Below are 72,089 nucleotides of genomic sequence, written 5' to 3'. Positions count from 1 at the left end.
ACCCACTCGCTGTCTTCGATTTCCGCTTCGACAATGGTTCGAAGCGAAGGAATTTCTACCTCTGCCGGTATTACAGCCTCGGTCCCATAAACCAAAAGATAAGGAGTCGCTCCTACCGATGTGCGTACCATAGTGCGATACCCCAATAATGCAAATGGTAACTGCTCATGCCACTGTCGGGAACTTTGGATCGTTTTTCTCAAAATCTTCTTGATGTTTTTGTTCTCCGCTTCTACAGCACCATTGGCCTTTGGCCGATAAGGAGTAGAATTCCTATGCGTTATTTTGAATTGCTCGCATACATCTCTCATCAAGTGACTGTTCAAATTTGCTGCGTTATTTGTAATGATAGTCGCAGGAATACCGAAACGACAGATAAGATTTGAGTGCACAAAATCCACTACAGCTTTTTTAGTGACCGACTTGAGAGTGACAGCCTCGACCCATTTTGTGAAGTAGTCTATGGCAACCAGTATAAATCTGTGTCCATTTGAAGCCTTCGGCTCGATTTGTCCAATGACGTCCATGCCCCAGGCGACAAATGGCCAAGGCGCAGACATGGGATGCAGTTCTGTGGGAGGTGCATGAATCAGATTACCGTGCACCTGACACTGATGACACTTCCGAACGAAGCTAAAGCAATCCTTTTCCATGGTTATCCAGTAATAACCTGCTCGAAGGATTTTCTTCGCTAAGACATACCCGTTCATATGAGGTCCGCACACACCTGCGTGTACTTCGTGCATGATCTTCTTCGCCTCCTCGGCGTCGACACATCTTAATAGGTTGAGGTCCGGGGTTCGTTTGTACAACAATTCACCGCTCAGAAAGAAACCCCTTGCATGTCGCCTAACAGTCCTCTTTTGATCTCCAGTAGCATGCTCGGGATATTCTTGTGTTTTCAAGAACCTCTTGATGTCATGGTACCAAGGCTGCGTATTTGATCCCGCCTCGATTACATTGCAGTAACCGTGTCTTTCCCTGATTTGGATTTCCAAAGGATCGACGTGGGCGTTGCCCGGGTAGGGTAGCATTGAAGCCAGAGTAGCAAGTGCGTCCGCCAGTTCATTGTGACACCTCGGGATATACCTGAACTCTATTGATGTAAAGCGCTTGCCGAGGTCCTCCACATGCTGTCGGTATGGGATAAGTTTGACATCCCGAGTTTCCCATTCACCTTGGACTTGTCGGATAATCAGGTCAGAATCTCCCATAATCAGTAAGTCTTCGACATCCTGATCGATTGCCATATGCATGCCCATGATGCAGGCTTCATACTCAGCTGTATTATTTGTGCAAAAGAAACGCAGTCTAGCTGTGGCGGGATAATGTTGACCGGAAGGCGAGATCAAAATTGCCCCAATTCCTACACCTTTGGCATTCACGGCTCCATCAAAGAACATCTTCCAAACATGAGCATCCTCCGAGACCACCTCTACGGAGTTTACTTCTTCATCTGGAAAGTAGGTACTCAATGGCTGGTATTCTTCATCGACAGGATTTTCGGCCAAATGATCTGCTAGCGCTTGGGATTTCATTGTCGTGCGAGTGACATAGACTATGTCGAATTCAGTAAGCAAGATTTGCCACTTGGCCAGTCTTCCCGTAGGCATCGGTTTCTGAAATATATACTTTAAAGGATCCAACCTGCTTATGAGGAACGTGGTGTGGGCTTGGAGATAATGTCTCAGCTTTTGAGCAACCCACGTGAGAGCGCAACATGTCCTTTCCAACAGTGTGTATTTGGCCTCGTAGCCGGTGAATTTCTTGCTCAAGTAGTAGATTGCTTGCTCTTTCTTTCCGGTTATGTCGTGTTGCCCGAGGACGCAACCGAAAGAGTTCTCCAAGACTGTCAGATACAAGAAAAGTGGCCTCCCTGGTTCTGGAGGGACCAAGATTGGGGGATTCGAAAGGTATTCTTTGACTTTATCAAAGGCTTCTTGACACTCAGTTGTCCATTTAATCGCCGCATCTTTCCTTAACAGCTTGAATATGGGCTCACATGTGCTTGTCAGCTGGGCAATAAACCGACTGATGTAGTTCAACCTGCCTAACAGACTCATCACGTCTTTTTTTGTTCTCGGGGGAGGCAGATCTCTGATGGATTTTATCTTAGTTGGATCTAGCTCGATACCTCTCCTGCTTACGATGAAGCCCAAAAGTTTGCCCGACGGGACTCCGAAAGCACACTTGGCTGGGTTTAGCTTCAAGTCATACTTCCTTAGTCTCTCGAAGAATTTCCTCAAGTCTTGGATGTGATTATCCTGCGTCCTGGACTTGACTATCACGTCGTCCACGTACACCTCTATTTCCTGATGCATCATGTCATGAAAAATGGCAGTCATGGCCCTCATGTAAGTAGCCCCAGCATTCTTCAAACCAAATGGCATGACCCGATAACAGTAGGTGCCCCAAGGCGTGGTGAAGGCAGTTTTCTCGGCATCCTCTTCATCCATCAGTACCTGATGATACCCAGCGTAACAATCTACGAAAGACTGTATCTCGTGTTTGGCGCAATTATCAACGAGGATGTGGATGTTGGGCAGTGGGAAATTATCTTTGGGACTTGCTCTATTCAAATCTCGGTAATCTACACATACCCGAGTTTTCCCGTCCTTTTTCGGTACTGGAACCACATTTGCCAACCATGTTGTATATTGGACTACCCGAATCACTCCCGTTTTCAGTTGTTTGGTGATCTCCTCTTTAATCTTGTCACTGACCTCAGTTTTGAACTTTCGTTGCTTTTGTTGAACTGGAGGACAATCAGGATGAATCGGCAATTTATGAACCACTAGATCAACACCTAGACCCGGCATGTCATCATATGACCAAGCAAACACGTCTTTAAATTCAAAAAGAAGTTGAATTATCGCCTCTCGCATTTTCTTGTCCGTGTGAATGCTTATTTTGGTCTCCCAGATTTCTTCAGGAGTTCCTAAATTAACCGGTTCGGTGTCATTCAGATTTGGCTTAGGTTTATTCTCAAAATATTCCAACTCTCGGTTTATTTCCCTAAAAGCTTCTTCCGCATCATATTCTGGTTCTGGGTTCATTAATTCGCAGTTAAATAGCTCATTGTGATCTGGGCGTGAAGTCCGCAAGCATGTCATATTTAAAGCCGCATTATTATAACTGAAAAGAAAGATAAAAGGAAAAATAACAAAAATCAGAACAAAAGAAAGAATGGGAAAGCAATGATGATTTTTTTTTATTTTCTTTGGAAAGTTGGAAGACAACAATGTTTACAACTTAGGAATTCAAAACAACAATGGAAAGGAAGAAAACGTTCAAGTTATGTCCTGGAGATAACTTGTGACACAGGAAAGGTGGCAGGACAGGTCTACCCGGACTTCCGTCTAGTCAGGAATGGCGTGGCCTCCCAGTTTTGAAGTTTGGCGTTCGGCCCCACGTTCATCATCTTAGCAGTGCTTGTGCCTTCACCTGGTTGAACCATGTGGATCTCGTAGAGCATCTCTCTCATCGCTCCACATATCTCCTCGATTTCCTCAGCTGTGAAGACCTCATCATCTTCTTCTTCGGCGTACCTTGGCCTGATGAAAGTTGCATATAAATCTGGCAGTGGTCGAGGTAACTTCCAACCCTCATTTTTCCTTTTCTTTGCCCACTCTTCGTCTGCTGGAGTAGGTTTGAAACCTAGTCCAAAAGGTTTCTTGGTGACTGGCAAGGTAATGGGTTCTGTTATTCCCTGAAGGGTTCGTCCAAGCCCCTTCCCTGGCCTAAATCCGTGCCGGATCATCTCTTTGGCCACCATAACCGAGGCGTTAGACAAGAAAGGCTGGGGGCAGGGTATTCCCTCTTCGTGCTGCTCTGCCAGTACAATCTCAAAAGCTTGATAGACCGTATGTTCGCTCCCTTCTCTCGGTTCCAGATATGGGATGGATGGGTCCCGATAAATAGCATGCTCATCTTCCCCATGGACCACGATCTCTCGGTCTTCGTACTCGAACTTCACCATCTGGTGAAGAGTGGAAGGCACGACTCCTGCCGCATGGATCCAAGGTTTGCCAAGGAGAAAATTGTAGGATGTATCCATGTCGAGCACCTGGAAGGTTACTTGAAATTCGACTGGTCCTATGACCAACAACAGGTCTATTTCTCCCAAGGTATCTCTCTTGATGCCGTCGAAAGCCCTTACGCAGACATTGTTGGATCGGATTCTTCCGGTCCCAATTTCCATTCTTTGTAGCGTGGAGAGCGGGCAAATGTCAACGCCTGAGACCCCATCCAACATTACCCGCTTGACATAATAGTCTTCGCATTTAACTGTTAGATGCAAAGCCTTGTTATGTGCCGCTCCTTCTGGGGGTAGATTGTTCTTGCTGAAAGAGATTTGGTTGACGGCGAAGAATCTTTCTGTCATCCGCTCTAATTGTTCTACCGAGGTTTCAACTGGAACATATGCTTCATTCAGGGTCTTCAGTAAGATCTTTTGATGCTCGGTCGACCTCATTAACAATGAAAGCATGGACACTTGCTCGGGGTACTTGCGCAGTTGATCTATCACTTCGTAATCCGGCATTTTCATTTGTTGGAAGAACACTTCCGCTTCTTCAACACTTACGGGCTTCTTTGGCGGGAAGCGCCTTTGTGTGGCGTTGTTCAGTTCTTGGGTATTTGAATACCTTCCAATGAAAGTATTTTCTGGAAGTTCTCCCATGACCTCTTTACCTTTGTACATTACCAAAGTCTTTTGATAATTCCACGGCACTGTGGACGGGTTGGTCATTGGCTTTTGTGGCACGCGTCCGATAACCACTGGCTCATTCAGCCGAGGTGGTTGAATCGTCCCCCGGACCACATAGGCCCCTTTCGGCACGTACATAGGTTTTGGGGTCTTGAAACCCGCTGGCAGGTGCACGTGAGGGAACATGCATAGGTCGGCGTAAGAGACGCTCTTCTGTCCGCTCAATCCTTGCATATTCTTCAAACTTTGTTCAAGGCTTCTCATTCTCTTGGCAATCTCATTTTGTTCTGCAATTCTGGGGTTCTGATCCTGCCCGGGTGCAAGCTCGCACTGAGGCGGTAGAGGATTAGTGCTGGTAGCGAACCTAGTTGGTTCCATTGAGAACGATGGTGCTTGGAATGTAAAAGAGGATGAGTCAAAGCTTGGCTTGTACGTGGCAGGCTGTGCCGTAATCGGACAAGGCGATGCAGTAAAGATGTTCATGCTTGCATCGGTGGATGACATTCGGGGATGAGGCTCAGAAGGCGATCCAGCAGAGAAAGCTGAGGTGGCTGGGTACCCGAATGGGGTAGCAAGATAATTTATGGGGACATTAGAAGTCCCACTTGACCTGGAGAATAATTCAGGGAATCCGGGGATGACACTTGGCGGCTCTTTCCCATTATTCCAGTCGTCCAGCATTTCCAACATGTGGAGCCGTAGGATTCTATTTTCCTCCGCAGTTGCGGATTCAGGTGTGAGGACGGCTGAGATTGAGCTCTCCTCGGAAACAGGGATTGTTTGCAATGGAATTTCTGAAGACATTTCCACACTTCCTTTTGACCTGGTGAAGTAAGTGTGAGTACTGCTTCTGGTCCTAACAACAGGTAGTTGAACACTTCTCCTTGACCTCGTGAAATATGAGTGCGAGGCCAGACTTTCACCAAACCAACCGTCTTTTCAAAAAACCCTGGGGATACTCAACGACAAACACACGGTTAATTTTGCAGCAAATAACAGATAGTCAATCTCACGTTGGGCATGATGCACCTATACAGTTAAGTGGATTACTACATGTTTGCTACGAGAGCATGCGTCCTTCCGGCATTTTCCTCTTATTAGTTTTTTTTCCCTTTTTATTTTTTTATTTTGCAGTAAAAGAAATGCGACCGGATCCGATGAGGATTGCCTACGTATCACGATGCCTACGTGAATCAGATCATTACGTAGTTCGAAAAACACAAATGAGCGTAAAAGAAGCAACCTCTTTATTGTTGAAATGGTCTATTACAAACTACATTTTGCAAAAGAAAGAGCAAACTTTGAAAATAAACCTAGACTCAAAATAGACTAAAAATCACCCTGATGGGAAAAACAGGCAGAAGATGCTAAGATGCAGGCTTGACTTATGAGTGCATTATGGTTTTGAAAATTGGTGTCCGCGGGGCATCGTTCGGCCTCGCCGTGGTCCTAGGCGTGAGATCCCTCTCAAGTTGCTCCAGCTCGTGCATAGTCTGCTTGACATAACCCATCACTGCCGAGAGGACGGTAACGCTGGACATGTTCTCACATCGTAGACATCGTCTGGTGATGGCATGGGCAATGGCCTTGATCCTATCCCTGGTTTGCTTCTTCTCTACGAGCAGGCATTTTATCTGATCGTTTCATATCTTGAATACTTGAGCATACTGTATATGCTGATGCTTCAGTCGCCGTACTTCCAACTTCATCTGGGCTATTGAGTCGTACCAATATCTGCTCTCAATTTGGAAATCCTTGGCCTGATTAACTGCTTTGATCTCAAGTGCAGCCATCTCTCTCTTTCTTTTAGCAACAGTTTTCTCGTGGTCGCCTTCCAATTGATTCAGGTATTGGCGATGCTTATCTACTCTTGTATCCCACTGTGCCCTGAGCTCTGCTATGACGTTTTCAGATTTCTCCAAACCAGCTTGCCATTCCCTGATTTCACTTTTTAGCCTTTTTATCATCTGCTCGTCTGATCGACGCCTTGGCTGTTTATCCGCATCCACCTTTATCTGTTTGATATGGGCTCTGAGCATTTCGTTTTCCTGAATTAACCTGTTCCGCTCTCCCAGATTGGTAGCAACTTGCACGTTGTGCTCATATTTCAAGCCTTCCACTTGTTGCTTTAACCTGCTGATTTCGGCGCAATAGCCTCTTTCCTTTGCTAACCAATCCCACTGCCTTTGCGATGATTCGGTGAAATTCCGGATGTGGGGTCTCTTAGCCGGCCTTTCATGCTCAAATTCCCTTCTATACCATGCAAGGTAACCTGGCGCCGTCTCTCCTTTGGCTCGATCCCGCACGCAAGTATCTGATTTCAAATATTGACACTCACTCCAGATTTGGCGAATCTTCGCTTCTGGGAATTGTCCGTTAGGACTTATCTCAACTGCTTGAGTGCTAAGATCTTCCTCATGAGGTACTGTCTGGCATCTTCCGAACTGTCTCAAAACTCGGCAGGGTGCGTAAGGTTGAATGCTCTTAAGCCCCATCAGTAAGAAATAAGTTTTAGCTGCCGACATATATAGGATCTCATCAACAGGCAACCATCCTAGCGTCCATTGTATTTGGCTGGCAGTAAGAGCTTGAAAGAACGAGGTCCATGCCAGGACTCCTTTGGGCAAACTGATCTCTTTGGTTCTCGTGTAAGATTCTTCTATGCAAGTCTTTTCCGGGGAACCATGGCTCAAAATCTCGGAATGATGGCAGAGGTGCTCGGTCATCCATATCTGTAGGAGCAAGTTACAACCTTCGAAGAAATTTCCCCCAGCTTTACAAGCTGTAAGAGCTCGAAAGATGTCAGATACCACCATAGGCGCGAGAGTACTGTCACTTTGCGTGAGTAAAGTGCTGACGACCCCGGATATCTTCAAATCAATGTTTCCGTCTTTCCTTGGAAATACCAGAAGGCCCAGGAACATCATCATGAACGCTACCCGTCTGTGCTTGTCCCACTTCTGACGAACTCCTTTGCTGCACAGTTTGTTGATTGGATTATTGAATCCCCCCTCATGACCGTACCTATCATATATGAAGCATGGAGTACAAAATCCGGCTGCCAGATCCGGGTTGTGGACTGTTCTGGGTATCTTCAATGAATCTAGGAACCGATGTACCGTGACGACTCTTGGGGCGACCAAGTATTTTTGCCTCAACGGAAGTTCAGCATTCCCGATGTACCCAGCCATTTCTTCCAAAGTCGGGGTGAGTTCAAAATCAAAGAAATGGAAAACATTGTGCGTCGGGTCCCAGTAGGTAATCAAAGCTCTTATGATATCTCCCCGAGGCTGGATTTCCAACAAACCCACGAGACCTTTCAGATATTTCTTGACCTCATTTTGTCCTTCAACACCTAGATCATTCCACCATAGCCGTAACTTGACAGGGATTTTGGTCATTATTGAAAAATGTTCATTTTGCATCGTGCTCATCCTGCACATTTATTAAGGTGATTTTAACAAAAATGAATTGACTCAAAAATATTTTACAAAGGGGATCAAGTTTTGAACACGGCCTTTAAACACTTTGGGGACGAAGATTTTAAGGCTGTGTGGGTCAACTGGACAAAAATGCTAAGCAAGACCCAAAGGTGGCTGTTTATGCAAAGTCAGCCTTCCGGCGTCCCTTTTTCGGAAACATTCGGCTATTTATGACAAAAACAGCATCACCTGACTTATTTATGACTCTTTTAAAAATTGACACATCTTCTTTTTTTTCTTTTTTTTTATTTATTTATTGATTTTGGCTATTTTAGCAAAATGGGGTTGAACCCGACGAGGGTTGCCTACGTATCTCACATCCGGTGAGAATCAAACCGGCGTAGTTCGGGAATATCGTGAATAGAGAAAATCAAATAAACCTAGAAAACAAGAATATATTTTTTATTATATTTTTTTTCTTTTGAAAAGAGATAAAGACTAAAGAAAATATATATATATATTTTTAAGGAAATATTTGGACTATTAGTCTGATTTTATAAAAGGGGTACTACGAAAGAAACAACATTTTTTTTTGAATTATGAATTTTCCGCTTTTTTTTTTTACTTTTAAATAAATACCTTCTTTTTTTTATTTTGAAAGTGATAAAAAAAATTTATATTATTTTTTTTATAACTCAAACTAATAAGACAAATTTTGTTTTTATTCTCTTTTTTTTTTTAGAAAAATTCCGGCGAGGTTTTGACACTACTTGGACATTGGTTCTATTTTTCCAAAATAAGTAATTATCTCCCTATGCTGCTATTTTCCTTCTTTTTTTTTTAGAAACCGGTCAGCATGCGGAACCGAAGCAAATAAATGCGCAAAACAAATAGGATGCAGCAGGATGGTCTTTTCATCTCAGGTTGCCTGTCCTATACAGACCCAACCCCTGTGTTGAGTCCCCTAAGTCAAATGCAACATGATGCAAATCAGCGTTCCTACTAGGGATCCGGCATGAAGTTTCGTTATACTAGGTTCACAACCTGGGTATTTGTTCTAGACTGTGTACCCGAGCGGACAACTCGAGTCGAGGAGGGGGCTACGTACCGGGGACCCGCGAGATCGTCCGGCTTTGTAACTTGTCCGACCTCTTTCTTATTCCGGGTATCGTCACTAACAGAATAGGGAGTCTCGACCAGCGAGCTTCTCCCCGGAGGTAAGAAGAGAAGGGTTTCGGCACAGTTTATATACAGTTCAGATAATATCAAAGAGGTAAAAGACAACATTTAGCATGTTATGCAAAAACATGTAATAAAGAATCAGATAATAAAGCCAAATATAACAATTATTCTAAGCTCGAATTCTTGAACCCTGAACCAGTGTTTCTGGGTTACAAACCTATCCCCAGCGGAGTCGCCAGAGCTGTCACACCTCCTTTTTGCGCGCCCGCCCCGAAGGGTAAGATGCGCAAGGGAGTTTTTCCAATTTAAGTGACAATATTCGAAATGGGATTATTTATTTAATTCAGAGTCGCCACTTGGGAAAGGTTTGGCTTTTGGTGTCCCAAGTCACCGGTTTATCTTGAATCCCAAATCGAGGAAATTTTCGACTTTTCCAAATGAAGTCTGCGAACCAGAAATTCTAAGTAAGGAATTCTGTTGACCCGAGGGAAGGTGTTAGGCACCCTCGAATCCCGTGGTTCTAGCACGGTCGCTTAAATTGTTATAATGGCTAAATATCTGATTTAAATACATGTTATGACTTACGTGCTTTTATTAAGTTTAAACCGCTTTTATTATTATCATTTATTTTTATAGAATTGCAACGTCGTGAAAATGCATCTCGAACCACGTCACAATCAATGCACCCGTAGTTGTTAACACATTTCGACTCCGTTGAGATTTGAATTTGGGTCACATAAATGCGCACCCGAATTTAAGAATGTAATTTAATTAAGTCGCGCCTAAAGAGTCTAACGCGTTATTATCTTTGGGGAAGGCGGTGAGATTCACTAAACAGCCTATCCTAAATTCTAAATACTTGTTATGGTTATTTGTTGAGGGTCCCGCAATTTCGCATTTTTTATTTGGCGAGGCTCGTCTCTATTTTAGAAAGGGTATCCTAAAGTGGCTACATTTCTAATGCATTTGTCTCTAAAACTAGAAGGAAAGGTACATGCTAATTTAATTATATGCTTTGGCCTAACCTGGATTCTTATCAATTTCTGCTTAATTATTTACAAAGTGAAGAGACGTCATACCTTGTGAAACATGCGAGATTGACCAAATGCTACACTTGTATCCAAACATTTCTTGAATTGAACTTAACTAGACTTATTTTAGGCTAGATTAAGGGAATTGAACACTAGGCATTATTGCTAATGGGGATTCGAACGTGCTTCTATATACTGCCTAGCGGGTCCTGATGAAAGAACTAAAGTAAAACAGAACATCATTGTGTAAGGTGGAAATATTCTATCCTATGCATGTCATTATAGTTAAACAGGAATCCGGTCAAAAATTCTATGTCAATTATCCATGCATTCTACATATTGTACATTACATCTCGTACTAACAAACAACTATAAACTAAGACGCAAGAGACTAGAACTCAGCTAAGCACCAAACTGATCTTTTCCTGCTATTGAAATTTACAAACTAATCATATATATAGAAAGAAATCAACATGCCATGAGTATTACAACAGACATTTAAACTTCTCCAACTTTCATTTCATGCTTTCAGACTGTTACAGTTACACCAATATGGGACTTGAAATGTGTACCTGGATACTGAAATGTAAAGAAGAAGTGGAAGCAGAAGAGTCAGCAGCAGCAGCACAAGAATGGTAGTAACAAACAAAGCAATACAGCAACAATGACAATCCCAGACCAACAGACCAAAGCAGTAAACCAATGGTACAATAATCAATATTTGATCTTTTCAAAACTCAGAGGGAAAATCCTAAAATCTGATAGAAACAAAACAAACTGGATACTGGACTTCAGACACGAAAGGATGAGGAAAAGTAGTGTTTTCCAGTCGAGCAAGAATTTCTTTTCTAAATCCCCCTCCTGATTTCCAAGAAAAACAAACTCTCTTTCTCCCTTAGAAACTGATTCTGTTTGGTTTCAGCTTCCCTTTTGTGTGTATCCCCCCTGTATCCCTATCTTCCTCCTCTTTTATAGCTCCAAATCAGGCTATTTGAACAGCCTGTTAATCAATCAGGTCCCCTCCCATGTGTTGTCCCTTTTCAGTTTCCACTTAGCTAATTAAGTATAAACCTCCCCCATGATATTCCTGATAGTACCCTCTAATATTTAAACTAAAAGGCAGACAGGGCAGCAAGAATATAATCTGACAAACATGCTGTCAAATTATTTTAATCAGAATGGCTTTTATGCACATGTTGTGCACTAATGCACATGCCCTCCAATTCAGGCTGTAACTAACAGACCAAACCTTAGATTTCTGAAATCAAATTAACAACTATAAGTTACTAAACCCAGTCCCTAATTGATTCAGGCAATGCTTAACAGAAGAAGGTCAATTGGTTATTGTTCGGACAACTGAAACTAATTGACGACACATGTCGACTCGACTATATCAATCATAACATGTACAATCGTAGCCAAAATCAGACATTTAACAGTATCGAACACATGATTTGAATTGTACTGACTAAGCAGAATTGTACTCGAGGAATCAGTTAATCAGTTCAAATTTGAAATTCAACTAATTGCACAACAAATACATACATACACATTATCAGAACAAGTAGAAGAAGGACTCAATCAAACAACAGAGGTTCAGGCAAGGTGGACAGGACACAGTTGGTAAAATTCGAAACACAAATTTCACAACAACATGAACAGCCTTTTAAACAAACATGGACTAACATAATAAAGAAAAGAAAGCAAAACTCACCTTAAATCCCGAAAAATCAAAAGCCTTAACTTGGATTCGAACAGACCTTTCTTAAGGCTGAACGGACTTTAATCGAAGTGTTTCTCAGATGAGAAACACTTCGATTAAGGTCCATTAGACCTTAATCTCTTGGTTTAAACGAGATACGGACCAGTGACGAGGAACCCTAAGGTTCCAAAGATTAGATCTGGGATTCATGCTTCCCTGGTCAGATTCGGACCAAACCAAGCATGGTTTGGTCACGAGGGGGGTCTGGGGAGTGTCTGGTGTGAAACTGGGGTTAAACGGTGTAAGTCAAGTTCCGACTCGAATCTTCAAACGAAGATTCGAGAAGGTGGGAAGGGATTCGAGTTAAGTGGTTAACAGATCCATGTTCAGGATGGCAAGGGGGTTCTATGGTGTTAAGGGTGGGGTCACCGGCGTCCATGCCGCCGGCTTTCATGGTGAAGAATACAGGGGCGGCTAGGGTTTTGGAGGGGAAGGGGATGAGGACGAAGGTGACCTAAGGCTGGGGTTCGGATAGGGGGGGCAGGGTAAGGTTATGGGTTTATATAGTTAGTGAGGGGTTGATTCCTAACCGTTGGATGGGGTGCGATGAAGGGTCAGGATCTCTTGGCTGATGGGGGACGGTGTCGTTTCATCTTTAAAGGGTTTAGGTCGGTCCGGGTGGAAACGGGTCGGGGTCATCAGTGGGTTATGGGGAAGTGATCTTGGCCGTTGATCATTCAGAGATCAACGGCTCAGATCAGACTCAACCACTACGACGTCGTTTGGACGTCCTTGGTGTCAGCTGGACTGGACTGGGTTACACAGGGGTTTTGGGTTTGAGTTGGGCCTCGAATTAAAATGAAGTAGGCCCAAAACTGATTTCAGCCCAATTCTACACTCTCTTTTATTATTATTATTTTATTATTATATATATATATATTTTTTATTTTAAAACAAAACCTAAGTAAATCAAATTAAAATTAAATAGACACTTAATACAATTATTTGCACACACATATTAAAATATTTGAAGCAGGTAAAAATCAAACAAAACAAAAATCACGGACAAAGATGCCTATTTATGGTTTTCTTATTTAACAATCGGATTACGGTTCCAATTACGCATGACACATCATTTTTTTGTATTTTGTTTTAATAAGATAAAATGGGCAAAAATATCATAAATAATTAACAAAGTGCCATGTAAAATTCAAAAATTGTACAATAGGACCATTTATTATTATTTTTATTTCTTTTGGAGCGATTGTCGCGTAAAACAAAAATCACGTGCTCACAGCGACCAACCTTGGTCGGTAATTAGCGACCAACCTTGGTCGGTATACTAAAAAGGCCATCAAAATAGCGACCGAGCGTGTTTGGACGCGTTTTGGTTGGTAATTTTCCAAAACCGACCAACATTGGTCGGTTTTTGTAGTCGCTAATTACCGGATTTCTAGTAGTGAGTCCACCATTGAAGGCCATTCAAAGCTTTGCTTTCGAAAATAAGATTTTTTGAGTTTGTTAGTTGTTTGGATTGAGTGTTGTTCCAATTGATTGAAAATTTCAAAAAGAGTTCAAAATTTAAATTTGAAGTGATTTGGAGTAGATTTGAACAAGATTTGAGTTAAATTTTAGAAAAGACGCAAGGAAGAAGATGAAGTCAGTTTTTTGTATAATTATGTATAATTATGTATAATCTTGTATAATAGTATATATGAGTGTATACACACATCTTATACACCTTTATACAAGCGTCTGTAGAAGAACTTCTTCCACGATTTTCAGTTGCAATTCTTGTTCAAAACCAGTCCAAATCTCCATTAAATGACTTCAAATTTTATATACAACCTCCTTATACTATTTCTAATAAGTCTAAATAACACCCACTCCAAATTTCTCACAAAATCAAATTCGAAATTTAAACACACATGTTTAAGCTTGTTAAAAATTTAATTTTCACTATCCAAATGGATTTGGTTTGTTGAACTAATATTTGAGTCACAGTTAGTGATTCGAAAACTAACTTAAAAGCTTGAGCAATCTTTTTTAAAAATTAAATAGTAATTTCTAGAACCTATTGGAGTTGGATGTTAAATCTTAGCCTATTATTTTTGGGTTAGTTGATTGTAAATTGAAATATGGACTATAAAACTGAATAGCATGGAGGTCAATTGTTCTTTCCCTATATTAATTGGTACTAAATACTAAAAAATCTACTGTAATTTCGATGACACTAATCAAGAGTATGGAAGAAACTTTTAAGAGGCAAGTGTGGATGTTGAATTTCATGTTCTAATAAATTTCAGTGTTCGTCTTATTATTAGTGGTGTAGTCACGTAGAATGAAGGGTGGTCAGTTATATATATATATATATATATATATATATATATATATATATATATATATATATATATATATATATTTCGATGACACTAATCAAGAGTATGGAAGAAACTTTTAAGAGGTAAGTGTGGATGTTGAATTTCATGTTCTAATAAATTTCAGTGTTCGTCTTATTATTAGTGGTGTAGTCACGTAGAATGAAGGGTGGTCAGTTATATATATATATATATATATATATATATTATCAAATATTATTTTTTACATATGTATATTAAATCTTGAACACCCTTAACAAAATTTCTGTCTTCGTCACTGCTTATTATCTCGCCATCCATAAACACAATCTTATTACTCCTAGGAGGAAATGATTGGACATAACGCTTTACAATTTGAATTAAAAAAAATAAACCTTCAAAGATTTCTTACATATTAATTAGATTTTTTATGTATAAAATTAAAAAATCTCTTATAAAAAAGATATAAAATTAAAAACAAGTCTATTGAATGTTCCATACTAACCGAGGGTAAATTTGTTGCTGTTGCCCACTTCTTGGTCCTAGTAACTTAGGAACATGAATTCGTTGTCGTTTGTTTGTAGATTTCACTTACAAATAAAATGTTTTTATCTGTGAGTTAACGTTTATTCGTGAAATTGAGGACAAATTTTAAACTTTAAAAAGAAAAAACAAGTTGAAGTTGTAGTTTTGAGGGTGTATTTTTAAGTGAAAAGTATTCAAATTTTCAATTTGCACTCCACAAATTTTTAACTTTCACTTGAATTGTATTTCCTTCAAAATTACAACTATTCAAACACAATTAAAAAATCTTGGAGCGCACTCCAAGTCCGCAACATGATATAAGATGAGTTAACAGGCATGGAAAGAGGTAGAAGCTCAAATATGAGTTCGGTTGAACTTAATAGTTTTTGCTAAAATAATATATTTATATTAAAAAATACATTAAATTTGTACATAAATCAGTTTTTGCCGTATGATTATCATATGCCCCATAATCTTACACTGGAAACCAATCCATATAACTTGGCTTATGCCTTGGGCAATGGGGTCTGCTCCTTGGTTCTCTGATCACTGGCGATCTCATACTTTAATTGATTAAAACAGAAGTTAAGTTATATACCCTGTTACTGTAAAGATTTTTTACGTTATTATTGTAGTATAATGTATTGTAACATTTTTAGTTATTACTTTTATTAGGTTACTGATTACTTAATTAATAATTTATTAAGAAAATTTACCTGTAATTATTTTATAATAAATGATCTAATATACTTATTTTGTAAAGCATATAGAACTTGCCTAGATAATTAGAACGTCGTTCATGTGTTGCAATCTGCCGGGTTTGTGTCTCATCGAAATGGTGAAGTTGTCAACCACATTTGCCATTTCTTGGCTAGAAACTGAGTGGTTTCTATTGCTCATATATATAGGGAGACTAATTTGGTAGATGATGGCGTCAATTTGGCCTTTAGCCAAAAGTTGTTTTAAATGACATGCACTTATTCCTTTCTAGCATTTCTTCGCCACTTGGGTGAGATATTATCATTGAGAAATTATTTCCTCGCTTGATTTAATTTTTAGCTATTTCTTTTTCTTTTTTGTTGCTTTGTTTCTCGTTCGAAAGAAAGAACGGTATATAGAATTTAAATTTGAAGTTATTAAAATATCAACACCTTGAAATAGTTAAATCTTTTATTGTACCAAACTAATCCATATAAAGGAGGAATATGTTTACATTCTTGCTTCCTTTTCCTTGAATCCACGACAAGTACTATTACTTTTTCAAGTACAGTTTCTTTTACGTCCAAATGTATACCTCTAGTTAGCCTTACCAACTATTTGCCTTATAGTTTTATACCAACCCGAAAGAAACATATTAACAGTCCCTTTATTTTATTTTATTTTAAAAATGAAGAATTAACCCCCTGATAAGGGATTATAAAATAATGTGATTCTTACTCTTTCCATTTTTTGACTAAAACATTAAAAACTAATGTTGTTTGCTTGGTTGGTGCGTGGTCTCAACTCTTTATTCCCTCATTTGACCTTGAATTTGTACTGAAATTTCATTCTTTTTGGTTAAAGACTCCAGACGCAACATGTAATTACCTTGTAGATAGTCTGAATTCTTACACATCAATAATAGCTTTTGTTCCTAAAAAGGATTAAACAACTAGTAATCGTAGAGCATGAGTCAAAGAGTGGAATTGCCACATCAATAACCTTCCCCATGTAGTTATTATGTATGAATCACATATTAAATATGTCGGATGAATTCTACAACTCACATCTTTAACAAATATTTAAGTGTCAAGAATTTTTCACATAATTTGTGTAGTTTAACATATATTAACCTTTAAAGTAACATGACTGCATATTATCATCATTGAGTAGAACTTAAACTCTACACATGAACATAAACAAATAGCTAGGGCCTGCCGAAGTAGAGGTGGGAATTGGGAAAGTGACACTTAGAAGAACAAAATAATTAATCTTCTTTTTTTCTACCGTGAAATAAAAGACACTAAAAAAAAGTACTACTAACATATTTTCAAAGAAAAGAAATTTGTACTACTAAAAACTACATACTGTTCGAGAAGTCTTTAGTAATGTTGTTGATAGTACAAGATAAAAGGCATCTCTGGAAATGCTTAGTCTCAAAGCACAACATAAGAGGAATTTCATCAAATTTCCTAAGGCTTCCCTCTTTTATTGAGTGACTTGAAAGTATTAAATCTCCATGCACCAAACACGAAAATTGCTGTTTGTTTATTGCCTCATTCCCAGCTATATATACCCAATCCTGTTGCACTATATATCATATCATTGTAATTAAACCCTTAACATCTACAACTCATCAGCTTAATCTTCTTCGAGTTTAGTGTCCAATGGCTCCTTTGTCTCTCCACATAATCTTTTCTACAACCATATTTCTTCTTTTGTTAACAATCTCTCCGTCTAAAGCAACTCTTGAAGCTCATTACTATGATCAAACATGTCCTCAAGCCGAAGATATTATCTATCAAGTTGTTCGCAACGCTTCGTCTTATGATCCTAAAGTCCCAGCACGTCTTCTGAGGATGTTCTTCCATGATTGTTTCATTAGAGTACTACTCTCTCACCCTCTCTCTCTCTCTACATATATTGTGTCTTGTTTGCACATAATGCAAGTCAATATATTATCACGAACTGTTTTGTTAATGATTACAGGGATGTGATGCATCAGTTTTGTTGGACTCAACACCAGGAAACAAAGCAGAGAAAGATGGTCCTCCTAACATCTCTCTTAGAGCCTTCTACGTGATTGATGATGCCAAAACTAAGCTCGAAAAGGCTTGCCCAAGAACTGTTTCTTGTGCTGATATAGTTGCCATTGCAGCTAGAGACGTCGTGGCTATGGTAGGTAGTCCATCATCCTCTCAATTATATACGGTCAGACCTCTTTATAACAGCTAGTTATTCACTATAAAAGTCAAGTTTTTTATAAAACCTATATTAATACTATGTTATAATATATGTTCTCTACAACAACACTTCGTTATCTATATCTATATTATTATAATTAACGTAGCCTACCAAGTCTACAAAGTCGATTTTCTAATACTGAAGTAAATCCACGCTGAATGACATTGTAATATTCAATACCTTTGCCTAATATTAAAGGCCGAATTCAACTAAATTTTGCATATATTTACGTTTATTTAATAAACTTTTTCCTTTCCTTATTTTATTGAATTGAAACATATATATTCTTCTGGACCAGAAAACCCATATATTATTCTCATCTATCTAACCTATATTATTATTATTATTATCATTATTATTATTATTATTATTATTACTACTACTACTACTACTTTAAAAGTTGCTTGTTGTACTTTGTTCATATTCTTTAATAATAATCACTTTATAAAACTGGATGTTACGTGTTTCATAATTTGTAATGCAAGACATATTCATGCAAAGCACGAACATAGAGACTAGTATTATATTAAAAGCACGAAGCTCCTTAGCGAAATGTCATTTGCATTTTTTACCCTTTAAAATTAGAGTTCAGACTAGATAAATAGTCTTTTAATTATTATCCTAATATTTAGGAATAGTCATTTAATTATTTTCCTAATATTTAGGAATAATCATTTAATTATTTTTCTAATATTTGGGACTTTCAAATTAAATTAAATTGTCTATATTAAATCTCTTCTTATTCGAACTATTTAAAATTTTAAAATTAAGAAAGATTTATGAAAACTTTTCATATTTGAATTATATATATTAGGACCTTAAAATCAAAATAAATATATATTATATAGAAATATCACGTTAACATATAGTTTATTTTTTATATATAACATACGATTCGACTGATTTGGTAATTTGCCATCTTTTTGTCCCATGGTGTACCAAAATCCAAGGATAGCATGATTTTCGCTATGGGTATAAGTAGAAATTTCTTAGAAGATAAATTTCTTATGCTCAATTACTAGGTATATATAAAACAAGGAAATTCATGATCAATACAAGTAATCTTTGGCAGATGATGTTTTATATCCATACAAACCTCTATGAGAATTGATTTATCTCTTAATCAATTGAAACGTGGAAGAAGGCGCAAAAAAGAAAAATTTAAAAACATAACTAAGTGAATAGCACTATACAATGAATTGAATATAAAATTAATTGGTTATACTTTTATCACAAAGAATAAAACTCTCAAACCTAAAAGGAGTTCTAATAAAGGCTCAAAAGTTTCCGACTTTTGATCTTTTTGTGTTCCAATATCTGTTTTACAAACTATTGTGTTAAATAATTATAATAAAGAAGAATTTGATACACAAAATTTTGTTGATTTAGATTAGCGAATTATCCCGTGGGATTTTTTTACTATTTGAAAATAAATAGGTTTAATATTTAAAACCTGGGACTAACTAATATTAAGAATTTAAATTAACAAAAGCTAAAAGTTTTCTATTAATGTTGAGAACAAATAATTAGTCTTCATTTAATTCTTTTTCAAATTTATCATATAAGTAAATTATTTGTCAAATTGACAAAACTATTAAGGTACATAATTTTTTTTTGTAAGAAGAGCGTTGCCAGTTAAAAAATTCGAAACTAGAGTAAATCGATCATATTATAGTATCAAGAGTCAAATTGATAAAAATACAAATTTAAAATATAAGGATAAAGTAGTAAGATACAGTATATTATAAATGAGTTAGTAATTTTTCTTTGTTGCACTAAGTTTTATAGATAAAAACGTTCCTTTTTATATTAGATTGTTTATTATAAATATTAACTCAACATTGGTTAATTTTTAGACTTAACATTGTCATTATCAATTTTTTAGGAAGTATATGGCCAACCTTTTCATTCTGTAATCTCTAAATAACATAATTTTCATAAGGTATTCACACATAAGTCCTCATAAATCAAAATAAGACATAAGTAAACTTTTGCAGGACATGATTTCTTTATTTTTTGAGCCAGCTAACTTGAAAGAACATAACATTCATCATTTTTATTGTCTAATTATATTTACTTATATTTCACAAAAATTATATATTTATAGATATAGATTACACTCGCAAAGCGCGTACTCTAAGACTAGTTATTATAAAAAGCACGAATATTTCATGCTAAATGTCAACGGACTAAAATATTCCTAAAATATTAATCGACTTTTATACCATTAACTATTTATATTAATTTTGACAACAACTTATAAGGGAAGGACACAACCGGAAATAAAACACGTTAGGACGAAGAGTTGTAGTAGAATAAGGACTTAACAGTTGAAGAAATAGAATTATGAATGGAATAAGAAAAAGTAAATACTAAAATTAAATATTCTAAATTTTCATCTAGCTAAACAGGGAACAAATACGCTAGAATTGAAGGAAGTTAGCTCAATAGTATATAGTCAGATATTTTCAAAGTATTAAAATTAAAATAATTACTCTACAAAATTGATGAAAGTTTGTTAGTTTTTGTTTTGAATTCCAAGACGTGAAACATAAAGCTTCGATTAATTTGTTTTCTTAAAGCATTTTGAGTTTGGTACTTGAAATTAACAACGCATTGTTATTCAGAAGAATTTTTGTACATTTTATATTGTGTTTTCTTTTACAAATCCAATGTACTTTAACGGTTTTGTGTTCGATTTTATAGTTTTAAAAATCTGGTTTTGGTCATTTTTTTAAGTTTCGGACATTAATACTTTTAATTTTTTATTAATAAAATAACTATATTAATAATTATAAGCTAACATAATTGTATATCAAAGGAAGGATTAAAGGATCATATTAACAACGCACGATCAAAACTAAATCATGTAGAAGAAATTCAAATTTATTGGGATTCGATTTAAATTATTTTTCCCAGAGATAATTTTACGTTGAATAAAATCATAATGCATTAGGACTGTCTAATAGTATTTAATATTTTGAATTAAACTAGCTGGGCATTGCATTCCTTAAACTAAAGCTCTAATTCAGACTAATTTCACACAATATTGTTAAACAATGGTAAATTATCCACTCAATAACTCTAATTAATTTGCACAAGAATTCATAAATTTGATGGAACTTTCTGTAGTAAAGTTTGAACAACATGTCTAATCATTTAATTACTTTGTGGGGGGGGGGGGGGGACTCAATTTTAGGTTGATAGTTGACATCAAATATATGTGTTTTCGATGATCAGCCGCGGAAGGTGTTGGTGTTGGCAACTCTTCCGTCGACCCGAAAGATCATTTGGGTTAATATAAATCACAAAGAAATATCTCATTACGCTTTGAATTGACATATTAGTTTACTAACAATGGTAGTTAATTAGATGCATTAATTAATTCCATTATATTGCTCTAACAAATGATACTATTAGAATATATATATGCGATTGGAATTTTATTATCTTTTGTACAAACTATGTGATACTTAAAATATTCGTGCAACGCACGAGTATAGAGACTAGTATTATATTAAAAGCACGAAGACCCTTAGCGAAATGTCGTTCGCCTTTTTTACCCTTTAAAAATAGACTTTATATTAGACAAAATCGTAATTTAGTTATTTTCCTAAATTTTATGACTTTGAAATCACCTAAAATTTTGGTTATTAAAACTTTCCTTATTTAAATTACATAGAAAATCCCAATATTTAGGACATTCAAAAAATATTGTTTTGGGGAAATAGAATATTACCTAGGAGTATTAGGTATCTTTTCGTTCATTTGCTTATAGGGCACTTCGAATTCTAAGGGAAAGCTTCCGTAAATTATTACTATTAAATAAAAGTGAGAGGTTTATATTTAATATTTTTAAATTAGTGAATGTATATTTCAAATATTATTAAAAAAAGTAGTAAAATAAAAAATTATTCGAGTGGGGAAGGAGTTAAAAAATAATCTATATTTTATATATTATTATAAAAGTATGAAGCCCCAATGAAAAAATGAAATAATTTCCTTTTAATAGTTAGAACAAATAATTAAGTCTTTGGATTAATTACTCTTTCAATTCAATTTATATAAAATCTTTTATTTTTCGAGATTCAAACTACCAAAATTTTAAAATATTTTTTTCATCATATTGGCACGAGAAGAATTGCAACCTATAGTGCTTCTTGTATAGTTTTTGTATCTTTAAATTACAACTTTAAAATATCGAGTTTATCCAATCCAATTTAGCTTCAAAGATTATTCAATTAACTCTCAAAAAGTAAAAAGGAGAGAGTAATTAGCAAAATAATTCAATTTAATTCTTTTTTAAAATCATCATATAAGTAAAAAAAATTAAATTGATAAAAGTCTTAAGATACATAAATTTATTTCTATAGGAAGAGTATTGATGGTGAAAAAAAATAAAAATAAAAAGTAGAGCAAAATTGATTATGTTTTAGTTTTAATTTGTTTTTTTATTAGACCTAATAAAATTAATAGTAATTTTCATAAGACATGCACATATGTCCTAAGAAATTACAATAACGTATATATGAGACATAACTTTTTTATTTATTGAACTAGATAAATTAGATTAATATTTATATTTTTAGGAGCTTAGATTTTTTTCGTTAATTTTGTTCAATAACTCAAATAAATTATTTAATATAGTGAACTAATTTTTAAAAATTATATATTTATGACATAGGATACACACGCAAAGCGCTTATCCTAAGACTAATAACAATCAAAAATATCCGGAACAAATTAAGTTGTTATAGAGAGGTTTGACTGTATAACTAAAGGAGTTAATTTATATATACTGACAATGTAAATATTTTTACACGATCAATGTACTTTAATATGTTATATATAGCCTGTATCAGCCTTATATTCAAGATTACTGATGGTGCATTTTTCCAACCAAGCTCATAACTATTTCACGTTTGACAATTTTGTAGTCTGGAGGTCCACATTGGAACGTACTAATAGGAAGGAAAGATGGGAGAATATCAAGGGCAAATGAAACAATTAACTTACCAGCTCCATCATTCAACACGAGCCAACTGATTCAGAGCTTTGCCAAAAGGGGATTGGGAGTGAAAGATTTGGTTGCTCTCTCTGGTGGACACACACTTGGATTTTCACACTGCTCTTCTTTTGAAGCCAGGCTTCGTAACTTCAGCTCAGTGCATGACACTGATCCCAGCTTGAATGCAGTGTTTGCAGAGAGCCTAAAGAAGAACTGCCCGAAACCAAATAGAGATAGCAATGCAGGACAGTTGTTGGACACAACTTCATCAGTGTTCGACAACAACTATTACAAGCAAATTGTTGCAGGCAAAGGTGTTTTTGCATCAGACCAGAGTTTGCTGAATGACTATAGGACTGGTTGGATTGTTAAAGCATTTGCCAATGACCAATCTTCCTTCTTCTGGGAGTTCGCGGCTTCAATGGTCAAGCTTGGAAATGTTGGTGTTCAAGAAAATGATGAAGTTAGACTCAACTGCAGAGCTGTTAACTGAGAAACCGGCCTTACATTTGTTGTGTGTGTTTGAAAATGAGTGTTTTTTGGACCCTTGTTTGTTTGTTTGTTTGCTTGCTTTTCATGGTTAATAATTCTCTCAATTGTGAGGCTTAATGCAGAGGTAGCACAGGAAGAATAACTTCATTATCTCTCCTTTTGGTTGTATTGAATAAACATGAACTAACTTCTTTTCAAAAACTCTCATCAAAATTGAATTATATTACTACTAGTTCGTAGGTAGAGAAGGGGTAGGGTGGAAGTCTCCAGAAATGAAGGTATTCCACCTACAAATACTAGTTTCTCCTGAAGAATCTCAATAGATTAAAATACAGACATCAATTATAATCTCTAATTAACAGTAACAGACCAGTAAGAAGCAACCAACTCAGCTACCTCCAAAAATAAAAATACAAAAGTAAAAAATTCCATACATCCTAAATTTTGCTTTTAAATATTATTACACTAAGAAAGTAATCTTTTCACCAGCGCATACTCGCGAAAGATTCAGTATCTGAGCCATGTTTGAAGTTTCCTTTTTTTCCCCTTTTGAAAGATAGGTACGTAGTATTTAAGCAAAGTGTTTTTCCCACAGTAATACAAAAAGTATCATTAAAATTCTTTATAGGCTTATGCCACAATCCACAATATTATTGCAGAATACAGCAATACAGCAGAGGTTCCACTTAAGAATGAAGTTACAGTTAGAAGGTGAATTACAAAAAGACAGATTTTCCACACATTAAACTCGAGAAGAAGCAGATAAAGTATATGACTCGTCAACATTTTGGCATTTGTTCAAGCAAATACAACATCAGATCGTAAAACATATTTGATACCCTTAGTGACATTCCGAGCTTCATGCAACATACATTTATCCCCATGAATGTGAACAAGAGCCATTCCTTCAGTTGGAGGTACCTGTATAGAGTATAAATAGCATAACAAAATCAGATAACTTATTCAAGAAAATCATGTCATTGTCCTTTAGTTGATGCCAGACTATGCAATATAATAGTATAAGTAGCATGAGAAAATCATGATTGATTGCTTATCTAATATGGAGGAATTGAAATATGAACAGAATGTGATAACAATCCCGATATAAGTATTACATACATATATGTGTGAAGGGGAATCGGGAATGAGAACATTAAAGAGAGAGTGGGAGTTGGCGCATTGCTGAAAAGGGAAGGAATGGTACCTCAGCAACCAAAGCATTTCTTGGACCATAAAAGACAGTCTCCCCTCCAACAAGGGTCTCAGACAAAGAATCCTGAGATTCTTTATCATCTTTGGTTTTAGATTTGGAACCACCGCTTAAATATATTAACAAAGTGTAGTGTGTGCGCTTCCCTTCTCCAATGTCAACACTTTCATCAATATGCCGTCCAAATCTCTGGCCAGCCTTGTACCTGGCGAGCAACAACAGTTATTGAAGAGGATCAAACATTTGTTATATTGTCCATCTTAACATGTATTCTGGAAAAAGGAAATGAGAAACACAATGGTTGCAAAGGCCATTACATTAGAGGGATATACAAGAGGATTTATCTTCTTCTTCTTCTTCTTCTTTTTGTTTTGAACTGGATATAATAGGATTTATCATTTTACATGGGCAAAGCTTTGAAGCATGTTTTAGTAGTTTTTATTTAGTTATATGTTCTATTTTCAGTTTACAAGGTTCTTTTTTGAAGTAAGGTATTACAATCCAATAAAATAGCACCAAGGGGCTGCAGAATAAGTACAGGTACAAAACTCCAGTCTATATTATAATTCAGGGATCTGAGTCAGCTAACATGATGCAAGTTTATAATTAGTTACATCTAGGTTATTCAAGGAACAACTTAGCCCTCTACCTCCCTGAACAATGGAAAAAGACAAAGAGCCGTCTTGGATTTGAAGATCATGACTTACCCACAAACAAAACATCACTATTGCAGCTGTTGTCCCTCTCCTAAACTCAGGTGACAATTCAATATACCATCCTTCCAAAGTACAGCACCTTTTCTTTTTCAATTTGAGAAGAGTAACACTAAAAAAAATTCCAATCTATATTATGTTTACTTGTATAGTTTTAGATAGTTTAATAATGTCATAGCCAAGAATTATAATTAATTGCAATACAACATATTAATCAAACAATTCAGATTGCTGCTCGTACAATTTAAACTAGACGTGGGCAATCTATCTCTAACATGAAAACTTATAGTAATAAACATGAAATTTTCTAAGGATATTATCAAACAAGTCAAACCTATAGTATACAAAAGAATATGAAACTTATTGCACTATGTTAAGACATCATTAAGCAATAGAGAACTAAAGTATATAATTCAATAGCTAAGATAAAGGGAGAAGTGCCATAAAGTCCTTTTCTTCCTCACTGGCACAACATCAGCACACCAACCTCTTCCTATTTTTTTTCTTTCTTCCATTATGCCCCAATAGCCCCCCCCCCCCCCCCCAAAGCAACTTCCTATTGTTAATTTTACCATCCCTCTTCTCTTTCTTCCGTTTTCCTTATTATTTTCTTCTATTTTCCAATATCCACTCTCAAATGCCATGTATTTCATTTCAGCTGCCCAACGTTTTCCTCATTTTTTTTTTTTAGTAGCGGCGACGCCAACTTTCTGTTACGGGCGGGGGGAGGAAGAGAAACCTTAAGTTGTATTTTGTGGTATCCTAAGATTTTTTTCTGGCACAGTAGAGTATATATACCACAAGGTTTGTTCCTTCATTTTATTCCTATCTAGCATAGATTTACTGTACTGCTTGTTTGAAAAGATAAAATTGGTTGTAACTTGTGAGTTCAAAAACTGTTTTGGAATCAAGAGTGCTTACTATTTACTTCTTTGCTTCTGTAAGCTTTAAATAATCACCTATTTGTTGACTACCTCACAACCCTTCAAAGCAAGTAACTATCAGCACCTTACCCAGAAAACCCTGAAAAATCAGCCCTCAATTGGATTATTCTGCTGTCTTGTAGGTTGTAGATCCATTCTCTCGTCTACATGGTCGATTATAACCTATTCAATCTCGTCACTGTTTATCAACCTTAATAAAGCTTAAATATGCCAATTTTTTTTATTAAATTAAACATGTTTTACTACTCAGCATGGCAAAAGATCACAGATTGTTGTATCTAAGTCGGTAATTGACATAGTATGCCATAATAATAGAGCAGTTTTATGACGAAAAGACACCAAACCTGTAAAATCTAATATTAGGGTTCAACCCAATAGCAACTCTGCCTCGAATTTTTAAGTCCGAAAATAATCTGTTCAGTCCAGATCTCCATATTGCATCTGCGAGATCAGGATCATGCATGGATACACGATCATTGTCTCTATAAGCTTCGCCGTATGCAGGACCAAGGCTTCCTTGGTGTACAAACCCAAGTGACTCAGCAGCTTTGACAAAAGCCTTTGATTCAGCTGGAGTAAAGAAATTCTGAACCTGAATACCTTAAGCAAATAAAGGAAGTATTAGAAGCAGATAAGTCAAGAATAGCACTTAAACACCAAGCTAAGAACTTGACAAAACATCATGACTTCAAGCAAAGATAGCAATTCTTATTTCCTAATGTGATAGCAAAAAAGGTCCAGTTTGATTGTTGCCTAATAGGCGAGTTGGATGATTTTATCCATGACTAAATCCATGATATTATTCAGTTTCTCTGTTTTAATAATCACATCAAGAAGAAGTCGTAATTGAATCTCATAAGGGATGTGTTTTTATGTTTTCATTTTGATTGAACATGGTGAAACTTGGCATGAGATGATTTAAATGGAGTAACGTGGTCAGTGAGGATTCACAGAGCCAACCATCAACTTGTTTGGAATTGAGGCGTAGTTGTTGTTGTGGATATGGTGACCTATCAAAATTGAATTTCTTAGAGTAGAGAAGAACAAGGAGGGGGGATTCTTCACCAGAAAAACGCTCCCTCCATCTCAATTTATTTGATAAGATTTCTTATTTGGATGTCTAGCAAATATGGAATCTTCAATTTCAACTGAAGTCTTACAAGTGAAGCACACCAATATCTCTCAACAATTTAAGAGACCTTTTAGATTCACTTATAACATTCTATAATCTATACCAATTTCTGTAGATAAGCAATCTTACTCTTTATTTCTTTCACCTTACCATGAACATCCTTGTTTCAACAAAGGATTGGTAGAAACTCATCATCAGTATAGCAAAACCAACAACATTTATCGGAAGAATGAACCAATCTTTAATGTGAACATGTAATAATAAATTGCACTTGATTTAAGCTTTACTCATAATATTTGCACCACAAAAACTTCCATTGTCTTGAAATAACAAGTGATTTACTGAGGAAACATCCACTTCTAATTGCTAATTCAACAAAAGGAGCAAAAGCATGATGCTCAAATTACTCTTTGTCAATTGTTGAAGACATAACTAAATAAATAAATTTTGTATTTTCATTTATTTACATGTTACCTTTTCAAAAATCTAATAATTAAGTTAATAAAAGTATGCATTATTCTTGTAAGAAAAAGTATGCATTCTCTACAACTTAAACTTTTAGATTAGATGATGACACACTTCAACATGGTCCAGACAAAGGTTCTGGTTTCGAGTCTCACCATCACTCGTTATCAAAAAGAATTTCTACTATGCTTGGCCCATGAAGAAGAACAAGCCCCGCAAATGAGAGGCGTGTTTAATCCATAATTAAGTAAATAAAGGTGTGCATCTCTCTAATATCTTAGGATTTTAGATGAACTGGACTCACACTTCAACATCAATAAAACAAAGTGTCAAACAAATGCATGTACTAAGGCAGCAAAATCTCAAGTTATACACTTAAATGTTTCAATTGTAAATTTGTAAAAACAACGAGTTTCCAGATTTGCTCAACTTTGATTTCATTCTTTAAAATAATGTTTAAGTTTGATATTTTCATTAAAAGCTGAACCAAGAATTAGCTCATTTAAAACAGGATCACCAAAGCTATTTGAATTGATAACCTATCTACTTCCTCATATCTATTTTGAAAGACAATTATGAGGCTCATGAACACTTTTTTTTTCGGGAGGGGGGGGGGGGGGGTAAACGAAGAACAATTTTTTGTGCAAAAGCGGAAAGAGGGGAAGAATTCATACAGTAATAAGATCGTTATCTTTGAGGCGATTGAGGTGAAGATTAAACTTGAGTTTGATTGATGGCCACCCTGTTCCCTTTTCCTTTTTCTTGCCATCCTTATTCCTCCTTTCTGCCATTTTTCTCTTCGTTCAACTTTTTCTCTTTTCCCTGCCTCTATATGTGTGACCTGTGAAATATGATATTTTTGTGGGTAAACGATCAACTATGACATGGTAATTCATTACAAAATTGGCCAATTGATAGAATATTACTAATATTAGTCAAATTAGCCAATTAGCTATTTGTAGCAAAAAAATATCAAATTTTTACTTTGTTTTGAGTGGGTATTATTAGAATAGATTGGCACAATTTAAGGAGCTTGAATCTCAGTTTTGGGATGATTTGGTGAAGTTTTGAGGTGGTTTGAATTGAAAATTCGGTAAAAAATGAACATGAGAAAAATGATATGTGTATTACACTGTGTATCATTTATGTATCACATATGCATCATATTTGTATCTATTGTGTATCACATGTATATTTATGTATACATGTGTGTGAGATACATGTGTGATACATGTTTGATACATGTGTCGCAGAAGACTTTTTTGAACTCGATTTAATTATGAATTTTGATACAAAACCAGTCCAAATCACTTCCAATTTTTCTCAAATTTTGAATATTGACTTATCTATATATTTTCAATGAATTTCAACTATACTAATTGAAAAAGTTCCTTTTTTGTTTAGATTTTTGGAATATTGTATATAGTTTTTGTATTTCATCACTTTATTTGTTACTTCATCCATAAAATTTCCTTTCCGACTTGTATATAGTGTTGCTAATCACACTTAAAAATATGGAAGGTGATTTTTGCATGTGATTCTTTGAGAGAAAGAACCCTATTATTTGGTTTTTCAATTTTCGTTGGCTAGTTTTGGTAAGGGCGAAATGGCTTCCTGGCCACTTAAACTTGTCGGATTTTTTAAAGCCGATACACAAACTTTGAGTTTTCCCATTTGAACACTTGAACTCAGTTTTTCCGTAACTAATAAATACATTTGACCATTGACCATGCCTATGTGGCGTTAGTCGGTCCTAATCAGTAGCCCGCGTGAGGAACACGACGCATTGGAGCGTGAAAACCCCCTTCCCAACGCCCAACAGTACAAAATGGGTTATGTTTAATTGTGTTCTTATTCATTCCTTCTAAAATACCCCCTTCCTCCATTTTTAGAATTAAGAGACAAAACTCCAGCTTCTTTCTCCCTGATATTATCCTCTTTTGCCTGATAATCCTCTAACTTAAGCTTCATCTCATTGCAAAGATCATTTGACGCTTCTAGATCAGTCTCCAGTTGGGAGATCCTCTCTTGGTGAATCTCCTTTTCTTCCAGGACTTTCACACAAGTATTATTGCTTTCTTACAATTTAACCTGCAAACCTTTAATTGTACCAACCATCACATCCACCACAGTTTTGAACTGTTCAATAAGATGTCGAATGTGTCTGGCCGCCAATAGCAATTTCTCAGCGGTCTTTGCGGGCTCACTGCTAACTCAAAATAATCATTTCGCCTTGTTTTTTCGTGAGTTGTTGCTAATTAAGCACCAGTAACTCAAAATAATCATTTCGCCTTGTTCAGTTCTGGGTCGGAGATGGCATTTGCCTTGTTCATTTCGCTGCAACTCTCTGGCGGCTCCAGTTGGTCGGAGATGGCATTCCAGTGGTCCAAATCACCTAAGAGCAATGCCAATCGATTCTTGCTGTTGAGGAGGTCACGCCAATTGGCCATTACAACAAATTAATTGTCACAACTTTAAAGAAAACAAATTCTGCGGTAGTTCTGATCAGAAAATTTCTCCGGCAATCTACTTAGCTAGAAAAAAATAGAGAGAGGAGAAGACGAAGAAGAACCTAGGAAGGGAGTGCTGATATGGAAGTAGAAAAAAGAGTTGCAGGTGTGTGGGGGGAGGGGGGAGATGGGAAAGAACGGGGAAATGGAAGAGGAAGCTGGAAGGGTTTAAGTGTTTTCTTTTTTATTGTATTTATTTTTATTTTTAAAATATAAATATAGGTGACAATTTTTATTTAAAAATTACAGATGTCATTAGTTGGGTGGGGTCTTAGTTTTGGATTGGTCAATTGCTGACTGGATGGACACGTCTGTCTATGTGTAATACACGCGCATAGGCTCAAGGGTCAGATGTATTTATTAGTTACGGAAAAAACGAGTTCGAGTGTTCAAATGAGAAAACCCAAAGTTTGTGTATCGGCTTTAAAAAACCCGACAAGTTTAAGTGGCCAGGAAGTCATTTCGCCTTTTGGTAAGTCTATGATTAATGGTTAGAGGTTGGTAAGTTGAGATTTATTTAGGACATTTGTGTAAGTTTCCCATTTTTGTGGGTTCAAACATTTATTGGGTCATGATAGACACTTCTATTGAGCTGGGACTCTCTGTATAAACAACGGAAAACTACACAATATAATCGCTCTAAAATTAATAGGCAGTAAATGTATATTTTTTATATATTAATATATACATATAAAAAATATATATTTTTATATAATAAGTATATATTTGGCTACTAAATATAATTATTTGGCTAATTGGCTAAATATGTAACTTGCCCCATAATATTTGTGTATGACATTACTAAACTATCTAAAATTTGTTAGCGTCACTGTTAGATCTCCACGGTTTACCTATATTAAGCTGGTCAAAATGATACACAAATATGCGTGTAGAGTTATCTACACATATACGCCAGTAAGTATTACCTTTCCATTGCGTTATCTCTGTTAATGATTCGATTTGGCCGGTTATTTTATAAAATTTATATAATATCAATTTTTCGGTTATTTTATCATGTATAATCAAAATTAGACTTTTAAAAACCGTACTAATCATGTCGATTTTTTTTCGGTATCAATACTGTTTGGTTACTTTTCGGTATTTTTTTAAAAGTCATTAATAGAAGCAGAATACAATAACATATGTATTTTTATAGGACTTAGCAAAACTCTCCAGACATTTTTACTATTTAAAGGGTGATAAATTAAGAAAACATGAAAGATGGCAAGAGTTGGTACTCAAGAATAAAGTCTATAGAAGATTAAATATTCGAAAGTATAAATCTAAATCATACGAAAGGAAACATATTCAATACATTATAGTTTGCTACTCATAATTGCTAGAATACCGTGCGTCTTGCTAGTGAATATGTTGGAAATAGTTTAGTCTCAATAGGAGAAGTATAATATGTTTGGGAATTAGGATTTTGAGTTTAATTACTTGTTGCCTTGTAACCGTTTTCATAATTTCAAGTCCCAAGGAAAAGTTTAATGCTTTTTTATTTTAAACTTAATATATAATTATATTTTTTCCATGTAATTTATTCGGTACGATTCGGTATTTTTTAATCTTGGAATTGAATTTGAAAATGCTAAGTTTGCTGAATTTTGTGATGTGCATGACATATCATATTTTTCGGCTCCTAGGACTCCACAACAAAATAGAGTAGTTGAAAGAAAGAATAGGACACTTGAAGATATGGCTAGTACTATGTTTCTTTCTAGTAAACTGTCTCATAGCTTCTGGGCAGAAGCTGTAAATATTGCATGCTACATCATCAATAAGTGCATGACTAGACCTCTTGTAGAGAAGACTCCCTATGAGTTACTTAAAGGGAGAAAACCAAATATATCTCATCTTAGGGCATTTGGATGCAAGTGCTTTGTGCACAACAATGGTAAAGATTCCCTAGGTAAGTTTGATCCCATAAGCGATGAGGGAGTATTCTTGGAATATTTTTCACATAGTAAAGCTTATAAGGTATACAACAAAAGAACTATGTGCGTAGATAAAATGTGCATGTGGTTTCTGATGAAACTAACATTCTTTCTGAGATACAGGAACATGATGATGAAGCAATTGGGCTGGTAAGAAATTTAAATGAAATCACAACCCAGGCTGAAGCTGCACCAGAAGAAGGAACAGGTGATGGAATAGGTTCTTCTATTCAGGGATACATGATAGGGGGAACTGAACAAAGAGGAACTGAATCCCATACCTCGATGGAACATGTCCATGAACCTGTTTCTCAGCAATAAAACATTGGAGAAACATCAAGAGGAAACCAGTTGGTTGTGAAACCTTACAAGTACCAAAGTTCTCATCCCATTGTGAACATAATTACTGATCCAACCTCTGGAATTAAAACCAGATCTTTATTAAAGAATCTTTGTGCTTTTGATGCCTTTTTATCTCTTATTGAACCTAAAAAATGTTGTTGAGGCTTTGCAGGATGCAGACTGGGTAAATGCAATGCAAGATGAACTCAACTAGATTGAAAGGAGTCTAGTTTGGCATCCGGTACCAAGACCCAAGGACAGATCAGTAACTGGCATAAAATGGTTCTTCAGAAACAAACTTGGTGAAAATGGAACAACTACAAGGAACAAGGCAAGATTGGTGGTTCAAAGATATAACCAAGAGGAAGGCATAGACTATGATGAGGCTTTTTGCTCCAGTTGCAAGGTTGAAAGCAATAAGACTCCTCATAGTCTTTGTTGCTTACATGGAATTCACTCTTCACTAGATGGACGTTAAGAGTGTCGTCCTCAATGGCTATGTAAAGGAAGAAGTGTTTGTCAAGCAACCTCCGGGGTTTGAAAGCAAGGAGTGTCCTGGTACAAACTTGACATGATACTCTATGGGCTCAAGCAGACTCCTAGAGCATGGTATGAAATATTATCAAAATTCGTGCTTGAGCATGACTACAAGAGAGGTAAAATTGATAACACTTTATTATTTAAAGAAAAAGGTAAAGACATTCTAGTAGTGCAGATATACGTTGATGATATAATCTTTGGAGCAACTACTGATAAACTAAGTAAGGAATTTGCTAAACTAATGGGGAGGGAATTTGAAATGAGTATGATGGGTGAGCTTAATTTCTTTTTAGGCTTACAAATTAAATAAAACTCAAATGGAACTATGATCCATCAGTAGAAATATGAGAAAGAGTTGCTCAAAAGGTTTAAAATGGAAGAATCAAAAGAAATCGATACTCCTATAGCAACAGCCACAAAATTGGATATAGATGAACCTGGTTCATATATTGATCAGAAGTTGTATAAGGGAATAATTGGTTCTCTTTTATATCTCACTGCTAGCAGATCTGACATTGTTTTCAATGTAGGTCTTTGTGCTCGATTTCAGGCAAATCCAAATGAGGCCCACTTGACTGTTGTCAAGAGAATATTGAGATACTTGAAATGCACCACTGACCTTTGTCTTTGGTATCCAAAAGGTAGTAATTTTAACCTAGTGGGATATGCTGACGCTGATTATGCAAGTTTCCTTGTGGATAGGAAGAACACCTTAGGTATGGCACACTTTCTTAGTTCATGTCTTGTGTCATGGGCTACCAAAAAGCAAAATTCAGTGGCTTTATCTAATGCTGAAGCTGAGTATATTGCTGCTGCTTCATGTTGTGCTCAATTGTTGTGGATCAAACAGTAATTATTAGACTTTGAAATTGATGTTGGTTGCATTCCCATATTTTGTGATAACACTAGTGCCATTAGTATGACCAAGAACCCGGTTCATCATAAAAGAACTAAGCACATAGATGTTAGGCACTATTTTTTGAGGGACAACTATGAGAAAGGCCTAATCACTGTGGAGTTTTGTGCTATGACAAGCAAATTGCTGATATCTTCACAAAAGCCTTAAGTAGAGATCACTTTGAGAGGAAAAATTTGGAATTAGGGATGATTAAGATGACCTAAAAGGTCCAGTTCAAGGTTAACGAAAAAAATGAAAAAAATTTGAATAATGAAAAAATGAAAAAAAAAAAATTGGTTAGAAAATCTGTAAAATGTGTATATAATTAGACTAATTTTTGCTCAGTCTCATACTTTCAATAGTATACTCTTGTGTCATGTATTAAAATGACTCATTAATCTCTAATGATATTTTCTCTATTTTGGCAAATCTAAACTTACACAAGAGAATTATCAGTAAAGAACCTAGTTCATTAAGATAACATAGTATATTTTCTACACTCTGTATAATTTGAAATAATAATATTTGAATACTAAGCAGAGTCCTACCTAAGTCTAATTTTCTCTTAACCTTATCCAATTAATTTGAACCAATTCCGTTCAAAAGAATCCTAACCAAATTAAATCACCTAGATTCTAGGGATGACTCTACCGTCTATTCAAAATTGTCTTTCAGTTTGATTAGACTTCTAAAAGACTGATGAGCTTGTCGTTACCCATTAATTACCCATTCTCTTTAAATTGATCATCATCATCTCTTCCCTCTCTTCAAAATTCTCAAACCGTCAAAAACAATTTACATCTTCTATCATCTTCCAAATTTCAATCTACCTTTCTTCTTTCTTCCAAGAACCAAGCACACAATAACTAACCCCTCTGGTACTCCCCCATCATGCTTCTCATCTTCAACCACTCCTCATCCTAAGAAAAGAAGAGTAAAGATGCTTACTCACAAGAAAGTGACTGAGAGGGAATTATCAAAGAAATTAGATGCACAATTGAAAGCTAGCCAAGCCCAAGAACCCCAGAATTCTGAGGAATCATTCAAGTCTGCTATTGAGGGGGAAGAAACTGGGTATTCTGATACTGAACGGGTAACTTCTGGCCCAAATACTACTATTAAGGTCATTTCTGATTTGGCTGAAGATCTGGAGAATAGGTTTATTTTGGTTGTATCTGTGGTGGATGTAGAAACTTTTGAGTCCAGAAAGAGAGGTGGTAAAAATAAAAAATAAAAAGAAAACGAGAGTGAGGGTGTTCTAAGTGAAGAAAGGGGAATGGGGAAGAGAGTGATTAATTCTTCACCCACTTCTGATAAAACTATAATGGCTATTTGTGGAGCATAATCAGATAAAGTGGAGGAAAGTGTCAAGAAAATAGGGGGAAGTGGGTCTGGCGAAGCCGCTGAAGGGCTGGTTAACATTGGACAAAAAGTAGATGAACCTAGTTCATCAGTTGAAGAAACCTTCGCAGACCTATTGAAGAAAGTAAGTGACAGCTACAACCCCAAGAAGAAGAGAACTTCCAAGGCTAAGACCCCTGGCACTGCTAGGGCTAATAAGAAAAGGAAGGTTGCCCCTTTTGACACTATTGAAATTTCTTCCACAAGAGGAAGAGCCACAAGAAGTCAGCTAAAGCAGAATGAGGAAGAGCTACAGAGAGCCTTAGAAGAAGACAAAAAGAAAAGGATAGACAAAGGGAAGAAGAAGGTGGGAGAGCCTGTTGAGGCTGTTGATGTGGATGAGATGGACCTGGTCCATCAAGATGAAGATGTGATTGCTAAAGTGGAGGTTCAAACTTCAAAGCCCAAGAAAGCCAAGACTTCCACTAAGAAGTATGTTGAACCATCCACCCTGGCAAAAAGGACCAAATTTGCCGTGAAAACCAAACAAGTAAAAATTGCTGAAGAAGAGGAATGGAGTGGAGAATAGGCAAATGAATCAGACAGTGAAAAGGACAAAAATGGCTAAGTTTGGCAAACGAACTATTCTGAAGGGTAGGCTCCTCAAGGATTTGGAGGAGGAAGTGATAGTGCTGCTGTTAGAGAAATTAGAAGTGCAAGGCTGGAAAGACATGGTCCTTCAGATGGATGGCAAGTTGGCCAGGGATGAAATTGTTGAGTTTATGGCAAATGTTGCAGTGAAGGATGGAAGAGTTACCAGCTTGGTGAAAGGGGTGCAAATCTCTTTCAATATATGAAGGAGTTGGGTGAAATTCTAGGTGTACTTGCTGAGGGGTACAATGACTACAAAAAGCTTAAGTGGCCAAGCCTAGAAAATCTTCCTACTGCCCTTTCAATCACCAGAAGATTCAGTGATCATAAGGAGGAAACTCAGCCCAAGGTTGTGTACAAGAGTGTGATGAAGACACCTTAAAAGGTGCTATTCGAATTTGTCATCAAATGCGTTCTGCCAAGGCAAGAAAGGAGGCACATTGCAAACTTCATGGACTTGGTACTGATGGAGTGTCTGGATAGTGGGAAGCAGATTAATTGGCCTGGATTTATAATCCAGCTTCTTGATAGGGTTATAAATGGCACCGAGTCTCATGCCATTCCCAATAGCTTTATTCTCACAGCTGTGTTTACACATTTTAAGGTGCCTTTGAAGAAGTGGGAGGTGGCTACAAGCAAAGATCACTTTGGGGCGAAAACTTTGATTGCTTGTGATTATGAGGTCCTTGCCACTCCTGATGAACCTGGTTCATCCAAGAAGGCACCAGTCAATAGCAAGGCCAGAGCCTTGGTGCAAGAGAGTGGGGCAAAGGATGTTGAGATAGCAAGGCTGAAGATATGGTTACCTGAGGTAGAGTCTGAGAGAGATGCTCTCAGAACTAAACTAGCGAGGGAAAAGGAGAAAAATGATGGAATTCTTCAAGGCATGCTGAAACTTCTCCAAGTCAAAAACCAAGCCCCTAGTTCTTCCAAGCCTTAAGCCTCATAGCCTAGTATAGTTCCTTCAGTGACCCAGATTGGGATGTTTTTCTGTCTGCTCATATTTTTAGTATTTTTATTTCCTTTTATGCTTTCTGGAAGAATCATATCAAGTATCAATGAAATCTATTGGTTTTTGCTCTAACTGTTATTTATATTTCTTTTATGGTTAAAATTCTTAGCTTGATCGATGATGATTAATCTATGATTGCATTTGGGATAGCCCTAGTGGCCATGAGTAAGTTTAAAATCTGGTTATCTCACATTTTTTATGCAACTTTTCGATGATGCCAAAAGGGGGAAAATGTTGTACTTTATACCTTGAACAATGATGTTTATAACCTAATGAACCTGGTCCTTGATGATAAATGATAAAAAGAAAAAATGTTTCTAATATTATGTTGATGTTGAGTTAAGATGAAACAGGGCCTAAGCTTATGAAAAAGCACATCGTTTGTTATCATCAAAAGGGGAATTTATTGGCACAAGTGAAGGTTAGTTTTGAAGATTGACAAAGGAAGCTCAGGCATGAACCAGGTCCATCTCTTGGGTGCATAAAAACGGGCATATTCGAGCATGTGGAAAGGAGAAGGACTCCTTACTCAAAGAGAACATTATCCAACATCGGAAAGGAGTTAGAAGTGGAGATCAACTAGAACTCTTCCACCAAGGAAGAGTAGCATTAAAACTCTAGTTATTTCTTCATCTACTAACTCTATATACTGTAGGATGTTCTCATTTTATAGGCATGCACAAACACAAAAGTTAAACAGGAATTGAGAGTAAAATAACAAGGCATTTTGCAAGTAGTTCGTGCAAACCTGAAGCTACATGAACCAGATAGAAGAACTAGTTCCAAGTGTCTGTCTTTTATTATAGTTCAGTTGTAGTAGGTGTTTTCATATTGTACCTTTCAGTTTTATCTAGAGGCAATTGTAATAGATACTCATAGTATTCAAGTTAGAGTTAACTTGAAGTTGTCGCAATAGTTAGAGGTTGTTTGCTACAACGGGATTAGAGTTAGTCCTAGGTTTACAAAAGTATTTTTGTAAATGCAGTTTTTGGCTCAGTGATTTAGTGGAGAGTTTGGAAAAATCCTACTGGGAAGTAGGTCGTGTTTTTTTCACCTTTTGAGCGAGGTATTTTCCATGTAAAATATTTGTGTTCTTTACTTTCTGCATTTACTATTTCTGCAATAGTAGGTTAAGAAACACTTAGAAAAACCAGATCCTTCCATAATCAGTTTAAGCGAAAAATTAGACACCACACAAATCACCCACCCTCTTGTATGGTATTGAAGTTAAAACATTAGTTCCAGAAATGGTTATAAGAATTAGACTAACCCCACTTTGTTGCAGAATATTTGATTGCTTGTTTTCTATTCTTTTTCGACAAGTTAGATATCTGAGCCTAGTTATGAACGAGTCTTGCTGAGAATTTCATAGAATAAGTATGTTGCATGACTTGGTAATAAGCTAAGCAAAAGTGACCGCGTTTAGTTGAAAAATTTCTTAGTTTTCGATCACCAATTCACTCAGTCACTTGTTAATTAATGGGTTAACGGGTTAATAGATTATGGTTATGGGTTAATACTTTTTTTAAAATAAAAAAGGGTCATTTTTTTAATCTGGTGGTTTTATGTTAGATTAAGGTTTTTTATAAAGTTTGTTAACGGCGAGGGTAGATGTGCCCCGCTAGTATAACGGAGGATAGATGTGAACAATATACCAAAGTAGAGGGCAATTTTGGCCCTTTTCCCTTTGAGAAAAATACTTTTCAAAATACGTTACTCTCCCTGTTACAATTTATGTGAACCTATTTTCTTTTTAATCCATGTAAAAGAATGAACTCTTTCCATATTTGAAAATTATTTACATTTATGCAACAATTTATAGTCATACAAAATATATGTGCCTCATTTTACACCACAACTCCAAAAGTCCTACGTTCGTTACATGTTAATTTTCTCAAAAAACTAATAATTAAGTAAATAGAAGTACGCATTCTCTACAACTTAATGATGAGATGGTGACATACTTCAACATATCAGAGCATGCAAAGGCCCTACGTTCGAGTCTCACCATCACTCATTATCAAAAAGCATGTCTACATGCTTGGCCCACGAAGAAGAATAAGGCTCACACATAAGATCCATGTTGAATAGACAATTAAGTAAATAAAAGTGTGCACCTCTCTAATAACGGGTTAATTTCACTGATTGTCACGACCCCAGTTCGCCCTCCGTGAACCATCGTGATAGCATATAGTCTCTACGACTAGGTAAGCCTAACAAATGCGGAAAAATAAACAAAATTTACGGAACAAATAGATAAAACCGAAATAGTGAAATAAAACAGTGTTTAAAATGTCGCTTGGCATACACAAAGTCAACTCTCGAAACTAATAACAATTCCCAAAACCTGGAATCTCATGATCACAAGCTTTTAAATATCTATAAGCATCTAACTCTAGAATATCTAACAAAGAAACGAAAGTACAGAAGGGCTAATACAAAAAGGGAGAGTAGAAAGGGACTCTTCGGTCTGCGGACGCGACCGATATACCTCGGAGTCTCTACAGGCGCCTCGTCTCAAGCGTGATAAGTCTGAGTGGAAGTACCTGGATCTGCACATGAAAAACATGCGCAGAAAGGGCATGAGTATACCACAGCGGTACTTAATAAGTGCCAAGCCTAACCTCGGTCGGGTAGTGACGAGGAAGGTCAGGGCCCTACTCAGGTTAAATGAAATATAAGGTATGACAATATAGAATAAGACAGTAAAAACTAAATGCAACAGTAAGAAATAATATAGAATACAAAGAACAATAACAATTATAATAGAGACAAGGAAATCACGGAAAGAAATACAGCTCAACACGGAGACAACAACCGGGGATCTCTCAGTATCCCGAGGATCTCTTACTATCCTCAATATGTGTACCGGGGATCTCTTGGGATCCCGAGGATATCTTAGTATCCTTAATATTTATACTGGGGATCTCTCGGTATCCCAAGGATCTCTTAGTATCCTCAATACGCGCCGGGGATCTCTTGGTATCCCGCACTACAGTCCAAATCAATATATATACATATATATGTCCCGTAAGATACTGTCCCGTAGTCCCAAAGTAAACACGCAGCAACAACACGAAGAACACTAAATTAAATTCAATTTCACAACAAGGTAAACAGGTATTTCTAGCCGAGCATGCATCACGTAGTCCAAATAAGATAATTTGAGCAAATAAAGCAATTAAGTCAATTAGGCATGATTCTCTAAGCTAACATCACGCTTAAAGATGCAAGTAGAATAAATAGGAAGGGAAAACACAATTAAAGTTACTTAATGAAAACATAATTTTTTAACAATTAGCACAAGTACGCACTCGTCACCTCATGTACAGGGCATTTCAAATATCAACAATACCAATCCTAAGGGGAATGTCTCCCACACAAGGTTAGACAAGCTACTTACCTCGAACCAGCTCAAAATCAACCTGAAACTACGCTCTTGCCACGAGTACTCAACTCCAGAAGGCCCGAATCTATTCAATTCAATTGTATAATGTAAATAACACTTCAAGTAATTGATTCTACAAATAAATTCTAAGCTAATATGTGAAATTAGGTAAAAAAACGCCCCTCAGGCCCACATCTTGGAATCAGGTAAAATTTATATTCTCATAATCTCCATACTCTCACGAGTTCATGCATACCAAAATTATCCAATTCCAAGGTCAAATTCCCAATCAAAATTCGAATTGTAGGTGTAAGAACTTTCTTCCAATTTTTCCCCAATTTTCATCTCAAATCCGAAATCAAATGATAAAACTAACAATAAATTAGTGGAATACAACTAGAAAGGGATAAGGAATTGATATCCAATAATCTTCTCTTCAAACCCCCCCCCCCACAGAATCGCCCTCTCCCAAGCTCCAAATCAATTTCTAACCTTTTGAAACTAAACCCTCGAATTCTGATTTTTCTACCCAGCAAAGTCGCATCTGCGGCTCAATTTTCGCAACTGCGATACCGCTTCTGCGGTCAGGGGAACCGCTTCTGTGGTTCTCACTTAAAATTCCCTCTCCGCACCTCCAACCCATATGTCGCATCTGCGGTCATGCAGGTGCGGTAACACATCTGCTCCTGCGGTTCCTGCTCACTTTCCTCTTGGCCGCTTCTGCGGCTTGGCTCCGCATCTGCGACCTCTCAATCGCAGATGCAGTTATGACAGCAGCCCAAAGACTTCAGTTGCAAACTCCAACTTTCCAACTTCACGTTAACCACCTGAAATTATCCCGAGGCCCCTGAGACCTCAACCAAAAGCACAAACAAGTCATATACCACTGTCCAAACTTATACAAATCTCCACAACAACATCGGATCAACCAATTATCATCAGATTCAAGCCTAAGAATGTCAAAACTCTCAAAATACGCTTTCGATCAAAAAGTCTATCAAACCTCGCCCGAATGACCTGAAATTTTGCACACATGTCACATTCAACACTACAGAGCTATTCCAACTTTCAGAATTTCATTCCGACCCTAGGATCAAAATCTCATTATCGAACCGGAAACTTCAAAAATTCAACTTTCGGCATTTCAAGCCTAAATTAGCTACGGACCTCCAAGACACAATCCGAACACACTCCTAAACCCAAAATCGCCCAATGGAGCTAACGGAACCATCAGAATTCCATTCCGAGGCCGTATTCATATTGTTCCGACTACGGTCAAATTTCCAAAACTCAAACTCTCATTTAGGGACTAAGTGTCCCAAAACTCTCCGAAAGTCCAAATAATTCCTCCCGGAAACTCACAATAGAAGAAACAAACACGGGGAAAGCAGTTAATAGGGGATCGGGGCGTAACTTCTTAAAACGACCGGCCGGGTCGTCACATCCTCCTACACTTAAATATTCGTTCGTCCACAAATGAGCATAGAGACATACCTGAAGTAGTGAAAAGATGGAGTAACGGCTGCGCATATCCTGCTCAGTCTCCCAGGTCGCCTCCTCTACCAGCTGACCCCGCCACTGAACCTTCACTAAAACAATGTTCTTTGACCTCAGCTTTCGGGCCTGCCTATCCAATATCTCCACTGGCTCCTCGACATAAGATAGATCCTTGTCCAACTGGACTGAACTGAAATTCAACACGTGCGACGGATCGCCGTAATACCTCCGGAGCATCGAAACATGAAATACCGGATGAACCCCTGCCAAGTTGGGAGGTAAAGCAAGCTTATAAGCAGCCTCCCAACACACCGCAATATCTCAAAAGGGCCAATAAATCTCGGACTCAAATTCCTTTTCTTCCCAAATCTCATAACGCCCTTCATAGGCGAAACCCGAAGCAGAAACCGCTCTCTAACCATATAGGAAACATCACGAACCTTTCGGTTTGCATAGCTCTTCTGTCTGGACTGGGCTGTACGGAGTCTATCCTGAATCACCTTAACCTTCTCCAAAGCATCCTGAACCAATTCTGTGCCCAATAATCTAGCCTTACCCGGCTCAAACCAACCCACCGGGGTCTACACTGCCTACCATATAAAGCCTCATACGATGCCATCTGAATGTTGGATTGATAGCTGTTGTTGTAGGCAAACTCCGCCAATGGCAAGAACTGATCCCAAGACCCTCTAAACTCAATCACACACGCACGAAACATATCTTCAAGAATCTGAATAGTGCGCTCGGATTGTCCGTCCATCTGAGGATGAAATGATATGCTCAACTCCACCCGAGTACCCAACTCATGCTGAACGGCCCTCCAGAACCTCGATGTGAACTGAGTACCTCTATCTGAAATGATGGAAACTAGAATACCATGCAGACGAGCAATCTCTCGGATATAAATCTCCGCCAATCGCTCTTAAGAATAAGTAGTACATACAGGAATGAAATGTGTGGACTTGGTCAGCCGATCCAAAATCACCCAAATGGCATCGAACTTCCTCAAAGTTCGTGGGAGCCCAACTACGAATTCCATGGTGATTCGCTCCCATTTCCACTTCGGAATCTCTATCTGCTGAAGCAACCTACCTAGTCTCTGGTGCTCATACTTCACCTGCTGACAATTGAGGCACCGGGCTACAAACCCAACTATGTCTTTCTTCATCCGCCTCCACCAATAGTGTTATCTCAAATCCTGATACATCTTCCGGCATTCAAATGAATGGAATACCGCGAGCTATGCGTCTCCTCTAAAATCAACTCCCGAAGTCCATCAACATTGGGTACACAAATCCATCCCTACATCCTCAATACCCCATCATCATCAATAATCACATCTCTGGCATCACCGTGCTGAACCTTGTCCTTGAGGACAAGCAAATGAGGGTCATCAAACTAGCGCTCCCTGATACGATCAAATAATGAAGACCGAGAAACCACACAAGATAGAACCCGACTGGGCTCCAAAAGATCCAATCTCACAAACTAGCTGGCTAAAGTCTGAACATCCATCGCCATAGGACTCTCCGCTGCTGGTAAATAAGCCAAACTCCCCAAACTCTCTGCCCGACGACTCAAAGCATCGGCCACCACATTGGCCCTGCCCGAGTGATATAAAATAGTGATATCATAGACCTTCAACAGCTCTAACCACCTCCTCTGGCGCAAATTAAGATCCTTTTGTTTGAACAGGTGCTGCAAGCTCCGATGGTCAGTATAAATCTCACAAGGCACACCGTACAAATAATGACGCCATATCTTCAGGGTGTGAACAATAGCAACTAACTCGAGATCATGGACAGGATAATTCTTCTCATGCACCTTCAAATGTTTGGACGCATAAGCAATTACCTTACCGTCTTGCATCAAAGCCGCTCCAAGGCCAATCCTCGAGGCATCACAATAGGTAGTGTAAGACCCCGAACCTGTAAACAATATCAAAATTGGGGTTGTAGTCAAAGCTGTCTTGAGCTTCTAAAAGCTCGCCTCACGCTCTTCCGTCCACTAGAATGGAGCACCCTTCTGGGTCAGTCTGGTCATAGGGGCTACAATCGATGAAAACCCCTCCACAAAACGATGGTAGTAACTTGCCAAGCAAAGAAAACTGCGGATCTCTGTAGCTGAGGATGGTCTGGGCCAACTCTGCACTGCCTCTACTTTCTTGGATCCACGTGAATACCCTCACTCGAAACCACATGGCCTAAGAATGCCACGAAATCCAACCAAAACTCACATTTCGAGAACTTAACATATAACTTCTTTTCCCTCAAGGTCTAAAGCACGGTACTCAGGTGCGGCTCATGATCTTCCCGACTCCGAAAATACACCAGAATATCATCAATAAAGACAATGACGAACGAGTCAAGATACGGCCGGAACACACTGTGCATCAAATGCATAAAGGTTGATGGAGCATTGGTCAGCCCAAATGACATAACAAAAAACTCATAATGACCATACCGAGTATTGAAAGTAGTCTTCGGGATATCTAGCTCCCGAATATTCAACTGATGGTAACTTGAGCGTAAGTCAGCTCGTGCACCATGAAGCTGGTCAAACAGATCATCAATACGAGGCAAAGGATAACGGTTCTTCACTGTAACTTTGTTCAACTGGCGATAATCAATGCACATACGCATAGAACCATCCTTCTTCTTCACAAACAAGACAGGAGCACCCCAAGGTGATACACTAGGCCTAATAAAACCCTTATCAAGCAATTTTTGTAATTGATCCTTCAACTCAGGAAGAGCCATACGATGCAGATGAATAGAAATGGGCTAAGTGCCCAACAACAGATCAATGCCAAAATCAATATCTCTATTAGGCGGCATGCCCGGAAGATCAGCTGGAAACACATCAGGAAAATACCGCACTACTGGGACTGAATCAACTGAAGGGGTATCAATACTGACATCTCTCACATAAGCTAGATACGCGTCACACCCCTTCTCAGCCATACGCTGAGCCTTAAGGGAAGAAGTAACTCTACTGGAAGTATGATCTTAGGTACCCCTCCACTCTACTTGCGGTATACCTGGCATAGCCAGCGTCACGGTTATGGCGTGGCAATCAAGAATAGCATAATGGGGAGACAAGCAGTCCATGCCCAAGATAATATCAAAATGAATCATGCTGAGCAACAATAAATCGATGCTGGTCTCAAAACCACTAAGAGCAACCAAACATGACCAATAAACACGGTACACAACAAAAGAATCTCCCACAAGAGTAGAAACATAAATAGTAGAACTCAAAGAATCCCGAGAAATACCCAAATGCGGAGCAAAATAAAAAGATACATAAGTATAAATGGAGTCTGGATCGAATAGAACTGATGCATCTCTGTGACAAACCAATATAATACCTGTGATGACAGAATCAGGGGCAACAATCTCGGTACGGGCAGGAAGGGCATAGTATCTGGCCTGGCCTCCCCCTCTAGGGTGACCTCTACCTCCCCGACCTCCACCTCTAGCGGGCTAAGCAGGTGGGGTAGCAACTGGTGCTGTAATCATAGCCTGAGAACTCTGCGGTGCACGCTGTGGCTGAGAAGTGTGTGGAGGTGCACTCCTCCCAAGTCTAGGGTAATCCATCACCACATGGCGTGTGTCACCACACTCAAAATAAGCTTTGGGAGGACGTGGCGGCTGTGTCTAGCTCGAGCTAGGTCTGTTGGACTGACCTCTGAAAGCGCCCCGTGTAGGAGGCGCCCTAGATACTGGAGGTGCATAATAAGGCTCCTAAGGCCTAGGAGGAGCTGGAATACCACTAGCTGCTAGAAGAGCTGAATGAACGGGGCGACTCATACAACCCCTAGCATGACGACCTGTAGCTGGGGCACGGGCACCAGAATAATAGCCCAACTCTCGAAACCTCTTGGCCTCCCTCTCCTCTCTCTCCCTAGCATGCATACCCTCAATCCTCCTAGCAATGCTCACCACTTGCTGGGGGAGGGGGTTAAATTTAGGGGTAAACAAAGAACATTTTTTTGCGCAAAACCGGAAAGAGGGGAAGAATTCATACAGTAATAAGATCGTTACCTTTGAGGCGATTGAGGTGAAGATTAAACTTGAGTTTGATTGATGGCCACCCTGTTCCCTTTTCCTTTTTCTTGTCATCCTTATTCCTCCTTTCTGCCATTTTTCTATTCATTCAACTCTTTTTCCTTTTTCCTTTTGTTCCCTCTGCCTGTGTTTGAAATATGATATTTTTGTGGGTTCAAAAATTTATTGGGCCATGATTGACACGTTTACTGGGCTGGGACTCTCTATATACACAATTCCTTAGATGTGGCCCAGTAATTAACGACGGCTGCATGTTGGGCGATGTGCACAGATAGCCACTAACCGCTCATGTCTTTATTTTAAAGTCAATGTTTTAAATATCTTTAGTCTTTAGCCACTGATTTAATAAACTTTAACTGCTCGAACGAAAATACCCTTCTGCTCATGTCCTTAACTTCAGGACTACATGTCCTTAACTTCAGGACTACATGTCCTTAACTTTTGAACTTGAAACTCTAAGTTCAGGACTACATGTCCTTAACTTTTGAACTTGGAACTCTAAGTTCAGGACTTCAAGGTTACATGTCCTTAACTTTTGAACTTGGAACTCAAACTTCAAAACCAAGCGTCCTTAACTTTTGAACTTGTAAGTCAAAATTAAGGACCTATTGTCCTTAACTTTTGAACTTGTAACTGTAAGTTAAGTATTGCTTGTCCTTAACTTTTGAACGTGTAACTGTAAGTTAATGACTGTCTGTCCTTAACTTTTGAACTTTAAATTCAAAGTTAAGGACAGACAGTCCTTAAGTTTTGAACTTGAAACTATAAGTTAATGACTGTCTGTCCTTAACTTTTGAACCTGAAACTCAAAGTTAAGGACAGAAAGTCCTTAAGTTTTGAACTTGAAACAATAACTTAAATACTGACTGTCCTTAAGTTTTAAACTTGAAACTATAAGTTAAGGACTGTCTGTCCTTATCTTTTAAACCTGTATGTCAAATTTAAGTACTGCCTGTCCTTAACTTTTAAACCTGCATGCAAACTTAAAGACTCATGTCCTTAACTTTTAATCCTTAAACTCAAAAGAAACAAAAACAAGGTAAGAAAGAAATTACTGTACATAATTGAGACATCTGCTCAAAAATTCAGAACTTGAAAATTTTGATGATGCAAAAGGAACTACTGTACGTATTGGTAAAAGAAATAGTGAAGCAAAATCAGAAGGATCTCGTGATGGACCTGGTTATGTCCTAGTAATTGGGGCCATTAATAGACCCGATGCTATTGACCAAGCATGGAGGAGGCCGACCGTGAAATCACCTTGGGTATTCCAGATGAAAATGCAACGCGAAACAGAGGAAAAAAGGGTAAAATTGTCTTTTTTCTATTAGTAGTGGCTATTTTTGCTGAGCATTATAATTAGTGGATAAAAATTAAAGACACCCTTAATTAGTGGCTACTACACGCCATTTTTATCTGCATGTTGTGGTGTCGGCCTATTTTGTATACACCGTTTTGTTCGAGGTGACTCCACCACTGAATACGGGGATACTATTTAAACATTAATTATTATTTATTTTATCCTAAAATTCTAAACTAAAAATTTTAATTTCAGGACAATTCAGAATATTTTAATCCTGAAAATTTAAACTAAAAAGCTAAAATTCAGAATGTACTAACTAATTCTTAAGTAATAACCCTTTAGAATAACTATCTGGTGTCATTTCTACACTAAATGCATTTGGACATCCAAAAGAAGTGAATAAAGATCCTTTTTTAAAATTTTCCACTAATTTCCATGTTAGACATACATCTAGCTATGGAATGTCCATAATGGTCCAAAGTCATCCTTTGTCTCCTAAGTACTATCGACCAACCAACTTCAACATATTGATCCGATATTTATTCATCCGTATTTCAAAAAGATTACTTAAATTGAGTCTTCAAATAATAATATACTATTCCCTCGATTTTAATTTACGTGACATACTTACTTTATTAACTCCTTTTAAAAATATTATTTTATATTTAAAAATAATTTGGCTTAAATTTTTTATTTTATCCATTTTAAACGTAATAAATTTTTTTTATAGTCACATAAATTGAAAATCACACAACATTTTTTATTTTATTCTTAAACTTTGTACCGAATCAAAATAATAAAAATTAAAACGTGAGTACTTCTTTTGACCCGGTAAAAAATGATATATTTTCTTCCATCGTAGTGGCTTGAACCTACATGATCGACTAGTCTAGAAATCACACATAGCCCAATGTATGTAAGTCGCTTGTGCTTGGCTTGTATTGTTTGTTGCCCATTGGTTAACTACACATGCCTAGCCAGTTGAAAATTGGAGAAATGACATCAGGTAGTCACTCTGAATGACTGCTATTTAGGAATTAGCCAATTCATTCTAAATTTTACATTTTCAGGATAAAAATATTCTGAATTAAAATTTTAAATTTTAGGATAAAATAAATACTGACTAATCTCTAAGTAGCATTCCTGAGAAAACACAAATTGACGCTGGTGCCCATGCTCTTTTTTTTGGTCAGAAAGAAAGACTTATATATTAAAAAAGATTAAAACATTACATCAGTACAGGGAGCAAGATGCCTCGCAGGCATGGTAGTATCTAGACTATTACTATTAGAAGTTACTACAAGCGCCCCTGCATGGGGTGCATTACTAAACAAAATATCAGTATTACAAAAGGAAGACAAATCAGAGGTCGTTTGTGGAATAGAGCTGTTGAAAATTTGGTTGTTGTTGTTAACGAGCCTCCTGTGCATTGCTCCCGCTAGATCATCCTGGTAGAGAGTCCTGACAAAAGGTGGTGGTGTGATAAAATAGATGCAACTATTGCTATCTGCTTGCTTGGCTCCATATTTAGCTAGACTATTTGCAATACTATTTTGCTCCCTATAGACATGTTGGAGAGAAGGCATACCCAGCTGCTGAAGCAAGAACCTGCAGTCATGTAGAATGTTAGTGTAGTGCATAGTAGGCGTATTTAACATACCAATAATGTCGTGTGCGTCTGTTTCAATGATAAACGGTGTAAATTGGTGTCGCACAACAATCTTCAATCCCATGAATAGTGCCAGGAGTTCTGTGTGGATAGTGGTAGCTGGATATGATCCACCTGCGAAGCCTATGATCCAGTGCCCCTGGGTGTTGCAAAAACCCCCACCTATTCCATAACTGTTTTGAGCGGATGAAGCCACACCATCTATGTTTAGTTTGTAGTGATTTGGTGGGGGGATGCTATTTGATGTAAAGAGGTATGGTTAGATTTTTTGTGTTGTTGTTTTGTTTTAGAAAATAGTATTCAGCCACAGTATTTAGGATCATAGAAATATTAATGTCCACAGTTTTACGATCCAGTGTGTTTTTATTTCGTATATTCCATATATGCCAAATAGCAAAAGAGAGGAACATGGTGGTAGTCATTCGATGCAGAGTTGATTTTAAAGGCATATGTATGAGCCTATATAGCCATTGTGAGTTATCGATATGATTGGGGTTAGAGTATTGAGATGAGCCAATATTAGGTAGAGTGGAACACGGAGTAAGAGGGATTATGTTGAGATGTGCCCACAACTGAGTAGCTCGGGGCATTCGAAGAAAATACGTGTTGTTGTTTCTGGAGCCATTTGGCACTGCGTACATATATTTGAAGGGTGATACCTAATCTTAAGAGATAGGTAGCAGTTGGTAGTCGGTTATGTGAAAGTAGCCAGAGAAAAAAATGATATTTTTGGGGGGATTTGGAGTTTCCAAATCCATTTATAGGAGTACTGATGACTGACATTTGGAGCGAGCAATTTGTAGCTGGATTTAACAGAGAACATGCTATCATTGGTCAGATCCCAAAAAATCTGATTGGAGTTGTGATGGAAAAGTGGCATATAGATCCTCCGAATGTGGGTTTTTTGTAGATCATTTGGTATTTCAAATGGAAGAGTGTCAAAATGCCATTTATCATCATAGTAGTAGTCAGATACTAACTTGTGTACTTCTTGGGGTTGGAAAGGGCTAGAGATACATGAACAAAGTGTTAAATTATGTTGTATCCATGGATCAGTCCAGAATTTTACGTGGTGGCCATTGGTAAGATTCCATTTATATCCCAAGCGGCAGTAAGACCATCCACGGATGGTATTCTTCCACGTGAAGGTAGTAGAGCACTTGGTCGCTCTGTTAGGGCGTATATATGTATTTAGTAGAAGTTATGCCCATAGTTAGTTTGAATTTTGAAAAAGTCGCCAGGCAAGGCTTGCATGTAAAGCTTGATTTTTCGTGGCAAGGTTTTGTATGCCCAGGCCACCTTGGTCTAGTAGTTGGGCTACGTTGTTTCATTTGATAAGGTGGAGTTTTTTCTTTTGTGGAGTTGTCTCCCACAGAAAATTTCTTTGGTATCGAGTTAAAAGAGAGAGGGTATTGGTAGGGAGTGTGATATACTACATGATGTGATTTGGCAAGTGGTTTAGGGTAGATCGAATAAGAGTAGTGTGACCTGCCTTTGATAAGAATTTTGTTTTCCATCCAGCTAGTTTATTTTTGCAATTATCCAGGAGGAATTGAAAATCATTTTTAGATGGCTTTTTAACAAAGATAAGGAAGCCCAAATATCTACCAAAGTGTATCCCCTCTTTCATATGGAATAGCTGTAGGACTGATGTTTTGGTATTTAAAGGGAATGATTTTGAGAAGAAGATTTTTAATTTCTGGAAGTTTATAGTTTGGCTCAAGTATTTTGTGAATTGATTTATAGTGTCGATGATGGAGTCACAAGTACCTTGACTTATTTTGGCAGGTAAGATAATATCGTTTGCAAAAAACATGTGTGATATTGAAGGTCCTCTAGGAGGTAAGGTAGTTGGTTGCCAAACAATAATCTATTGCCGTATTTATTTTTCGAGAGAGCATTTCAAAACAAAGTATGAATAGATAAGGCGATAGCGAATCTCCTTGACGAATGCCCCTTGTTCGGTTAAAATAATCAGTAGGATTGCCGTTGATTAAGATAGATATTGAGGTTGTTGTAACACAATACATGATGAGTTGGATGAAGTTTGACGGGAAGTTCAGGGTAACTAGTGTATAGTGTATAAATGACCATTCTAGTTGGTCAAAAGCTTTGTCAAGATCCAGTTTGAGAAGCATGTAAGAAGTTTTTTGTAATACCTCGTAAATTTGGCTTAGGTATGAATGAGTTAAAGGATTAGTAAGGTTATATTTTGGACATGTGAAGTCCCATCAGGATGATTATGGGTGAAAATAGTTATTTCAAAATCAAGATGGAAAGTGAGGTGCATAAGATTTGACAAAATCGACTAAGTTTGAAAAAGGTCCGTCTTCCAAGAGGGTTTAGTGAAAATGTGTAAGGAATTTGGGAAATCTTAAAGCATGAAAGTTGTAGGCCTTTAAAATAACTTTCCAACGGTATATTTTAGAGCCCAAATAGAGCTCTTTGCAAAAAGTCCCATTTTACAGAACAGTGCGCAACCACCGTGCCCGGACTGCGACCGCGGTCGTAAGGCAGTGTTCCTGCTATTTACCGTGGTCGGGCCTACAAGGGCATGGTGGCGGACTTGGAGAGTCGTTTTTAGCCCTATTTCATCCCCTACAGCCCAAAAACATAAAAACTTGCTCTAAAAGGAAAGCTCTCAAAAACCTAACATAAACACTTGCTTTAAAGGTAATTGAGACGATCATCTACCTCTCATTGAGTTTGCTTATAATAACATCTATCACTCTAGTATCAAGATGGTAGCGTATGAAGCTCTGTATGGGCGAAGGTGTAGATCACCAATTGGTTGGTTCGAAGCCAAAGAAGCGGAGTTGTTAGGACCCGATCTGGTCTATCAAGCTATGGAGAAAATTAACTTGATACGAAGGGACGACTCAAAGTCGCCAAAAGTCCTATTTGGATGTGCGGCGTAGAGACTTAGAGTTCCAAGTTGATGATTGGGTGTTTCTAAAAGTTTCGCCCATGAAAGGCGTTATGAGATTTGGGAAGAAGGGGAAGCTTAGTCCCCGCTACATTGGGCCATATAGAATCCTGCAAAGGATCGGACATGTGGCTTATGAGTTAGAATTGCCACAAGAACTAGCTGTTGTACACCCAGTGTTTCATGTGTCCATGTTGAAGAAATTCATGGGAGTCTTGTCACTTGTGGTTCCTACAAAGATGATAGGGGTTAAAGACAGCCTGTCTTACGAAGAAATTCCAGTGGCTATTCTTGATTATCAATTCGCAAGCTCAGAACTAAGGAAATTGCTTCAGTAAAAGTGCTTTGGAGGAATCAAAAGGTTGAAGATGCTATATGGGAAGCCGAAGAGGATAGGAAGTCCAGATATCCCCATCTCTTTGAAGAGCAAAAGGAAAATGTGGAAGGTAATTAACCTTTCCATTCAGGCCTTATATTATAATCTCCATGTCCTTCAGTATTTACTCAGCTTAGTATTTAGTGATCACGTGCTCATTCAGTTTGATATACATGTATTCATGATATTTTTGTATTCACATATCTCCATCACACCCGTTTAATGTCCATAGATAGCCGTAGTTGCAGTCAGGACCATCATTCGAGGACGAATGATTCCAAGGGGGAGATAATGCAACACCCCGTAAATTCGACTTAGGTATGAATGAGTTAAAGGAGTAGTAAGGTAATATTTTGGACATGTGACGTCCCATCGGGATGATTATGGGTAAAAATAATTGTTTCAAAATCAAAATGGAAAGTGAGGTGCATAAGATTTGACAAAATCGACTAAGTTTGCAGAAAGTCCATCTTCAAGCGAGGATTAGTGAAAATATTTAAGGAATTTGGGAAAAAAGAAAGCATGAAAGTTGTAGACCTTTGAAATATCTTTCCAACGATATATTGTGTAGCCCAAATGAAGCTCTGTACAAAAAGTTTTGCCTTTTTATAGAACAGTGCACAATCACCGCACCCGGACCGTGACCGCGGTCGTGAGGCAGTGTTCCTACTATTTACCGTGGTCGGGCCACGGTCAGGCCTACAGGGGAGCGGTGGTGGACTTGGGGATTCGTGTTTTAGCCCTATTTCGTCCCCACGACCCCATAATATAAAAACTTTCTCTAGAAAGGAAAGCTCTCAAAAACCTAACTCCTTAAGGGTCCCTCCACCACCCAAGGTAAGTTCTAATGGTAATTCTAAGTAAATTTCAATTTTTCAACATCTTATTAATATGGTTAAACCCTCCATATCATTAGATATTCTATTGGGACATCATTGTTGAGAGAAGGAACCCTAGAACTCGAATTCAAGGGGATTGAACTTCAAAAAGATAATGTCTTCACCCTCTAATTGATTCTAGCACTGGGTTAATAATGATAGACTCTAGTTCATGACATATGAATTGATGGGTTTGATGGAAAAGAATGAACGATTATAGGTTTGGGGTGTTGATTGTTGATTATTGGTTAAAGGTATTGTTTACCTTATGGGTGATAGAGAATAATGTTAATTATAACTATTTGAGACTTTAGAATTTATCTAGGAGTAAGAGAATGGGTTATTGGGTGTAGAGACACCATTAATAAGAACTGTGAAGCTTTATTCTCATCAAGTATTTGATAAGATACTTAAGTGACCAAAACATGAGCATCATAGCTAATATGAAATCTCTTTGACGTGTATTGCTATAGATTAAAATTGAAAGGATTGACAAACGTTGTATTACGCTTAAGAGCAGGAAGTTAAGGTATGCGAGACTAACTCTTTACATTTGGTAATATCTATGATTCTCCCTACGTCCCATTCATTATGACCATTACTAGTTTCCTTAGAAAGTAACTATGCCTTAGTTCCCTGAATAGTAGTAGAACTTCTATTCTCTAGATGGCATAGTTTCATAATCATTCGATATTCTATAAGTTTCAGTTATGAAAAATCAACTTATTATGAATATTCATCTTAGTCTAATCCTATTCACTATTCCAGCATCATATAACTCGGTATGGTTTATTATTTCAGTATCATGTATTGCAGTATGATTCTCAGTTCCTGATTTTAAATCCTTGAATGTTGAACACCTGTATTTGGGCCTGAGGCCGCAGTTTATGCTTTATGCATCTTTGAGCCTGAGGCCGCAGTTATGTATACGTATACTTGGTCCCGAGGCTGCAGTTGTGCATATATATATATATATATATCCGCAGTTTAATATTCAGATAAACATGTGGCTCATCATTCAAGAGAGGGAGTATTCATAACCTTACTTCCTATGTTTAGTTCAGTTATTAGTTATTAGTTTTCAGTTTCAGTTTTAGTAGTTATAATTCTTTTCTTCAGTTGTTTTACATACCAGTGCAATTCAAATGTACTAACGTCCCTTTTTGCCTGGGGCCTGCATCTCGCGATGCAGGTAATGATTTACAAGTTGACGATTCTGCTTGTTAGGACATCTTGTATCAGCTATTGGTGAGCCCCAGTCTTTCGGGGCATTATCCCTCCCTTTTTTCAGTCATTATAGTATTTCAGTTAATAAGGTATACTGGGGACCTTGTCCTGGTAAACAATTAGCATTTTCAGTATTCTTTAGAGGCTTCGTAGACTATAACCCAGCCAGTCAAATATTAGCAGGTTTTCATGTGTTAGCCTTGTCGGCTACTTGTTTATACTTACAAATCTTTCGGTATTTTCCGCATCTATGATATTTTAGTCAGACTCTTTATTAGATTATCATATTTTATATTTACCTCTAGCTCATAGTTATACCACATATTGATCCAGCCATAGAGTTGGTTCACTCGATCACATGTAGTCAGGTACTGAGTGCCGTGTTACTCCCAGACCATGGTTCGGGGCGTGACATTTTTCCCTTTATTTTTTGAAAATGTGATATTAATTCTTGGACATTGATTGCATTATCCGCCGCTCAATGATTGTTTTGGAAGCTAGATTGAGTGGAATGTGTAAGGTGTTCCAGAATCGGTCTAAGCCTATTAGAGATAATTTTTGTGATGACTTTGTATATAGTGTTGCATAGGCTTATGGTCCTAAATTGGGAAATTGAAGAAGCATGTTTGTTTTTAGGAATTAGGCAGATAAGGGTTTTATTGATCAAAGGGTCTATCTTATGGTCATTAAAAGCTTTATGGCAAGTTTTTTTATAGAGCTCCCAACCGTGGTCCAATATTTTTGGTAGAAATAGGGGTGTAGGCCATCGGGGCCCGAAGCTTTAAGTGGCTTGAAATAATTGATGGCGTTTAGGATTTCATGGTCCTGTAGTGGTGTATCCAAATATTGTTTTTCTAACTGGGTGACTACATTAAAAGGTTGAATTGGGTGGTGTCTGTAGGAACGAGTGGATTTTGTGGTAAAGAGCGTATGATAATAATTAGTAATGTTGGCTTTGATGAGTGTTTGGTCTGTAAGCCAATTGCCCCCAAGATCTTGTAGAGCAGTAGTGATACGATTTTGTCTTCTTTTATTGAGGGTTGAGTTCATACCCAATTTTTTCCTGTATATTTTTTATATATACAAAATACTTTCAAATAACATATGTATGCATATATAAGTATGCCCAAGTGTTTTAGTATTTTTTTCAATTTTTAAAATATTTTTAAAACCAATCTATTGTCCATTTTAGCAACACAAATCAATAATTACTCCCAAAATCAATAATTTTGGTGAATAATTTATTTTATTTCTATATTTATACCAAAATATAGTTAAGGTAATTTTTATATATTCTTACAAATTTATTTGATATTTTTTAAAGCTAAATTGCATATAATTGCAATTCTAGCCTACTTTAAGATTGAATAGCATTTTTATAATCATAAAATTGGTTCCAGTATTTTTAAATTAATATTTATATATTATTTACTGATTCAGTACTTTTAATTTGTTTTCAAAATTATTTTTACTATTTTTGTAAAATAAAAGGGAAAAACTGGCTATGTAAATTTTAGCCTCATTTCGTTTCAATTGTAATCCCATTACATTTCAATTTTAGCCTCCAATTGACCCAATCTTAACCCCCAATTGGACCAGCCCAATTTCAATTTCAACCCAACCCCTTAACCCGTTTATCCAACCCGCCCGGTCTTCCTTTTAATCCAGGTCGTTGATCGTTTTGATCAATGGCCACGATCACCCCTTACCATTTTTAATCCACCGACCCTACCCTAATCCCCTCATTTCCATCTCTCAGCCGCCTTTGAATACTCTCCTCTCTCAAACTCTCTCGAAGGTTCCCTGGAACCCTAGCCTCTCTCATCCTCTCCGACCATAACCTCACTGGAATCTATGGCTTCTCAGGCCATGGATGGCCTGTACTCACCTCCCTTCACTCTCAAACGTCTGGGGTTCGAAGCTTTGAGGTCTGACCTCAGTGGTGTCTGTTCAGATCCTCTCAGATTCATGGTTTTGAAGCCTCTCCGGCCTTGCTCCGGCACATCTAAAGCATTTCGAGCATGGTTCTAACTCATCTGACCCAAGATCAGACTTTTCTTCCAAGCCTTTCTCATTTCTAGGGTTTCTCTGAAACCCTAGCCATTCGAGGTTTTTATCTGGTTGTTTTCTTAAATCTATGCTATATCTGTGCTCTACTAGAGTTTTAAAATGTTTTCCCCAATTTTTTCTTTCAAAATTTGTTTCTCTTCGAGTTAGGGTTTCTGAAATTTTTTCGAAATGTTTCTCTTCCTCTTCCTCTTCTTTTCTTTGTGTGTATCTGTCTATGTTATGTTTGTATGTTTTCTTTTCCTATCTAGCATGTTCTTCTCCTGTATCTTTATGTTTGCCTTATTTTGCATGTTCTTCTATTGTGTTCCGTTCTTTCTTCTACTAGTTTCTGTATCATGCTTTCACATGTTTATCTTATGTGTTCATTTACCCCTATGTTCCTTTACTGTATTTTCTACTAAGCTTTTAGGTCTTTAGATGCCTTCTTCTGAACTTTGTTTGAGTTCTTTGTTAAACATGTTTCCTCTACTGTTCTCTTAAGTGCTATACTATCTCGTTTCTCTTCTGAAACTTGTTTAAGTTCCAAGCTTTCTTAAAACGTGTTCTTTATGCTTCAAATAAGCTTTTTCACTTTGTTGTTTCAAACTTGCTATTACATCTGCTTTTTTTTCTCATAAGTCTCTGAAAAAGACCTCTGAGCCTGCTTCCGTTATTTATCTTCTTTTCTCTGTATCTGACTCGAGTTGAAAACCCTAGGGTTTGGGGTTTTTGGCGAGTTTCGATCTTGTGTTTGAGACTACGGTTCTATTTTGGAACTCTAAGTTTCTCAGACTCGTTTTGAGTCTTTGTACTGAACTCGAACTTCGTTTACTCTGAACTTTTCTATGCTAGGCTTTTCTAATTAACATGACAACTCTTTCTTGATTCATATGTCTGTGCACTTTATATATAATGAATTCTTCCTTCAAAAAAGGTTTTGCCAATTTGTGATTGATTCCGAATTCCTTTTAATAAGGATCGATTGATTGTTACTGTGAGCACGTGATTTCTGTTTCGCACGACAATCGCTCCGAAAGAAATAAAAAAAAATAATAATAATAATTGGCCCTGCTGTACAAATTTTGGATTTTTTTTTACATGGCACTTTGTTGGTTATTTACGATTTTTGCCCATTTTTACTTTATTAAAACAAAATACAAAATGTGTGTGTCATGCATAATTCGAACCGTAATCCGGTCGTTAAATAGAAAATCATAAATAGGCATCTTCGTCCGTGATTTTATGTTGTTTGATTTTACCCGTTTTAAAATATTTTAGTGTGTGTGCAAATAATTGTATTGAGTGTGTATTTAATTTTAATTTGATTTTTGCTTAGTTTTGTTTTTAAAATAAATAAGAAAAAGAAATAAAAATAATAAAAGATCCCTTCTTCTTCCGGATTGGGCCAATTTATTCAAATTGGCCCAAACAAACAATGCCCAAACCAGGCCTGCCCGGTCCAGTCCGAGTTGATACCCAGGGTGTCCAAACGACGTCGTTTGGGTTGTGCCTGATCTGGGCCGTTGATCTCAGATTGATCAATGGCCAAGATCACTTCCCCATAACCCATAAACAAAACCCGACCCATTCCACCCGGACCGACCCAACCCCCTCTAGTTTTGAAACGACACCGTTTCCTGTTAGTTGAAGGATCCTGGCCCTTCATCGTGACTCATCCGACGGCCAGGATCCATTCATCCACTCCATATATAAGCTCACGCTCGTACCCTACCCCCCATATCCAACACCCCAGCTTTCATCACCTTCACAAGAACCCCGGAACCCTAGAGCCGCCCCCATCTCCCTTTACCAGAAACCCGACGGCATGAACGCCGGTGACCTCCACCTGAACACCATAGAACCCCCTCACCACCCTGAACATAGACCTGTTGACCGTTTAGTTCGAATCATCCTCTAGGTCCTCGAATCTTCAATTGAAGATTCGAGTCAAAACTCGATCTACACCGTTTAACCCCAGCTTCACACCAGACACTCCCCAGACCCCCTCGTGACCAAACCATACTTGGTTTGGTCCGAATCTGATCAGGGAAGCATGAATCCCAGATCTGAGTTTTGGAACCTTGTGATTCTTCGTCACTGGTCCGTGTTTTGTTCGAGCCAAAGAAATTAAGGCCTAATGGACCTTAATCGAGGTGTTTCTCATCTGAGAAACACTTCGATTAAAGTCCGTTCAGCCTTAAGAAAGGTCTGTCCAAATCCGAGTTCAAAACTTTTGATTTTTCGAGTTTTAAGGTGAGTTTGCTTTCTTTCCTTTACTTGTTTTAGTCCGTGTGATTTGTTTTAAAAGCTGTTCATGATTGTTGAAGTCTGTTTTGTTTTGAGTTTCTATTAACTGTGTCCTGTCCACTTTGCCTGAACCTTTGTTGTTTGATTAAGTGTCTTTTTCTACTTGTCCTGATAGTGTGTATGTATGTATTTGTTGTGCAATTAGTTGAATTCCAAATTTGTACTGATTAACTGATTCCTCGAAGCACAATTCTGCTCAGTCAATATAATGCGAACCTTGTGTGATACTGTTAAATGTCGGATTTTTGGCTACGATTGTATGTGTTATAACTAATATAGTCGAGTCGACATGTGTCGTCAATTAATTTCAGTAGTTCAAATGTTAACGATTGCACCTGTTGCTTGCTGCAACTTTGTTTGAATCAAAGTAAGGATCAAGTAGGTTCACTTATAGTTGCTATATTTGAATCTGAGGGTAGATTGTTAATTGAAATTTGAGTTGATGGCATGTGCACTTGTGCACAGCATGTGCATTGTGCACAGCCTGTTTCCTGCATAAAAGGGCTTTGGATTTAAAAATGGTTTGACAGCATATGCTGTAAGATATATCCTATTGCCCATACTTTGCTTTAGTTTAAGAAGTATTAAACCTTTTAAAGGTTAAATCTGCCAGGGAATGTTGATGGGGTTTAATACTTAATTAGCTTAAGTGGAATTGAAAATGGAAGGCACATGGGAGGGGTATGGTGATATTCTAAACAGGCTGTTAAAAGGGGTAGTGTTAAGGCTTATAAAGGGGGAGGACCCTAAGATTAGAAAAAAGAAGACAGAGATACAGACATAGATATAAAGAGAGGGAAAAAAGACACACATTGTGAGGAAGAAAAGAGAGGACATCTGATAGATACAGACATACAGAGATAAAGAGGGACTGGAGGACTGTGAGGAATTTCTGGGAAAGTTTTGGAAATACATACAGACCTAAGGGAGGGAAGGAGAGAAATACACAGAAGATAGGAGGAAAGAAAAAGAAGAGATCTGATAGATACACATAGATACAGAAATAGAAAGAGAGCAAGAAAGAGATAAAACAGATTAGGAAATCAGAAACTTGGTCTTGTTTGTCTGAAGTTCATCTGTTGTCAATGTGTTAGGCAGTGTTGCTTCTTCTAAGTTTCAATCAAGATTATTGTTAGTGTTTTGTTGCATTTGGTATATCCCGGAATTGGATTGTCTGGAGTTTTGTTTCCATCACACTGTGTGCTGCTTCATTTGGCTGCTTTCTCTTCAACTATAGCTCCACTTCTTGCAATAGAATCTGTTCTGCTGTGTTGTTTCGATTGATGCTGTTATTGCTGCTGCACCTGTTGCCATTGTTAATCTGCTGATTTCCCTCTTCTTCAAATTGTCAAATATTTCCAGGTACACAACTCCTGAAACCATGTGTTGTTGAAAGTTTGAAGTTGAAAGCAGAAATAAAGAAATGAACATCTGTTTATGTCATAATACTGGTGTTCAAAATAGGTTGAATGTTAGTTTAGCCTGTATTTGTTTAACTGCAAACTGCAAACATTCTGTATAAACTAACATACATTTGTTCGAGATGAACTATTAGATAGCATTGTTTAATAGTAATGACAGTATAACATAGACAGTATGTTTGGTTTAGTATACATTCAGTTCAGTATAACATTCTGTTTGATTTAGTTATGACAGTATAACATAGAACCATGGCAAGCACCTGTATGTATTTTGCCTAGACCACTGAATTGACAAATCTGTGGTACTTGGTCTGGGATAAATGTATCCCAAACAAACTCTCATGCAGTCACATTAAGAGTCTGGCTATGAATGCCAGCTCTCCTGTCAGATTATTTGTTCCGATATAGGTTCGATATCGGGTCTCGGTATAGATTCCTTGTTTCGAAGTAATGCGATGACTGTTGAGGAAAACTAATAGGCGTTTTTGAGTTCAATTAGTAGTAGTTTTCCTAATAAACAGCCAATTTCATTTATCAAGTCCAAATAGGTTAGCGTTTAAAAATAAAACTTGGAGGTCGTTAAATATAACTCAGTATATGTTGTTAGTTTGCTTGCAATCTCACTTAGCAAATTAATAAGCGTATTCACTCGATGAAGACAAAGCATGAGGTAACTCTCACCTCATAAACAATCAATCAGGTAATCAAACAAATTTAGGTTCGGCAAACATAATAAAGATTCAGTCTGTATTTGTTCAAACAAGTAAGTTCGGTATCATCTTTCTTTTTTTATTTATTTTTTAGAGACAAACGTAGTAGAAATGTAGTCACTGTAGGATACCCTTTTAAAATAATGAGACGAGCCTCGCCAAATAAAATGCAAATTGCGGGGCCCTCAATAAATAATCATAATAAATATTCAGAATTCAGAATAGGCCGTTTAGTGAATTTCATGGCCTTCCCCAAAGATAATAACGCGTTAGACTCTTTAGGCGCGACTTAATTAAATTACATTCTTAAATTCGGGTGCGCATTTATGTGACCCAAATTCAAATCTCAACGGAGTCGAAATGTGTTAACAACTACGGGTGCATTGATTGTGACGTGGTTCGAGATGCATTTTCACGACGTTGCAATTCTATAAAAATAAATGATAATAATAAAAGCGGTTTAAACTTAATAAAAGCACGTAAGTCATAACATGTATTTAAATCAGATATTTAGCCATTATAACAATTTAAGCGACCGTGCTAGAACCACGGGATTCGAGGGTGCCTAACACCTTCCCTCGGGTCAACAGAATTCCTTACTTAGAATTTCTGGTTCGCAGACTTCATTTGGAAAAGTCGAATATTTTCCTCGATTTGGGATTCAAGATAAACCGGTGACTTGGGACACCAAAAGCCAAACCTTTCCCAAGTGGCGACTCTGAATTAAATAAATAATCCCATTTCGAATATTGTCACTTAAATTGGAAAAACCCCCTCGCGCATTTAACCCTTCGGGGCGGGCGCGCAAAAAGGAGGTGTGACAGCTCTGGCGACTCTGCTGGGGAATGTAAACCCATAACCACTGGTTCAGGGTTCAAGAATTCGAGCTTAGAATAATTGTTATATTTGGCTTTATTATCTGATATTTATTACATGTTTTGGCATAACGTGCTAAATGTCGTCTTTTACCGCTTTGATATTATCTGAACTGTATATAAACTGTGCCGAAACCTTTCTTTCCTTACCTCCGGGGAGAAGCTCGCTGGTCGAGACTCCCTATTCTGTTAGTGTCTATACCTGAAATAAGAAAGAGGTCGGACAAGTTACAAAGCCGGACGATCTCGCGGGTCCCCGGTACGTAGCCCCCTCCTCGACTCGAGTTGTCCGCTCGGGTACACAGTCTAGAACAGATACCCAGGTTATAAACCTAGTATAACGAAACTTCATGTCGGATCCCTAGTAGGAACGTTTATCTGCATCATGTTGCATCTGACTTAGGGGGCTCAACACAGGGGTTGAGCCCGTCTAGGACAGGCGACCTAAAATGAAAAAGACCACCCTGTTGCATCCTATTTGTTTTGTGCATTTATTTGCTTCGGTTCCGCATGCTGACCGGTTTCTAAAAAGGGGAAAATAGCAGCGTAGGGAGATAATTACTTATTTTGGAAAAATAAAACCAATGTTCAAGTATTGTCAAAACCTCGCCGGAATTTTTTTAAAAAAAGGGGAATAAAAACAAAATTTGTCTTCTTAGTTTGAATTATTAAAAAAAAAATACAAAATTTTTTTTTTCTTTTTTTTATCATTTCCAAAATCAAAAAAGAAGGTATTTATTTAAAAGTAAAAAAAAAACGGAAAATTCATAATTCAAAAAATGTGTTGTTTCTTTTGTAGTACCCCTTTTATAAATTCAGACTAATAGTCCAAATATTGCCTAAAAAAATATATATATTTTCTTTAGTCTTTATCTTTTTTCAAAAATAATAAAAAATACTTATTCTTGATTTCTAGGTTTATTTGATTTTCTCTATTCATGATATGCCCGAACTACGCCGGTTTGATTCTCACCGGATGTGAGATACGTAGGCAACCCTCGTCGGGTTCAACCCCATTTTTCTAAATAGCCAAAAATCAGTAAATAAATAAATAAAAGATGTGTCAAATTTTTAAAAGAGTCGTAAATAAGTCAGGGCGACGCTGTTTTGTCATAAAAAGCCGAATGTTCCCGAAAGGGACGCCGGAAGGCTGACTTTGCATAAATAGCTACTTTTGGGTCCTTCTTAGCATTTTTTATCCAGTAGACCCACACAGCCTTAAATTCTTCGTCCTCGAAGTGTTAAAGGCCGTGTTCAAACTTGGTCCCCTCTGTAAAATATTTTGAGTCAGTTCGTTTTGTTAAAATCACCTTAATAAATGTGCAGGATGAGCACGATGCAAAATGAACATTTTTCAATAATGACCAAAATCCCTGTCAAGTTACGGCTATGGTGGAATGATCTAGGTGTTGAAGGACAAAATGAGGTTAAGAAATATCTGAAAGGTCTTGTGGGTTTATTGGAAATCCAGCCTCGGGGAGATATCATAAGAGCTTTGGTTACCTATTGGGACCCGGCGCACAATGTTTTCCATTTCTCTGATTTTGAACTCACCCCGACTTTGGAAGAAATGGCCGGATACATCGGGAATACTGAACTTCCCTTGAGGGAAAAATACTTGGTCGCCCCAAGAGTCGTCACGGTACATCGGTTCCTAGATTCATTGAAGATACCTAGAACAGTCCACAACCCGGATCTGGCAGCCGGATTTTGTACTCCATGCTTCATATATGATAGGTACGGTCATGAGGGGGGATTCAATAATCCAATCAACAAACTGTGCAGCAAAGGAGTTCGTCAGAAGTGGGACAAGCACAGACGGGTAGCGTTCATGATGATGTTCCTAGGCCTTCTGGTATTTCCAAGGAAAGACGGAAACATTGATCTGAAGATGTCCGGGGTCGTCAGCACTTTACTCACACAAAGTGACAGTACTCTCGCGCCTATGGTGGTATCTGACATCTTTCGAGCTCTTACAGCTTGTAAAGCTGGGGGAAATTTCTTCGAAGGTTGTAACTTGCTCCTACAGATATGGATGACCGAGCACCTCTGCCATCATTCCGAGATTTTGAGCCATGGTTCCCCGGAAAAGACCTGCATAGAAGAATCTTACACGAGAACCAAAGAGATCAGTTTGCCCAAAGGAGTCCTGGCATGGACCTCGTTCTTTCAAGCTCTTACTGCCAGCCAAATACAATGGACGTTGGGATGGTTGCCTGTTGATGAGATCCTATATATGTCTGCAGCTAAAACTCATTTCTTACTAATGGGGCTTAAGAGCATTCAACCTTACGCACCCTGCCGAGTTTTGAGACAGTTCGGAAGATGCCAAACAGTACCTCATGAGGAAGATCTTAGCACTCAAGCAGTTGAGATAAGTCCTAACGGACAATTCCCAGAAGCAAAGATTCGTCAAATCTGGAGTGAGTGTCAATATTTGAAATCAGATACTTGCGTGCGGGATCGAGCCAAAGGAGAGACGGCGCCAGGTTACTTTGCATGGTATAGAAGGGAACTTGAGCACGAAAGACCGGCTAAGAGACCCCACATCCGGAATCTCACCGAATCATCGCAAAGGCAGTGGGATTGGTTAGCGAAGGAAAGAGGCTACTGCGCCGAAATCAGCAGGTTAAATCAACAAGTGGAAAGCTTGAAATATGAGCACAACGTGCAAGTTGCTACCGATCTGGGAGAGCGGAACAGGTTAATTCAGGACAACGAAAGACTCAGAGCCCATATCAAACAGATAAGGGTGGATGCGGATAAACAGCCAAGGCGTCGATCAGACGAGCAGCTAAAAGGTGAAATCAGGGAATGGCAAGATGGTTTGGAGAAATCTGAAAACGTCATAGCCGAGCTCAGGGCACAGTGGGATACAAGAGCAGACAAGCATCGCCGATACCTAAATCAATTGGAAGGCGACCACGAGGAAACTGTTGTTAAAATAAAGAGAGAGATGGCTGCACTTGAGATCAAAGCAGCTAATCAGGCCAAGGGTTTCCAGATCGAGAGCAGATACTGGTACGACTCAATAGCCCAGATGAAGTTGGAAGTACGACGACTGAAGCACCAGCATATACAAGATGCTCAAGTATTCAAGATATGTAGCGATCAGATAAAATGCCTACTCATAGAGAAGAAGCAAACCAGAGATAGGATCAAGGCCATCGCCCATGCCATCACCAGACGATGTCTACGATGCGAGAACATGTCCAGCGTTACCGTCCTCTCGGCAGTAATGGGTTATGTCAAACAGACTATGCATGAGTTGGAGCAACTTGAGAGGGATCTCACACCTAGGACCGCGACGAGGCCGAACGATGCCCCGCGGACACCAATTTTCAAAACCATAATGCACTCATAAGTCAAGCCTGTATCTTAGCATCTTCTGCCTGTTTTTCCCATCAGGATGATTTTTAGTTTATTTTTGAGTCTAGGTTTACTTTCAAAGTTTGCTTTTTCTTTTGCAAAATGTAGTTTGTAACAGAACATTTCAACAATAAAGAAGTTATTTCTTTTACGCTCATTTGTGTTTTTCGAACTACGTAATAATCTGATTCATGTAGGCATCGTGATACGTAGGCAATCCTCATCGGATCCGGTCGCATTTCTTTTACTGCAAAAATAAAAAAAAAACATAAAAGAAAACAAAAAAAAGAGAAAGAAAGAAAAGAAAAAGATAAAAAAGGGGGGAAAAACTAATAAAATGCCGGAATGACGCATGCTCTCGTAGCAAACATATAGTAATCCACTTAACTGTATAGGTGCATCATGCCCAACGTGAGATTAACTATCTGTTATTTGCTGCAAATTAACCGTGCGTTTGTCGATGAGTATTCCAGGGTTTTTGGAAAGACGGTTGGTTTGGTGAAAGTCTGGCCTCGCACTCATACTTCACGAGGTCAAGGAGAAGTGTTCAACTACCTGTTGTTAGGACCAGAAGCAGTACTCACACTTACTTCACCAGGTCAAAAGGAAGTGTGGAAATGTCTTCAGAAATTCCATTGCAAACGATCCCTGTTTCTGAGGAGAGCTCAATCTCAGCCGTCCTCACACCTGAATCCGCAACTGCGGAGGAAAATAGAATCCTACGGCTCCGCATGTTGGAAATGCTGGACGACTGGAATAATGGGAAAGAGCCGCCAAGTGTCGTCCCCGGATTCCCTGAATTATTCTCCAGGTCAAGTGGGACTTCTAATGTCCCCATAAATTATCCTGCTACCCCATTCGGGTACCCAGCCACCTCAGCCTTCTCTGCTGGATCGCCTTCTGAGCCTCATCCCCGAATGTCATCCACTGATGCAAGCATGAACATCTTTACTGCATCGCCTTGCCCGATTACGGCACAGCCTACCACGTACAAGCCAAGCTTTGACTCATCCTCTTTTACATTCCAAGCACCATCGTTCTCAATGGAACCAACTAGGTTCGCTACCAGTACTAATCCTCTACCGCCTCAGTGCGAGCTCGCACCTGGGCAGGATCAGAACCCCAGAACTGCAGAACAAAATGAGATTGCCAAGAGAATGAGAAGCCTTGAACAAAGTTTGAAGAATATGCAAGGATTGAGCGGACAAAAGAGCGTCTCTTACGCCGACCTGTGCATGTTCCCTCACGTGCACCTGCCAACGGGTTTCAAGACCCCAAAGTTCGAGAAATACGATGGGCACGGTGACCCCATTGCACATCTTAAGAAATACTGCAACCAATTACGGGGAGCCGGCGGAAAAGAAGAACTGCTGATGGCGTATTTTGGGGAAAGTCTAGTAGGGATAGCTTCGGAATGGTATATGGATCAGGAAATGTCCCGATGGCATATATGGGATGATCTCGCCAGAGATTTTGTAAAACAATTCCAGTATAACATCGACATTGCGCCAGACCGAAACTCTCTGTCGAATTTGAAGAAGAAACCTTCGGAAAGCTTCAGAGAATATGCTATTAAGTGGCGTGAACAGGCGTCGAGAGTGAAGCCTCCCATGGATGAAGTGGAAATGGTCACTACCTTTCTCCAGGCTCAAGAGTCTGACTATTTCCAAAACATGATGTCAGCCATGGGTAAGCCATTCGCGGAAGCGATCAAGATTGGAGAGATGGTGGAAAATGGTTTGAAAACAGGTAGGATTCTGAGTCAAGCAGCCATAAGGGCGACCTCCCAGGCCGTCCAAAGCGGATCCGGAGGAACGACAAGGGGGAAGAAGAAGGAAGAAACGACTATGGCAGCCTCAGAAGCAAGGGAGTATCGTCATCCCAGGCCCCATTTTCCGGAAAGATCCCCACAACACTACTACCCCCACTCAAATTTGGCATATGCTCATCAACCTTATATGGTCATGAATGCCCAACCTTATAACCATCCACCACAACAAGCCAACCGAGGCCCAGCTCCACCTCCCAGAAATCAGCCTCCTTACCGCAACCACTATAACCCACAACCCCCGCAGAATAACTACCGCCCCCAGGAGCCACCTCGACGGCGGACTTTCACGCCCATCGGTGAACAATACTCTACTTTGTTCCCTAAGCTAGTCCAGTTGGGTTTCTTGCAACCAATTCCCCAAACGAGGCAAAACCCAACATCACCTTCTTACAAAGCCGGAGTCAGATGCGCCTATCATTCAGGGGCCGAGGGACATGATACAAATGACTGCTGGTCGTTGAAAAGAGTGGTCGAAAATTTGATAGAGCAAGGGAAAATAGTGCTAAGGGACGAGGAAATCCCGAACGTAACTAACAATCCATTACCTGCTCACAATAATGGGCCGCTGATCGGAATGATTTGTGAAGACAAAGAGTTCGATCCTGCTTTGAAAGCTATAATTGCCATTGTCGACACGGGGAAGAGGCCCGAAATGGACCAGAAACCAGAAAAGGGGGAATAGGTCAAGGCTATAAAGAACAAGCCTGAAAAGAAGGTAGAGAAGAAAGTGGTACCTGTAAAAAATGAAGTTCTTTACATACCACGAGGTCGAGCTGAGAAGACGCAGAACTTCGGGACCAAAAAGACAAAGCCTATGTACGTGCCAAAAGGGGCCTATGTGGTTCGGGGGACGATTCAACCACCTCGGCTGAATGAGCCAGTGGTTATCGGACGCGTGCCACAAAAGCCAATGACCAACCCGTCCACAGTGCCGTGGAATTATCAAAAGACTTTGGTAATGTACAAAGGTAAAGAGGTCATGGGAGAACTTCCAGAAAATACTTTCATTGGAAGGTATTCAAATACCCAAGAACTGAACAACGCCACACAAAGGCGCTTCCCGCCAAAGAAGCCCGTGAGTGTTGAGGAAGCGGAAGTGTTCTTCCAACAAATGAAAATGCCGGATTACGAAGTGATAGATCAGCTGCGCAAGTACCCTGAGCAAGTATCCATGCTGTCATTATTGATGAGGTCAACCGAGCATCAAAAGATCCTGCTGAAAACCCTGAATGAAGCATATGTACCAGTTGAAACCTCGGTGGAGCAACTAGAGCGGATGACAGAAAGATTCTTCGCCGTCAACCAAATCTCTTTCAGCAAGAATGATTTACCCCCGGAAGGAGCAGCACACAACAAGGCTTTGCATCTAACAGTTAAATGCGAAGACTATTATGTCAAGCGGGTAATGTTGGATGGAGGCTCAGGCGTTGACATTTGCCCGCTCTCCACGCTACAAAGAATGGAAATTGGGACCGGAAGAATCCGACCCAACAATGTCTGCGTAAGAGCTTTCGACGGCATCAAGAGAGATACCATGGGAGAAATAGACCTGTTGTTGGTCATAGGACCAGTCGAATTTCGAGTAACCTTCCAGGTGATCGACATGGACACATCCTACAATTTTCTCCTTGGCAGACCTTGGATCCATGCGGCAGGAGCCGTGCCTTCCACTCTTCACCAGATGGTAAAAGTTCGAGTATGAAGACCGAGAGATCGTGGTCCACGGGGAAGATGAGCATGCCATTTATCGGGACCCATCCATCCCGTACCTTGAACCGAGAGAAGGAAGTGAACATACGGTCTATCAAGCTTTCGAGATTTTACTGGCAGAGCAGCACGAAGAGGGAATACCCTGCCCCCAGCCTTTCTTGTCTAACGCCTCATTTATGGTGGCCAAAGAGATGATCCGGAATGGATTTAGGCCAGGGAAGGGGCTTGGACGAACCCTTCAGGGAATAACCGAACCCATTACCTTGCCAGTCACCAAGAAACCTTTTGGACTAGGTTTCAAACCTACTCCAGCAGACGAAGAGTGGGCAAAGAAAAGGAAAAATGAGGGTTGGAAGTTACCTCGACCACTGCCAGATTTATATGCAACTTTCATCAGGCCAAGGTACGCTGAAGAAGAAGATGATGAGGTCTTCACAACTAAGGAAATCAAGGAGATATGTGGGGCGATGAGAGAGATGCTCTACGAGGTCCATATGGTTCAACCAGGTGAAAGCACAAGTACTGTTGAGATGCTGTACATGGGGCCAAACGCCCAACTCCAAAACTGGGAGGCCACGCCATTCCCGACTAGACGGAAGTCCGGGTAGACCTGTCCTGCCACCTTTCCTGTGTCACAAGTTATCTCCAGGACATAACTTGAGCGTTTTCTTCCTTTCAATTGTTGTTTTGAATTTCTAAGTTGTAAACTTTGTTGTCTTCCAACTTTCCAAAGAAAATAAAAAAAAATCATCATTGCTTTCCCATTTTTCTTTCTTTTGTTCTAATTTTTTGTTATTTTGCCTTTTATCTTTCTTTTCAGTCCTAATAATGCGGCTTTAAATATGACATGCTTGCGGACTTCACGCCCAGATCACAATGAGCTATTTAACTGCGAATTAATGAACCCAGAACCAGAATATGATGCGGAAGAGGCTTTTAGGGAGATAAACCGAGAGTTGGAATATTTCGAGAATAAACCTAAGCCAAATCTGAATGACACTGAACCGGTAAATTTAGGAACCCCGGAAGAAATCCGGGAGACCAAGATAAGCATTCACACGGACAAGAAAACGCGAGAGGCGATAATTCAACTTCTTTTTGAATTTAAAGACGTGTTTGCTTGGTCATATGATGACATGCCGGGACTAGGTGTTGATCTAGTGGTTCATAAATTGCCGATTCATCCTGATTGTCCTCCAGTTCAACAAAAGCAACGAAAGTTCAAAACTGAGGTCAGTGACAAGATTAAAGAGGAGATCACCAAACAACTGAAAACGGGAGTGATTCGGGTAGTCCAATATACAACATGGTTGGCGAATGTGGTTCCAGTACCAAAAAAGGACGGGAAAACTCGGGTATGTGTAGATTACCGAGATCTGAACAGAGCAAGTCCTAAAGATAATTTCCCGCTGCCCAACATCCACATCCTCGTTGATAATTGCGCCAAACACGAGATACAGTCTTTCGTAGATTGTTACGCTGGGTATCATCAGGTATTGATGGATGAAGAGGACGCCGAGAAAACTGCCTTCACCACGCCTTGGGGCACCTACTGTTACCGGGTCATGCCATTTGGTTTGAAGAATGCGGGGGCTACTTACATGAGGGCCATGACTGCCATTTTCCATGACATAATGTATCAGGAAATAGAGGTGTACGTGGACGATGTGATAGTCAAGTCCAAGACGCAGGATAATCACATCCAAGACTTGAGGAAATTCTTCGAGAGATTAAGGAAGCATGACTTGAAGCTAAACCCAGCCAAATGCGCTTTCGGAGTTCCGTCGGGCAAACTTCTAGGCTTCATCGTAAGCGGGAGAGGAATCGAGCTAGATCCAACTAAGATAAAATCCATCAGAGATCTACCTCCTCCGAGAACAAAGAAAGACGTGATGAGTCTGTTGGGCAGGTTGAATTACATCAGTCGGTTCATTGCCCAGCTGACAAGCACGTGTGAGCCCATATTCAAGCTGTTAAGGAAAGATGCGGCAATTAAATGGACAACTGAGTGTCAAGAAGCCTTCGATAAAATCAAAGAATACCTTTCGAATCCCCCAGTCTTGGTCCCTCCAGAACCGGGGAGGCCACCTTTCTTGTATCTGACAGTCTTGGAGAACTCTTTCGGTTGTGTCCTCGGGCAACACGACGTAGCTGGAAAGAAGGAGCAAGCAATCTACTACTTGAGCAAGAAATTCACCGGCTACGAGGCCAAATACACTCTACTGGAAAGGACATGCTGCGCTCTCACATGGGTTGCTCAAAAGCTGAGACATTATCTCCAAGCCCACACTACATTCCTCATAAGCAGGTTGGATCCTTTGAAGTATATATTTCAGAAACCAATGCCTACTGGGAGACTGGCTAAATGGCAAATCTTGCTTACGGAATTCGACATAGTTTATGTCACTCGCACGGCAATGAAAGCCCAGGCGTTAGCAGATCATTTGGCCGAAAATCCGGTCGATGAGGAATACCAGCCATTGGATACCTACTTTCCAGATGAAGAGGTAAACACCGTAGAAGTGATCTCGGAGGAAGCTCATGTTTGGAAGATGTTCTTTGACGGAGCCGTGAACGCCAAGGGTGTAGGGATTGGGGCAATTTTGATCTCGCCTTCCGGTCAGCATTATCCCGCCACAGCTAGACTTCGTTTCTTTTGCACAAATAATACAGCTGAGTATGAAGCCTGCATTATGGGCATGCATATGGCAATCGATCAGGATGTCGAAGACTTACTGATTATGGGAGATTCTGACCTGATCATCCGGCAAGCTCAAGGCGAATGGGAAACTCGGGATGTCAAACTTATCCCATACCGACAACATGTGGAGGACCTCAGCAAGCGCTTTACATCAATAGAATTCAGGTACATTCCGAGGTGTCACAATGAACTGGCAGATGCACTTGCTACTTTGGCTTCAATGCTACCCTACCCGGGCAACGCCCACGTCGATCCTTTGGAAATCCAAATCAAGGAAAGACACGGTTACTGCAGTGTAATCGAGGCAGGATCAAGTACGCAGCCTTGGTACCATGACATCAAGAGGTTCCTGAAGACGCAAGAATACCCTGAGCACGCTACTGGAGATCAAAAGAGGACCATTAGGCAACATGCAAGTGGTTTCTTTTTGAGCGGTGAATTGTTATATAAGAGGACCCCGGACCTCAATCTCCTAAGATGTGTCGATATCGAGGAAGCGAGAAAGATCATGCACGAAGTACACGCAGGTGTGTGCGGACCTCACATGAACGGGTATGTCTTAGCGAAGAAAATCCTTAGAGCAGGTTATTACTGGATGACCATGGAAAAGGATTGCTTTAGCTTCGTTCGGAAATGTCATCAGTGTCAGGTGCACGGTGATTTGATTCATGCACCTCCCACGGAACTGCATCCCATGTCCGCACCTTGGCCATTTGT

At 38.4% G+C, this 72,089-nt stretch overlaps 3 protein-coding genes across 3 annotated transcripts; 2 read left to right on the top strand and 1 right to left on the bottom strand.

Annotated features, from left to right (window-relative positions):
• Window positions 1–17,222: 17,222 nt before the first annotated feature.
• Window positions 17,223–23,571, top strand: LOC104219525 (peroxidase 66). Its single transcript, XM_009770218.2, has 3 exons — window positions 17,223–17,512; window positions 17,616–17,804; window positions 22,808–23,571. Exons 1-3 carry the CDS (start codon window positions 17,294–17,296, stop codon window positions 23,369–23,371), a joined length of 972 nt encoding a protein of 323 aa, XP_009768520.1. The 5' UTR covers window positions 17,223–17,293; the 3' UTR covers window positions 23,372–23,571.
• Window positions 23,572–23,977: 406 nt separating this feature from the next.
• LOC104219526 (uncharacterized) lies at window positions 23,978–28,690 on the bottom strand. Its single transcript, XM_009770219.2, has 4 exons — window positions 28,509–28,690; window positions 26,582–26,829; window positions 24,575–24,785; window positions 23,978–24,291 (listed from the first exon to the last, which is right to left on the bottom strand). The coding sequence occupies exons 1-4, from the start codon at window positions 28,623–28,625 to the stop codon at window positions 24,169–24,171; spliced, it is 699 nt and encodes a 232-aa protein (XP_009768521.2). The 5' UTR covers window positions 28,626–28,690; the 3' UTR covers window positions 23,978–24,168.
• A 4,846-nt stretch (window positions 28,691–33,536) lies between these two features.
• LOC138888007 (secreted RxLR effector protein 161-like) lies at window positions 33,537–34,016 on the top strand. Its single transcript, XM_070169802.1, has one exon. It carries the CDS (start codon window positions 33,537–33,539, stop codon window positions 34,014–34,016), a length of 480 nt encoding a protein of 159 aa, XP_070025903.1.
• Window positions 34,017–72,089: the final 38,073 nt, after the last annotated feature.

This window comes from Nicotiana sylvestris, chromosome 3, assembly GCF_000393655.2.
Source record: "Nicotiana sylvestris chromosome 3, ASM39365v2, whole genome shotgun sequence".
NCBI lineage: Eukaryota > Viridiplantae > Streptophyta > Magnoliopsida > Solanales > Solanaceae > Nicotiana > Nicotiana sylvestris.
This window is presented reverse-complemented; position numbering and strand designations above follow the sequence as displayed.

What these genes read in the sequence shown, in the direction of transcription:
- LOC104219525 (XM_009770218.2), top strand. Translation starts at nt 17,294, where the DNA reads ATGGCTCCTTTGTCTCTCCACATAATCTTTTCTACAACCATATTTCTT. An exon ending in TCCATGATTGTTTCATTAGA is followed by an intron (nt 17,513 to 17,615) that starts GTACTACTCTCT and finishes TAATGATTACAG; the next exon opens with GGATGTGATGCATCAGTTTT. An exon ending in CTAGAGACGTCGTGGCTATG is followed by an intron (nt 17,805 to 22,807) that starts GTAGGTAGTCCA and finishes ACAATTTTGTAG; the next exon opens with TCTGGAGGTCCACATTGGAA.
- LOC104219526 (XM_009770219.2), bottom strand. Translation starts at nt 28,625, where the DNA reads ATGGCAGAAAGGAGGAATAAGGATGGCAAGAAAAAGGAAAAGGGAACA. An exon ending in CCTAATATTAGATTTTACAG is followed by an intron (nt 24,786 to 26,581) that starts GTTTGGTGTCTT and finishes GTTGCTCGCCAG; the next exon opens with GTACAAGGCTGGCCAGAGAT. An exon ending in GAAATGCTTTGGTTGCTGAG is followed by an intron (nt 24,292 to 24,574) that starts GTACCATTCCTT and finishes TACTCTATACAG; the next exon opens with GTACCTCCAACTGAAGGAAT.
- LOC138888007 (XM_070169802.1), top strand. Translation starts at nt 33,537, where the DNA reads ATGGAAGAATCAAAAGAAATCGATACTCCTATAGCAACAGCCACAAAA.